At 40.4% G+C, this 56,651-nt stretch overlaps 2 protein-coding genes across 12 annotated transcripts; one reads left to right on the top strand and one right to left on the bottom strand.

The window, feature by feature from the left end:
* The first annotated feature begins 287 nt into the window (after positions 1 to 287).
* Positions 288 to 38,878, top strand: LOC133486920 (obscurin-like protein 1). Of its 10 annotated transcripts, XM_061792774.1 has the most exons (39): positions 752 to 1,056; positions 5,106 to 6,218; positions 9,472 to 9,741; positions 9,925 to 10,185; positions 10,273 to 10,584; positions 10,661 to 10,927; positions 11,048 to 11,323; positions 11,481 to 11,756; positions 11,947 to 12,222; positions 12,450 to 12,725; positions 13,022 to 13,312; positions 13,492 to 13,761; positions 13,856 to 13,930; positions 14,550 to 14,870; positions 15,447 to 15,794; positions 16,118 to 16,408; positions 17,348 to 17,623; positions 18,852 to 19,124; positions 19,285 to 19,560; positions 19,682 to 19,957; positions 20,335 to 20,613; positions 20,959 to 21,234; positions 21,320 to 21,592; positions 22,601 to 22,876; positions 22,953 to 23,228; positions 23,308 to 23,583; positions 23,650 to 23,925; positions 24,018 to 24,287; positions 24,407 to 24,673; positions 24,762 to 25,031; positions 26,473 to 26,739; positions 28,897 to 29,163; positions 31,377 to 31,489; positions 32,344 to 32,497; positions 35,055 to 35,216; positions 36,247 to 36,351; positions 36,436 to 36,702; positions 36,847 to 37,116; positions 38,550 to 38,878. In XM_061792774.1, exons 2-39 carry the CDS (start codon positions 5,204 to 5,206, stop codon positions 38,558 to 38,560), a joined length of 10,281 nt encoding a protein of 3,426 aa, XP_061648758.1. In that variant the 5' UTR covers positions 752 to 1,056; positions 5,106 to 5,203; the 3' UTR covers positions 38,561 to 38,878. The 10 variants fall into 10 exon arrangements, with proteins under 10 accessions (XP_061648754.1, XP_061648763.1, XP_061648753.1 ...); XM_061792770.1 differs by lacking the exon at positions 752 to 1,056 and adding an exon at positions 288 to 409 and having other exon boundaries at positions 14,550 to 15,794; XM_061792769.1 differs by having other exon boundaries at positions 750 to 1,056; positions 14,550 to 15,794.
* A 1,083-nt stretch (positions 38,879 to 39,961) lies between these two features.
* Positions 39,962 to 51,301, bottom strand: LOC133486677 (uncharacterized). 2 transcript variants are annotated; one of them, XM_061792215.1, is made up of 6 exons: positions 48,973 to 51,301; positions 48,314 to 48,415; positions 45,554 to 45,610; positions 44,463 to 44,555; positions 40,924 to 41,109; positions 39,962 to 40,850 (listed from the first exon to the last, which is right to left on the bottom strand). In XM_061792215.1, the coding sequence occupies exons 1-6, from the start codon at positions 51,193 to 51,195 to the stop codon at positions 40,722 to 40,724; spliced, it is 2,790 nt and encodes a 929-aa protein (XP_061648199.1). In that variant the 5' UTR covers positions 51,196 to 51,301; the 3' UTR covers positions 39,962 to 40,721. The 2 variants fall into 2 exon arrangements, 1 of the variants encoding a protein (XP_061648199.1); XR_009791100.1 differs by lacking the exons at positions 39,962 to 40,850; positions 40,924 to 41,109; positions 44,463 to 44,555 and having other exon boundaries at positions 45,567 to 45,610; positions 48,314 to 48,628.
* Positions 51,302 to 56,651: the final 5,350 nt, after the last annotated feature.

A 56,651-nucleotide genomic window follows, 5' to 3' on the forward strand; every position in this document is an offset into this window, starting at 1 on the left:
ATATATATGAAATGAAGCTAGGCGGCATGGTGGCTGACTGGTTAGAGCGTCAGCCTCACAGTTCTGAGGACCCGGGTTCAATCCCCGGCCCCGCCTGTGTGGAGTTTGCATGTTCTCCCCGTGCCTGCGTGGGTTTTTCCGGGCACTCCGGTTTCCTCCCACATCCCAAAAACATGTATTACTTGGAGACTCTAAATTGCCTGTAGGCATGACTGTGAGTGTGAATGGTTGTTTGTTCCTATGTGCCCTGCGATTGGCTGGCAACCAGTTCAGGGTGTACCCCGCCTCCTGCCCGATGACAGCTGGGATAGGCTCCAGCACGCCCGCGACCCTAGTGAGGAGAAGCGGCTCAGAAAATGGATGGATGGATATATGAAGCTATACTATCCTTTAGCTATATTAGTTAAAGGTATGTACTTTTTTATGACTCAAATTTTATTATTGCATACAGGAAGTCGGGTAAAAAAACAACAAAGTAAAAGTTTAGGATGTCTGTAGTCTTCAGGGAAAGCATTTTTTTCCTGAACTCTTTCAACTAAGGTTAATGCATCTGCAAAAGACCGGAAGGTTTTCTTTCTCCATGTACTGTATTTTTAATGCAAAGCCTCACATTAGCAAAGCAGTCTTCTGTGTAGTGGTCACCTGTGCTATCTTTAGCCCCTGCTGGCAAGTGAATGAAAGTGCCGTACTTATCTCCCCTGCTGTCATCGAGGCTGCCAGTATTTTTAGGGGACAGCAGCAGCTGCAAAAGCATTTAACAGTATTCCACGAACAATGACACTTGGGGTGTCGAAGGGCTGAACGCCGCAGAGATCGGGGGGGGGGGACCATTCTGAAGCCGAGACCGCCGAGGAGCCTGAAGTTGGTTTAAACCAAACAGAAAGCTTCAAACATGTATTTGAAAAGAACGGCCCAAGTTTTGAGGAAAACATTAATTTGAAGTGGACTGGGGACATTACTCGGCCTTCAGGAGACCCGCGGTACTGCTTCTTCACTCAAAGACTGATTGCGACTGCGGAATGTATGTTGACGGTCGTCATTGGCAACTGAAGTGAGGTAGGTCATCTGAGGGGTACACTGCACAGATTCATGAGGGCCATGGGTCATTTCAATTAAATCAGACATGTAAACACAGGCGTTAATCTGCTCTCTTTAAACCACCAGTGGGAATATTGATGACACTTTCAATGCAAAGTCCAAACTGTGACATTTTGTCTCTGAGACCTGACAGTAGCCTACGATACTAATCTTCACCGAAATATATCAAATAAACAGAATAATACAAAATAGACTGTCACAAAACTTTAGGTTTGCTTTCAAGTCTGTTATAGTCAAGGCATCGAAGATACTAGTTGAAGTGGTAGCCAATTTGCTCATCGAAACAAGTTATGGTTACAAGCGTGAGAATATTGGAAATTCTTATTTATTTCCTTAGTAATTTTAATGTGTCACGTGTTGCCTTCCACATGCCCGACTTGAAACATGAACTATGTACCACAGAGTATTTATGCTCACATGGACAAGCTTTCCTTGACAAAGTTTGCCTAAGAATATTCTCATTCATCCAGGTCATTTCATACTCTGGGCGTTAAATTGATGGCAACTGGACCGTTTTCGTTCTCTAAGAAACAGTCCAGTTGTGATCGAGTAAGTACCCTAAGAATTTCCATGACAAAGTTTTAAAAGCGCAGTTTTTCAATAACAAACTAATGACAACCAAATCCAAACAGATTTCATTTTCCTAAACAATACATACAGTATACATTATGTTTTAAATACAAAGTCCTTGGTTTATGATTACAAGTTGTTAGTGTTCAGCTCCTAGTTGGTACACACTGTATCCTCACCTGCTACGCTAACGCTAATGCAGTAGGAGGACTTTGTGTGGAATTCTGGCATGGGTCTTTCAGACTTTTTCATGCATCCTTTTATGTTGGTCCACAGAACTTTGGATCGATTGGTGGAACTAGTGTAAGACCCTAATTGAAGCTGCGCTAGCAGCATTGAACAGGCCCTCACACGTAATTTTTCATGGTGAATAGTGAGTCGCAGACCCATTTTGGTTGGGTCACGGACAGCTAGTAAAAAAATTAGATGTATTCATAGTTTTTCGGTAGAGTACAAAACCATACCAATTCCCCACATGGAACATAATCGGTAAGTGACAGGGAATGTTACTCACTTGTGCTGCCCTCACTAGTTTACACTGTAAACAAATACAATGCAGCACAGCCGCTGGTTAGGGGGCATCGTAGCTAGCAATAGGCTTTTTGTCAAACTCATTTGAAACTGCGTTTAAAAATATAACATACTGTACATGTGTTTTCAGAGGCTATTTTTGCCAGACCCAAAAAACAATGCTTTATTGTTCTTGAATTTCTATAAAAGTGGGTTGCGACTTTGCAACAGTAGGAAAATGCGGCTCCCTGGGTGATAAAAAATTGACACCATTTCCCGCATAGCATAGGCAAAATAGTTTTGTAATTTAGCTTCAACCGTCTTTCTTCGATACCTGCTTCTGATTGGAGTTCATCAAAGTGCAATCCCTGGACTTTGGCCAACAAGGCCACTTCAAACTAAAATGGAGGAATATTGTGGACTTTTGACCATGAATTCTTGAGGCTTTTTGCTGCGTCCAGTTATGACAGTGTACCAAATTATCTGTCGATCAGTGAAACTGCTGACTAGCCCTGATTAACGCAGTAGCTACTTGCTTCTAATCGGGGCTCATTTGGGTGAGTTTCCTTATAGAAGTTAATCAAAGTACAAGCTCTGGAATTTTCCCAATATGGTTGCTTTAGACCAAAATGGAGGACTATGTGTGACATTTCGAGCAGGGGTCCTTGAGACTTTTTCATGCATCCTGTACTGACAGACTTGTCCGCCCAATTTTATGTTGATCGGTGGAACTTGTGTGCGGGGCTGATTTTTTTTCTAACTTTCTACTACTGAGTTTTGTAGGGTTCATGTTCAGTACCCATAAAATATGTACATTTTCACGACAAGACATGCACTTGCAAAACATGTGTCTGGTGCTTTGACCCTAATGATGGTAACCGTAACGTACGAGTGGAATTTTAAAACCATGTTGAAAATGAAGGGTATGACAGAGGCGTGGCATATTTTGACTGTGAGGTCTCTTGTGGGGGGGGGGGGGGTACACGGCGAAATGGTCCCCGTGTTTGTGTGAGCACGTGTGTTTCAGAAGCTTCTTTGTGATACCTGACACACACTCTCTTGTGGCTCTTTATATAGGTTCAACTATATTAAGCACTTTCCCACTGAAATACAGCACCAGCTGTACTCGCTGAACATTGTGGCTGCCGTTGCAATGGGCCCAAGCAACCCCACCCCCCATTTCACTACCAGCTTGTGTTTTTCTGTCATGCAGACAGCTCCAATTCAATTAACCCTAATATTCATACCATCCGCTTGTGCTGAAAGACGCACGGCACTGAAGTACGGATCTTAATAACTTGTTGGTTTGTAATACTACTTTTAAAAGTAAATTCAAGCATTGCATTAATACCAGTGATTCCCAACCGATTTCACATTTTTTTCCATTTCAGTTTCACAAAAACCTTTACTTACTTACTACAAATAATGCCTTTTGTTGATATATCTATGCCAGTGACATATAGTGACTGACAGAACAATTAAATGCTCTTCCACTAGATGGCAGAGGGTACAATTGACCTGTGTATCGACCTGTTGCCATTCAAACAACAGAATATTTGCTATGTGTCCAACTAAACAGGCCCACATTTCACACTGAGCAAGTACATCCATGACTAAATTAAGATAAGGTCATCATTATTTAAGTGTATATGCCTTTTGTGACATTTGTGTATGGTAGTGTGCTCAATAAAGATTGGGAAACACTAATTTCCATCCATCCATCCATCCATTTTCTGAGCCGCTTCTCCTCACTAGGGTCGCGGGCGTGTTGGAGCCTATCCCAGCTGTCATCGGGCAGGAGGCGGGGTATACCCTGAACTGGTTGCCAGCCAATCGCAGGAAACACTAATTTATACTCCTTAATAATACTAAATGGGCTTCACTTGTTTTGTACACTTTGCCACCTTCAAGGTACTCTTTCAATGAGTAATGATATAGTATACATACTAGTCATCTAGTCATAACAGGAACATAAGAGGTCCTTTACACATTAACGTGTATGAATGGCATGGCATGTGTATGAAAAAACTGGAAACTGCCAGGTCTAAAGCGAGATATTCAAAGAGAAGATAAAGGGATATAGGAGAAATGCACATCATACTGATGCCAATTGCACCATCTTTATTACAATATGCAACAGGGATGGAGGCCTACTATCAAATGGACCACTGCTCGTATTACTATCTATCCATCCATTTTCTGAGCCGCTTCTCCTCACTAGGGTCGCGGGCGTGCTGGAGCCTATCTCAGCTGTCATCGGGCAGGAGTCAGGGTACACCCTGAACTGGTTGCCAGCCAATCGCAGTGCACATACAAACAAACAACCATTCGCACTCACATTCACACTTGCAGGCAATTTAGAGTCTCCAATTCATGCATGTTTTTGGGATGTGGGCGGAAACCGGAGTGCCCAGAGAAAACCCACGCAGGCACGGGGAGAACATGCAAACTCGACACAGGCGGGGCCGGGGATTGAACCCCGGTCCTCAGAACTGTGAGGCTGACGCTCTAACCAGTCGACCACCGTGCCGCCTAGTATTACTACTACTGCTTAAAATAGCAATGAAAAATCTTGCATCGTTGTCAGCTACAGCTCTGGAGGCAGATGAAGTTAAAGCAGGGGAGAGAACATGAAATACGAATGGTTGTTTGTTTATATGTGCCCTGCAATTGGCTAGCAACCAGTTCAGGGTAGACCCCAGCTCTTGCCAAAAATTACCTGGGATAGGCTCCAGCATACCCGCGACCCTCTTGAGGATAAACGGTTCAGCGAATGGATGGCCCCTTTAAACTTGGTTAGCGATCTTTTAGGGACTGGAGTGAAATGATTCCACAAGAAATATGATGTTTTCCTATTTGATGTGTGTGTACTGTTTCATGTGTAATTTCTCCATTTAATATATATATATATATTTGATCCTTTTTAGAAATTACCATTGAAGAACCGGGACTGCTCTGGCCCCTGTGAATGTCTGGATCTCTCGTACTGCTTAAGGTGAAACTAGGCTGACGGAGCAAATCAAAGATGGACGTATTTGGCGGTGCACCGCGCTTCCTGGCATATCCCAGGCCAGTGGGGGTACAGAGCGGGGCCGATGCAGTCCTGAAGTGTCAGATTGGTGGAGATCCCAGACCAGCAGTCATATGGGAGAGGAACAATGAGAAGATCGACCCACAAGGACGATACCGTGTCTTTGAGGATGGGAACATTTACAATCTGATCATAACCGCCGTTACTATCGAGGATAGTGGTCAGTATATGTGCAAAGCAAAAAACAGTATTGGTGAAACGTACGCAGCGGCCACACTGAAGGTTGAAGGTGAGGCACAAGAGCTGGAGTTAAGAGAGGAGAACAAACCACGATTCCTCATCAAACCTCTATCCACTCGAGCCGGTCGTGGAGAAGATGCGGTCTTCTCCTGTAAGCTCTGGGGAAGTCCACGACCAGAGGTGACCTGGGAAAAGGACGGCAGAAAACTCAGTGAAATATTTGAAAGCACTCACTTCAGTGTAAGTTACCAGGATGGAGGATGGTTCCAGTTAAAGATCTTCAAGACTCGCGCACCAGACGGTGGCGTGTACACGTGTAAGGCGAGGAACGACTTTGGCGAAGCGCTGGCGGGAGCCGTGTTGCTCGTGGACGCGGGCCCCGGACACGAGGAAGACGGAAACCGCAACGGCTACACAAATGGACACAGGAAAGCTCACCAAGGAAAACAGAGGATTAGCAGGCAGAATCCCAATCAAAACAAAGACCAGACAACAACCAAGTCGACAAGAGTGAAAATGTTTGCGGTGACAGAGGGTAAACATGCAAAATTCCGTTGTTTTGTGACAGGAAAACCCAAACCAGAGATCATTTGGAGAAAAGACGGAAGGCTAATACTGTCTGGAAGGCGGTATTTGTTATACGAGGATCGAGAAGGATACTTTACACTCAAGGTTCTGTACTGTAAGCAGAAGGATAACGGTGTCTATGTCTGTGCCGCCTCAAATACAGCAGGCCAAACCCTCAGTGCTGTACACCTCTCAGTAAAGGGTAAGTCAAGACACTGTCAGTCAGAGTTGGGAATAAGTCACCTTTACGCAAGTCTCGTCTTAACTTTCAAGTTTCAAGGCAAGTCCCAACTTCTTGTGTTACAAGTCAAACAAGTCCAGTCTAGTCGCCACTAAATTTCAAGCAAGTTGGGTCAAGTCATTACTTGGGTTTTGCAAGTCTTAAATCAAGTCGTACAATCTTGCTCAGTAACAACATCCTGTATAGTTCTAGTATCTGTACCAGCGTTTATAACACATTCACCATCATGTCGTTTTTCAAATGGTTTTCAAACAACTCTGTATCATACATGACTTTGTTGTCTTCTCAACTAAACAGATAACTAACATGAAGCTTAATGTACATGTAGTACATGTAGTCTTTGTTGGTTTTAAAATGTCAGATGGAATTAGATTAGATTACCGGTAGTCGTTGTTCTTGTGTCTCCTATCTCTGAGTTGCAAACCTGGCATGTTGCCATACTCTTTTCACCCATTTGATGAAAAACAAAATCCTTGAATCCAAATGTAATAATCTGAAGAGCTCCCTCCATGATACTTGCTTCATGAGGTGCTCCCTGCACTGCGCATCATAGTATACTGGTGGCTTGTCAGGTTCACACCACACAAAAACAACTTTTCTTTCAAAAACAAAACAAATGGCAAAGTAACTGAAAATTATTTTTTCAAAACATAAACAGGCAAGACTGGTTATGTAGTTCAAGTCACATCCAAATGGAGTCTCATGAATACCAAGTCAAAATCACAAGTCTTTCACATTTTAGCCAAGCAAGACCCAAATCCTTAAATTGGCGACTTAAGTCTGTAATGGTTTTGCCAGTGAAGGGAGTGTGCATGTGTGTGTGCGTGCGTACGTAGGTGTGCGTGCGTGTGTGTGTGCTTTCAGATGGGGTGGGGGCACGGTGTTGATGTTGCATGTCCTTTAATAGGATTTCCTTCCATTTGATGCGAGAGTGATGTCAGTGACATATGTCCAAGAAGGTACACTGAGATCATGAGGTAAATTCCAACAGTGGTATAATGTCTGCAAAGTCACTTACTTATCTTGTGAGGCAGCACCGAGGAAAGGACCACGTGATCACCATAGGACGGGTAGGTTCTTATTTCTCACATGGCTGTGGGAGGTCCAAATGCAAAGCACGCACCACAAGCAAATGCATTTGCACAGTACATGTGTATTGTACATACAGTAATGTATTTCAAGAAATATAAAAAATAAAATTTTTATGACGTGTGGTTACTTGTAGCAAACAGATTAGATGAGATTAGATCAGATGAGTCACTGAGTCACTTTAAAAGAATGACAGTGGATGTGAGTTTACCAGTAATTGTACGTTCCAAGAAGGTAGGGATGGGGACCTTTCACATTTCAGCCTGTATGGAACCTGGAAATCGATACCGATACTCAACGGTACTACTTTTCGGTACTTTTATGTGTCTTTATGTGGCAATAAATCATTTGGACAATAATAAACTCTCAAAATGTTTCAATTTAACATTTACTGTTAAATATGTAAACTTCGACAACTATATAAAAAAACTCATCCTAAATTTAAAACAAATGAGCAAAAGAGGATGGAGTAAAAAAAATAAAGCTACACTATTTCACAAATAATAAAGTATTACAAAATACAAAACAAACATATTTGCAATGAACTGGAACGAAGATAAACAGTGTTTGTAATACGATGTACCTAGTTTTATCAATTTACTAAAGACTGTTTCATATGAATGCTGGACTTTATACCCAATTGTTGGACTCGATTTATCTTCTCTTTCTCACACTCTGCAACCCCGAAAGGGTACTTTATATCAAAGTAGACCATCTCATTGGATAAGGGAGTGCCACACCAATAAAATTAGCCGGATAAAAAAATGGTATGATAAAATAAATGGGATAAGGATTAAGGATTTATTGCCACTTTTTACGTTATAAAATTTGCCAAACTGTTCTGCCCAGAAATCAATGTAAATCATTAGGAAATGTGAGACTGAAACCTTGACGCTTTGGTAGAAAAATGCCCCGATGTTAGTTGAGATGGAGATGTAATGTTTAAACAGGGCGGTGTCATCTTGAGCCATTTGAGCATTCTCATTTTAATGATCAAACTGAGAGCAAAGCAATCAAAAGAATTACTTCATACTTCACAAAAAACAAGAACAATAATCGTGAATCATCACCGAATAGTTTTCTATCGTTACCGAATCTCACGAACGTGTGATTTTACCACACAAAATCTCAACCGAATTGAAAAATGTAAAAACGAGGTGGTCAAGGAATGGTACGACTTTGGCTAACCTCCGCGCTGGACAGGCTTCTGGTGTACCTCACGAAGCACACTCGCTTGGACCTGTCTGCTGCAACCCTACCAGCTCTCCTGAATGTTTACCTCCACCCACGGATTGCTGTTAATGTGGAGGACTCCCCCTGCCCAACACACTGACCTGGCGGCTAGCTTGCTAATTACAAAAGTCCGTCCAACTTTTCCCCATCTACAAAGAAGCGCAATCAGTACGCTCCACTCTTCTGCTTCCGCCATGGTTTAACACCGCTGCCGATCTCCCATCATGTGGATGAATAATCTGCTCAATATGGATTGTGCTGTGTCTGACTCTCATGAGTGCAATTCCCCCGCTTCGTTAATTGGTAGTGGATGCATGCTGATTTGTTGTGAACGTGAGTGAACCGGTGTGAGTGACATTATCACGCTCTCATTGCTGCCATGGAAATTGGCCAACTCTTCCAATTCCGCTGCCCACACCGTCACAAGGGAACACTTAGATATCGAAACATGGTACTATTTGATTTTACGTGAATCGGTACGCGGTAGTACTGACCAAAATGACAGATTTCAGTGCACATCCTTACAAAAGGTAAACAAAGAGCTCTGTGCAGCGGTTCATAAGTGCAGTCCACATTGTTATGTTTACAACTGCCTGCTATGGCTTAATGGTGTTGGTTACTAACACTTTATTTCCTATCCAACACTCCAGTGAGTTAATTTTTTTTTAATTTCGTCTCCAAATAAGAGACTTTTCCCATGATTTTCATCATCTTGTTTGCTCAAGAGGAATTTAGTATGACATTAAAATTTTGTTGCAATATTTCACAATCTTGTGATGAGTTTTCATGGCATTATTAACAAGTGTAGTGGGAAAATCTTTTACAAAAAAAAAACACGTGGAATGGGAACTTTGGTTTAAACAAAGATATGCTCTTCTACTCCTGGTGCCAGAGCCACCTGTGCGGTTCAAGCAGCCCCTCATCGATCTGGAGGTATGGGAGCAGGACTTGGCTGTTCTTGAGTGTGAAGTTCCAGAAGACTCTGTCCCAATCACATGGTACCTGGAGGATCGACGACTACAGCCAGGAGCCAAATATGGAATGGAAGAGTGGGGAACAAAACGCAGACTCACGATCCGTGACATTGGAGTAGATGATGACGGGATTTATCTGTGCGAAATGCCTGATGGTGGACGAAGCATCGCTGAGGTAGCAGTGAAAGGTAACCCGCAATTAGTTAAGATATGAAATAAAACCGAACACCTGGTAATTACAGTTGCATAAAATCTGTTCTGGTCAATCTTTAATTTGGTCTCTGAATCCTGCAATTCCTCCTAAACTTAAAAATGTTTTTTTTGTTTCGGTAGTTTGATCTGGCTTTTGTTGTCAAACTGTATCTCTTTAGGTCCAATTATGCGGAAACTTCCAAGGAAAGTTGATGTTTTGGAAGGTGAAAATGCTGCATTTTGTGTTGAAGTGGAAAAAGAAGAAATGGACATACACTGGTACAAAGATGGTGTGGAGCTGCGTGAAACGCATCAGACAATCTTGAAGTCCTTTGGTCGAACTCATATTCTGGTTTTCGTCAACACGATGCCCCAAGACTCGGGCTTTGTGACTTTCTTTGTGGGGAGATCCAAGACTTCTGCTCAGCTCAGAGTGAAGGGTAGGGTTTAGTAAATGACAGTATAGCATTACAAAGGTAATGATTATCACAACCTTGTCATAATTTATGTAATTAATTTGCTTTCAGCGGCCAAACATTGTCCTCCTAGTTGTCCAGTGGGAGTGCAGATCAACACAGAGAGGGCAAATGCAGCACTTCTTTCGTGGACATCAGCCCAGGACTCACGCAAGAACCCTCCGTCCGGTTATGTTTTGGAGCGACAGGAAGTGGGCACGGGTTCACAGGAGTGGCTACAGTGTCTGACCACTGACTCTGCCACATCGGTGGAGATCCTTGGTGATAGCGTGCCTTGTGAGGCAGATTATCGATTCCGTATTTGTAGTGTCAACAAATATGGAAAGAGCAACAATGTGGAGTTCCCTAGAGCAGTGCACTTGGGTAAGTTCAGTTCATCAATGAATCTATATCATGGTTGATAATTTCTCATGTTATTTCTCTTTATTTTATTCTTCAGTTCCAGTAGCCAGGATACAAACCCCATTACAGGACGCACTTGTTCCAGAAGGACAAGATGCAGTCTTTACCATTGAATTATCTGCGTCTGTTATTGGCTCGTGGTTTTTAAATGGCACACAGCTTCAGGACGACGAGCGTTTTTCCATGCGTCGCTCGAGAACACACCAGTCTCTTCGGATCCAAGGGGTTCGCGACACCGAAAATGGAGCTGAAATAACATTTATTGCATACGGCATACGAGATTCGGCCGCGCTGTATATTCAAGGTGAGTTTCTCAAAACTGTAGCTGTATGAGTTTTAGTTGTCTTACATTAACTGAACAAACAAAACACAAGGTGTTCCACCATTTTAATCACTACGGTCTTGGATTCTCCCAAATCTACAGCTCCGCTCGTCAAGTTTTCACTGCTGTCAGAAATGGATCGAAACAAATTTGTTGAAATTGGGAACCCCATCGTGCTCTATTGCGAGCTCTCGGACCCGGCGGCTCCAGTGCACTGGTACAAGAACGGGGTGGAATTACAGACAACAGATGGTCTTCACATCCAGTCAGAGGGTACCATGAGGAGGATTGTCATCCTGTCAGCAGAGTTCTCACATTCAGGAGTGTATTGCTGCGACGCCATTGATGATGTCATAAGGTTCAATGTGGAAGTTGAGGGTAAGTGTGAATTCTTCTTATCATGTGGTAGTTTTTTTTTTTTTTTTTTTTTTTTTTTTCAAAATTGTGTTAGATGACCTATTTTTCTCCTTTTTTAAAGTTTGGCTTAGTGAAAAAAAAGAACAAGAAATATATGACCATATCTAAATATCTATAGCCCCGTCTGTAAGGTTTTCAGCAATTCCTGAAGCGGCGAGGAACAAAACCGTCCATGCTGGCTCTTCTATTCTTTTACGCTGCGAGCTATCAGACCACGATGCCCACGTGCACTGGTACAAAGATGGCTCAAAGCTCTTCCCTCAAAGTGGAGTAAATATTCAAACGGATGGACTGGTGAGGAAGTTGGTTATCCCTTCAGCTGACTTTTACCACTCAGGGTTGTACTGCTGCAAGACAAAGGGTGACACCGTCACATTTAATGTGAACATCAAAGGTGATTTAATATAAAGCAATATGAAAATGTACTCCTATGCAAAGCAACTAACTCTATTATGTGTGAGCTGTTGTTTAACCTTGATCGTTTATTTGAGTCTATTAGAACGTGTAAGTCAGGTTTAACTAATGGATAACAGATCTTTACAGTTGGCTTAATTTTGAAATTAGATATTGAATTATATCTGTAGCTCCACCGGTGAAGTTCTACCCACTTGCTGAAGAAATGACGACCAAATCAATTGAAGTCGGAAATCCTGTTGTACTCCAGTGTGTGGTTTCTGATCCCGAGGCCCATGTTTGCTGGTACAAGGATGGAACACAGCTTGTTTCAAGCTCAGAGTTAGAAATTCAATTGGATGGAACCACAAGAACTTTAGTTGTTCATTTTGCAGAGCTGCACCACTCTGGTGTGTACCAATGTACGGCAAAGGATGACTCTGTGGACTTTCAAGTGGAGATAAAAGGTGACTTTTTTGTCTTCTGCGGAAATATTTTAACCTCAGCTCTTATTTCAAGATGCCATTAACAACCCCTGCTTTAACTCTATATAGTTTGTATAATGTCCCTTCGGAGTGAAGTTTAAAAATAATATCAAAATATAAAAATATAAAATATAAATCTCCAAAGCCATTTCATATTCTAAGTTACTTTTTCAAGGTACTTATTTAGCTTTCTGAATTTCCAATGCTAGCCAAACCGACGATGCCCTCCAATAACTTTGATGCTAAGAGAGCCAAGTCCTTCGAAATGGGCGAACCTTTGGTGCTGGAATGTGAGGTCGCAGACTCCACATTGCCTGCGCAGTGGTATAAAGATGGTGTAAAGCTCTTCCCAAACAAAGAGCAGGACATACAGAGTAATGGCACTTTGAGGAGGCTTATTGTCCCTTCTGCAGAGCTTGTGCATGCAGGGCAGTACAACTGTGAAACGTCAGATGAGTCTGTTCACTTCACTGTGGATATGAAAGGTGATTATACATTGATTGAATCCTAAAACAATTCTGAAAACTGTCTATAAACTATAACCATCTAACATTTATTTCTCACTTGTGTCAAATGGTGTTTTTATTGTTTTATAACTTTTTTCTTGAAGTGTTGTCAAACTAATTTCTACAAGCTAACATAAATGCTAGTCTATTCGTTTTTCTCTTTGGCCTGATGTCTTACAGTTTAGAGAAAGTTGAACATTTTAACCTCCTTCGCTTAATCAGAGTATGGATATGTACAGTTTATCCTCAATTATGATTTGAGTCATCACCTTTAGCTCCATCTGTGCCATCGGCACCCTCGCTGAAGTTTTTGGAAATGCAATCTCTTGAGGCACCCTGGTCCTTTGAACCAACACGTCAGACTTCAGACCCTGAGAGTCATTGCCCACGTCAGGCAGTGGTGTCACTTCAAAAAGTTAAAGCAGCAGTATCAAATTCAGAACAAGACGTTGGAATAGAAGACATAAAGAAGACACTTGTAATTGAACCAAGGAATCCATCAAACTCTGGAGCATACTACTGTGCAACAGCAGATGATGTTGCTCCATTAGTTGTAAACACTCAAGGTGATTTTATGTCTTTTTTTCTTTCGTTTCTACTTTTGATATGACTAACTCACTTTAGTCTTTGTTCTCGATTTGTCTTTGTTATTGTTGTGCAAAGCTAATATACGAGACATTTCTCTCATTTAGAGAAAAAATCTTAAACCACTTTTTGTAACCCCACCATTAATGATTGTCCATAGTGCCAGCTGTGACATATGGCCAAGAAGTTGAGAGGGCCAAATCTGCTGAAGAGCGCATCCCAATTGTGCAACAATTTGAGATTTCAGACCCCATTGCCAAAGCTTGTTGGTACAAAGACGGAACTCCAATCTACCCAAAAATGGAAACTCTTTTTGAACCTGAGAGCAACATCCAAGTCTTTCCACCTCCGGTCACAATTGATTTGTCTGGTGTTGCGAGTTTTAGCTGTGAAACATCTGCTGATGCAAAGTTAAATGTGGACATAAAAGGTGTTTTTCCCCATGTCATAATACAAATATTTTGTTTCACGTTGGGAGATATGACTCCTTCCTCATTGTTTTCTCTTTGGCTTTGTCCAAACAGCAGAGCAGTGTCACTATGATGGTGAGATTGGTGAGATTTCTGATGCATCTGCCCAAATCACTGCGGCTGTCAAAGGTGATTTAATATATTTCAACATCAATCATCCATTTTAACCCAGCCCACACATGCCACTAACAATGGTGGTGTTGTACTCTAGGCTCAATCAGCTGTGGCACCTGCCCGTTTTTTTTTTTCCCCACCTGAAAATTGCTTTTTGCCATCTTGTCCTCCATATTATATTCTGTTGTCTGTGTTCTTGAAAAAAATGCAGATGTTTAGGTTATTTGAGCAGTTGCTCAAACTAACATATGTGTTATTTGGTCACTTCATTTTTCACAGTAACAGACATCTTTGCTCTTTAAATGCTGCTTTCAACTCTATAAGCTCATTCCATGCGGTACATAAAACATCACCAGACCCTCTCAACCTTTGTCCCGTTGCAATGACAAGGAACTCTTATAAAAGCAATGCAATGTGCATTTTTAAATAAATGAGTAAGGTGTTGTAATTTAAGTATATCTTTTTAGGTGGAACTATAAGAGCTCAATTTCAGACCAAACCTGGTCGACCATCTTGTTTGTCTTTGCAATGGATTATCGCATAACTCCATCCTAACCCACAATGATGTCAATGAAATTCTGTTGTGAGAAGAACCATTGAGACCAACAACCTCTGAAAACCTTTCTGCTTGTAGCTACACTGCCAAGGTTTGCCTCTGAACAAGAGAAGACCAACCCGACTGATGACGAGTGCATTCCCTCAATGCACAAGTCTGCTATCTGCAGCGGCGAGAGGAAACATTCTCTAACATATGAAGAACATTGCACACACAAGACAACTCCTCAGTCAACTAATGAATACATGACTGACAGGATTTTAACAAAAAACAAAAATGAGCAAAATGATCAACAAAAAAGCCTAAATGTCAAATTTCCATCTGACTGCAACCCAATAAAGCCCTCAATCGTGAAACCTGACCCATACTATCACACTAGACATCTCACAGAATCCCAAGGTGAGGAATTGTTTTTCCATATACAGAAGGCAAAAGACCCTGACGTTTCTGAACAGTGTATGACGTCCTTGCAGAAATCTGTCCCATCAGAGGTTTTTAATTCCCTGCAGAGTACAAATGTTGAATCAGAGGAATGTAATCTCAAGACTGTATCTGCCCAGTTAGAAGAGCGCCATAGCTCAGCACCAACTGTTCTACCTTCAGACCTAGGTAACATCCAAAAGACTTCTACCCCCCAGTCAAGGCACTTTACTAATCACATAAAGAATGTGTCGGTCCGATTAGACAAGTTTTGCGACACTGTAAACAGTCCTTATGTGGAGAAACCTTTTAGAACACTGCAGTGCACAACAGTCGGAGCAGAGGAGCCCCACAATTCCACAGAGATTCCAGACTTCCTGACAAATAATCTTCTTAATTGCACCCAGACTAAACTACTCATTTCAGACGACCGTAGTAATTCCATACGGACTATTTACCAATCAGAGGAGGCCTCAACTGTCTCCTCAGCAAAGAGTGATAAGCCTGATACTACATTTTGTTTATCAATGGAACTGTATGACTCTCAACATCCAGAAAATGACCAAACAAGGGGGAATTCCAATTTCCATACCCCATTTGTTGGACTGGATGACATCTGTCCAACAGAACAGGCTGTGACTACCCAACAATATCAGTCCATGGTGGAAACAACAGTCCAGACGGCTTCTCACCACAATACGGAGGCTGCAAAGGACCAAGTGTACGTCACACTGATCTCTGGGCAAGGGTCGTCGATGCAGTTTTCAGGGCAAGGATTGCCAATGCAGTTTTCAGGTTCTGCCTGTTTCGAGCAGACATCAAGTGTCCAATCAGAAGAGAGCTATCCCTCACGGACATGTGGCAGTCACAGCAATGTCACTGCCAATAAGGTGGCTGTTGAAGGTGATTTAAATGGTTAGCAAATGGTTAGCAAAGAAAAAGAGCATAATCAGATATTTTGTAGGGATCATGGACATTGTATTGATGTATGCATATACGTAAGTGATACTGAAATAACATTTGGGCTATGTAAAATGAAAATTTAATCTGCTGAAAGATCAATTATAATTATAGTGTTTGAAGCTCCTTAAAAATCTATAAAATGCACCGTGCATTCATACATTTCTAAGATTTATTTTAAATTGGAAATGTTGATTTGCTCCACTGTTTTGTGAATCAGTAATAGTGATGCAATTTTCTCTCAATGTACCTCAAAACATCCCCAGCTCCACCTGTGACAATTTCAACACCATGTCAGACTGAGAGGATCAATTCTGTGAAAGTGGATGACCCCATAGCGCTACCCGTAGTGGTACCATGTGAACTATCACCTCCAGGTGAAGTAGTCAATCCTTACGAGGATGGAATACAACTCCAAAAAAAAGAGGCCAGCCAAGACACACCGGTGGATGGGGCTGGAAGAGAACTGGCTTTGCATTCGGATGTGCTATCCAATGCAGGGGTTTACAGCTGTGAGACAACAGATGATGCTATGCCATTTCAAGTGGACATTAAAGGTGACAAGCAGTTTTTGTCGGGATAGAGTGTGTAAATGTAATTTACTGTACATTTGCATCTTACATCTAGATTATCACTTAGGTGTGGTCTAACTTGGACAAAGAGCTTTCATGATTTCTTCTCTTTTTTTTTTACCTTCCCCTGCACTGTGAAACCTTTGCCTTTGTGCCCTTGTTTTCCTTACAGCTTTTAACCACAAGTCTTCCCCTAAAACCCTTTGACATTCTTGCTCATCCCCTTAAGAGTATCTTGTGCAAAGGGCAGACCTCCAGTAGCCACTGATGGAAAACATGCATTAAGGAAATGAGAACCAAAAAGATGGTCCTCTTCTGCTGAATGGACTGCCCTGAACCCAAAAAGCTTATATATCTATATTGAGCTGGCTTGCTAGCCCACTTGAATTATCATGCTAATTAACCAAAGTCTTTCTTGGTATCGTTTTCATTAAATCAGTAATTTTATACAACTGTCTTGCATTTGTGCAGTGTAATAACATCCCGCAAGTCTTTTTGCTTCTTGTAGACATAAATTATGTGTTGGTAACAGAACATGACTTACTGACTCACCTCTTTCAAACATTGGACATGGATACCGTTGTCAAGGATATTGCCACAATTAAATCAATTTAAAGCTGAAGATGGATGGTGGACACAAAATACAGAGATTATTGAGATACACATTGTCTTACAAGGATAGACGTAGGCACCTCCATCCAGGTTTAGTTACTATCAAAAGTTGACCAAAAAAAAGTTACCTTTGTTTGTCTGTCTCCAAGGAGAATTAGATAAGATGTCACAAATACACAGGTTGGAACTGTACCATTTTTGTTTTTTATGGCGATACGCTGCCGAAAAGTATTCTTTCAAGGATTGTACTTTGAGATATTTGGTTCATAAGTAAGTTTTCAAAACTAATTGCATTTTGCATTCCATCTTTAGTTCCACTTCAGACATTTTCAGCTATAACAGAGGCTGAGCAGAAACAGACAATCATGGCAGGCTGTCCCGTTGCTCTCCAGTGTGAGTTGTTGGACCCCACTGGACAAGTCACGTGGTACCATGATGGAACAAGGCTCCTACTTCAAACTGGTATAGACATCCAGTCAAGGGATAATTTGAGAAGTCTAGTTATTCAATCTACCGAGCTGGCTCATTCTGGTGTATACCGTTGCGAGTCAAACGACGGAGACATCCAGTTCACTGTGGAAGTAAAAGGTGATGCACACAAGAGTCTTACGTCGTTTTGCATTGCCAACTAACTGAAACAGCAGGTGTCCATGTTTCCAACCAACTCACAAAAAGTTGTTAATCCATTTCCCTACCTAATTTGGTTTACTACTCTTTGAAAATGGCCTCTCCTAAACTCGTTGAATAATTTCACAGGTTCTTGTGCATGTAACAAAAAAACAAAACAAAACAAAAAAAAACTACAAATACTACTGGCACTGAATACTACATTCTCTGTGTTCCCTTGCTATGGTATATTCTGCAAGCAGATATTTGATACAATGACAGCCCGGATAATTCTCCCTTATACATTATTTGTACCTTGAGAAGTGTACTACTTACATGCCATGCTTCCAAAAATCTAATGCTTGTGATTTAACCCTCCTGTTATGTTGGTGGTTGTATTGACCTATTGTAAAGTTGTTGTTGTTTTTTTAAAATATTAATTGTAATAATTGAAGTGGATGAACAGTGTAATCAACTACAAACATTGATATTGAGATACAAAGGTTTATTGTTTTTGTTGTTGTTTCGGACACTTTTGAATAATGGGTCAAATTGACCATGAACTTTGTTGCTGTTCCTGAGAAACGGATGTAAAAGGAGGGTTAATCAGTCAATAAAAAATAAGTGCTCGTGGCATATTAAAATGTGAGTGGAATGCCACATTACAAAAACAAAAAAATACAAATACTACCACTGAATACTATTTTCTCTGTGTACATTTGCTGTGGCATATTCTGCAAATACATATTTGATACCATAACAGCCCAGATAATTGTCCCTTCTACTAGTGCTCGTGGCATATTAAAATTTGAGTGGAATGCCACATTATTACCAAATGTATAAAATGTATTCGTAGACTTTATTTTGTGGCATACGGGACATTCATTCATCTTTCCTTGAATACTTCATCATAGCTTTTCTCGTTGACATTTTCCACGGATGACCAGTCCAAAGTTGTGACACATCTGCTGTGGCAGTAGACTCTCTTTTGAAAATGCATAAGTGTGAAATGAGGCTACAAGCCATCTTTTTTCCCTTTAACTCTTTAACTAATTATTCCTCTTAATCCAATTGCTGTTTCCATGATTTGCTTTCTGCTTCAGTTTGATCTTGAAATCCTTTGTAATAACAAAGTTGCTTGGATACTTAATACATGTTTATCCATGTATTAAAAGACAGTCTTTTTTTTTAAATGTCTAATTACATATAGCTCTTCCCACGAAGTTCTCAGAGCTTCAAGAGGCCGACAGGAACAAAACCTTCCAAGAGGGCTGCCCCATTGTCCTCCTCTGTGAGCTCTCTCAGGATTCTGTGGTTGACTGGTACAAGGATGGGCTCAAACTACAGCAACAAAAGAATTTGGAAATCCAAACAGACGGTCTAAGAAGAAAACTTTTCATCCCTTCAGCTGAAAGCACACACAGTGGAATGTATGAATGTGCAACAGCCGACGACACCGTCACATTCAAAGTGGACGTAAAAGGTGATCGATTTACTCTCATGTCATCTTCTTTTGTTATTTGCCACGCATTGATTCATTTTCTTCTGTTTTCTATAAGCAGTAAAGCTTCAGCTATTCTGGCTGTGCCCAGGTAGGATTATCGGTCAGTGTACTCAAAATCTACATTGTTCTTTACTCTTAGGCCGATTGCCACATATTGCACCAATCCCGCAATCAGAAAAACACAGGATGATTGCAGCTGGTTCTCCGATTATTCTCCAGTGTGAGGTATCGAATCCAGTTGCCCAGGTTTCATGGTTTAAAGATGAGGCTGAACTCTTTTGCAAAACTGGCCTTGACATGAAAAGAGATGGCAACCTCAGAAAATTAATAATTCACTCTGCTAAAACATCAGACTCGGGCCTCTACGGGTGTAAGCTTGCTGAAGATGTTGTCACATTCCATGTGAACATCCAAGGTGGGATTTCCTTGTGTTTAGTTAACACATCATAATGAGCACAAATGTTTAGAATTAGTTTACAGCTAAGTATCTTCTCTCTTATCTCATTTTTAATCTCCAAATCTTTTCCACTTACCAGCTGCTCCTGTAAGGTTTGCAGCAATTCCAGACAGAGAAAGGAACAAATTGGTAGAGGCAGGCTGCCCAGTTAAGATGCAATGTGAAGTCTCAGAGCCAACTGCCGAGGTCCACTGGCATAAGGACGGCGGGCAGCTGCTTCCAAAAAGTGATTTCGAAATCCAAACTGAAGAGACATTGAGAGCGTTGATAATTAAAGCTGCAGAAGTCAGACACTCTGGTGTGTACAGCTGTGATTCTGCAGATGACCACATAGAATTCAAGGTGGATGTTGCAGGTGATTTACATATTTTCAAAATCATTAACCTTTTATTTTGTGCAACTAAAACAACTAGATTACTTGACACTGTTTGTAATACTGTGAGACGGCGTACACGACGGTAGGTTAAAACTGCTTAATCCTGAGGAGTGAAAAACCTGCAGTGTCCTTAAATTTTTCTCTCACTTTTGTGATCTGCTGTTTGGTTTGGTCTGGTCTAACCGGTGTCATCAACCCTGGTTTCAACACAAAATCTCAGATAAATGGACTGCATGCTAGCCGACCCGCAAGTATGTTCTTTTATCTTTTAGCTGTAATCCGATGTACTGTATGTGACAAAGCTGAGTGTGGCAAAAAATTATTCGTTTAATGCTGAAGCTCTGCAATTCTTGTAGCACTGATTTTATTCTCAGCTGTTCCAGAAGTTAAAGCCAGGCAGGCGGTTGAAGCAGGCGATACAGACATAACGCAGTGCAAGGGCTCAGGCTCCACAGACCACCCTGCCATGCATGAGGATGGAATAAAGCGCTTTTCGAAATCGGCAACAAAGATTGATTCGGAAGACCTCACAAGGACACCTGATCTGGACTCAGCAAGATCTTCAGTCTCTGGGGTGTATGGTTGTAAATGTGACGATGAGTCAGAGTCCAACGATTGCTATGTGGAGGTGAAAGGTGATATGCATAGCTTTTTCTTCTCAAGATTTGATGGTAGAGTTCTATACTCTGCCACGACCTCTAATAACATGCAAAAGTAAAATCATCTGTCAAAACGCTCTAATTCCATCACACTTAGCATTTTAGGTAAAGCACTTCACACTCCATTGTTACACTGCTTCAAATGTAATTAACATCCATTTCTAACGTTAATGTGGAGTGAGTGGTAACACAAAAAGTGTGGAAAAAAACAATTGATCGCCGCATGTCTTAACTGCCATGCGGCTGCTGTGAGCGCGAGCTTGAAGAGCCAGTAAAGAGTACTGTTTAGTGTAAACTTTCTTGATGTGCCTTTTTCTTCAGCCCCACCTGTAACGTTTGCCGACATCCCAAAGGAGGAACTTTTCAAGAGCATGGTGGAGAAATCCCAGCTCAGCCTGTCCTGTGAAGTGTCGAGGGTCGATGCTGTTGTCCAGTGGTACAAGGACGGAGCTGAAATCCAGCCGAGCAGAGATATTACCATCCGAGCTGAAGCAACAAAGAGACATCTCGCAATTGAGTCAGCCCAGCTGTCGGATTCAGGCATGTACACATGCCGTGCAGGAGACAACACTGTAATGTTTAAGGTCAACATTCGAGGTAACATTGTCTTATTTTGCATGAATACAGTCAAATTTAAGAATGCCAATTGATTATGTGTGCATTTCCTACTGTTCCTTCCAAGAACCTCCAGTGATGATCGTATACCCCAAGGAAGATGTCCACCTTGACCGTCACGTACCTGAGGAAATTATTCTCAGCTGTGAACTGTCCCGTCCAAATGGAGTGGTAAGCTGGTACAAAGATGGCCAAAAGCTCCAAAAGAGTGAGAATATCAAACTGAAGGTTGAAGGCCCTTACCGACGACTCAAGATTCTGAAGAGTGGAGTTGATGATTCTGGAGAATACGTTTGTGATACAGCTGACGATTCAATATTCTTTAACCTCACTATTACAGGTAAAATCCATGACATTACATGTTGTGTGTGTGTTGTTTGGTTGGGTTTTATGGCATTTCAGAATCAGAATCATCTTTATTTGCCAAGTATGTCAAAAACACACAAGGAATTTGTCTCCGGAAGTTTGACCCGCTCTAGTAAAGACAACAGACAGTCAATTTCTGGAGTGCAATGATACCTCAAACAAGAACACAATGCCAACATGACAAATGATCATAAATGTAATAGGCCTCCTTTCTATATCGAACCTTCTCACTTAATCAAACGATTACTATTCCCTAATATTGCTAAAGATCAAGATAATACCCCTGGTGTGGTTTTCCATTGCTTAGTTCTTGAAGATCAAATCTTTAAGAGCTGTGTTCAATTGGTAGTACCTCAGAAAAAAACACAGTATATCTACTTTTTTGACTTGTCAAATGCAGACTGACGATAAGGAGCGAGTGAGGTAACCAACCTATTACTTCCATTGCATTTACCAAGTGTCATTTATAATATATTAGCCAATGATTGTACCCTTGTCTACAGGTGAGCTCGAAGGCAGGTATTCATGAGAAACACAAGACACTTTTTCTTAACCAGTATCTACCCGATTCTTTCACATGAAACATAGCATACAGACTGTTATAGCTGATCAAAAAAGTCGGTCGGTGCAATTAGCCAGTTGTGGCTTTGTGCAAGCACAATTCATTTGCAGTCTGGACATGGATGGGTGAATATCTCCTGCTCTGGTCGTAAACTCAGTTTACAGAAGTCTCCAACAACACCACAAAAAAAGTTTGTTGCTAGTTGCAAGATTTCTGAGTAGCCCTCGCTTTGTTTTAGGACTACCCTAGCACTACTACTTGGCATGGTAACAAAAACTATACTCAGAATTTACATGGGACAGAACAGTCCCCCAAAATGGAGTGATTTCAGTCAGAGTGTGACAAGTAGATGTTGAGCGTGCTGAAATTTGTTTTCCTTTGAGTACTTTGACCAAACCATTTCATTATGTCAATATTTAGAACCTCCAGTGAAGATTGTATCACCTAGTCAGTCCCAAATGGAACTGTGCCAGCAGATGTCAGAGAGGATGGTACTCAGCTGCGAGATCTCCCGGCCAAATGCAGTGGTCCGTTGGTACAGAGACGGTCTCGAGGTAGAGGAGAGCGACAATCTCATACTGGAGGTAGACGGTGTCTATAGACGGCTCATTATACCTGAAACCACTGTAAAAGATTCCGCTGAATATGTCTGTGACACAACAGATGACTCCATGACTTTCTTTGTAAATATAGCCGGTAAGAAAAGTCAGAACTATACAGCATGAAAAGTTTTACGATTAACTGTGTTTCACCACATTTCATACATTCACAGAGCCCCCTGTCCGCTTTGTCCGTCCACGAAAGATAGTGAGCAGAATTGAAAAAATGGTTGGCGAAACTTTGGTTCTGGATTGTGAGGTCTCTAGACCGAACGCTGTGGTTTTCTGGAAGAAAAACAGAGAAGAAGTGGAAGATTCCAAAAATGTCACCGTCGTTGAAGACGGTGTAGTGCGTCAATTAACTGTTCACTCACTGACTGTAGAAGATGCGGGTACATATGTCTGTGATGCCAAAGATGATGTGATGGATTTTCATGTTAAAGTGAAAGGTAGGTCATACCTTTAAGTTATTTACATCATAATGTTGTACAGATTATGTATACAATGTCTCTTCTTGTTTGTTCTCAGAGTTGCCCGTACAAATAATTGGGAAAACCAATGCAAAAACAGAAAAGCAATTCCTAGTGTCTGATGACATTATTCTAGTGTGTGAACTGTCCAGACCAAATGCATCTGTCAGTTGGTACAAAGACGATCAACCATTTGACAACACTGAGCGTTACTGTAGTGAAGAGCAAGGTGTTTTCCGATCATTGGTCGTCCTAAACGCTTCGCTCGAGGATTCGGGAGAGTACACTTGTGATGCAGTGGATGATAAGATGGTTTTCCACATCACAGTCACAGGTAATTTCATTATTACGATATTTCTTTGATCAGAAAGACATTGACCGCTAATGTTTTTTTGTTTAGAGCCTCCAGTCAAGATTGTTGGAAATTCTGGCCACCCAGAGCATCACATATTAGTAGCGGGAGAAGAACTTATTTTAGAGTGTGAGGTGTCTAGGCCAAATGCCACCGTTCGGTGGCTCTGGAATGACAAGATACTGAAACCAGACACCCGCGTTAAAATTTACAGCCATGACATCATGAGGAAGCTTATTCTCTCTAGACTTCAGCCGTCAGACTCCGGAAAATATGTTTGTGATGCAGCAGATGACAAGATGATCACAATTGTTGATGTCCAGGGTAAGATAAGAATATGAATATTTTAAAATATCATGTGAACAACACGTATTCAATTGAAATTCATTATTAACTTCTCATTTTTCACCCTGCAGAAGTACCAGTCAAGTTTGTGAATAAAAAGGCAACTAATAAAATCTTAGCCTATGAAAATGAAAGTGCAACACTTTGTGCCATCGTGAGCCGAGACAAAGCTAATGTGCGCTGGCTGAAAGATGGCCAACTACTGAACAAGGACAACATTCACATCTCCAGCGAGTGTAATACCCACAAGCTCACCATTAATCCCCTGCAGCTGTCAGATTCTGGAGACTATGTCTGTGATGCAAATACAGATGATATGTTTTTCAGTCTTTTTGTAAAAGGTAAGAATTTCACACCCACTAATCAAAAGTAGCGCCCTTTTTCCATCATAAATATTTCCTTGATGATAACTGTCAACAAGTTAACTTCTCTGATATGATATTCTACACATCCTCATCAGAAATGAAGGTGAAATTCATCCGCCCACTGGAGAATGTTACATCTTTGAAGGGCAGCAGCCTCACGTTACGATGTGAGATCAATAAGCCAAAAGGAGACGTCCAGTGGGTGAAAGATGGCCAAGAGATCTTGCCAAGCTGTCGTTACAGAATAAGGGCGCAAGGTCGAGAGCGAAGTTTCACGATCTTTGAAGTACTTGATGAAGACGCAGGCAAATATGCCTGTGAAAGCACAGATGACAGCACTTTGGCTACTGTCATTGTAAACAGTAAGTAGATGTCAAAATCATTTGACTTCGTTTTAAAAATGTGTCTCATTGCCATCTAAAAATGACTTGCCGATTTCTTTGCTCCCAGCCCCCCGTGTTGTGGAGTTCATAGCAGAACTCCGTAACATCACGGTTCGCGAAGGGGAAGACGCAGTTTTTAAGTGTGTGGTTTCACCAGCGGACACTCAGTTGGTGTTTTGCCTGAATGGCAAACAGGTAGCCTGGAATGAACGCACTGATGTTTCCAGCAATGGACTCTGCCACATGCTCCGTATCCGCAACTGCATGGTTTCAGATAGCGGCATAGTGACAGCTGATGCGGAGGGATTGATATCAAAGGCTGAACTCAGAGTTCAAGGTGAGTGTCCTGTCCCTCAACAAATTAAGCTTATACTACATATTTGTCAGAGTCGCAAATCTATTGTTCACATCATTTCGCAATATCTCTTATTTCTTTGGTTGTAGGACTGCACGAATATGAGCAAAATTATTATCACAATTATTTTTATCAATATTGTACTCTGGATTATTAATCACGATTATTCCTCATGTTAGGGGAACACATATGTATTTATTTAATTTGAAGGTGAGGAATTATTAGTAACCGAGACAGTACACTGGATGTGAAAGGAATGAGCTGATTCGACATTTTAATAATTGTTGAAAAGGTACCTTTGATGACCATTGCTTAGCAGCTTCTCCTGTTGAACACGCTCTGCTGACAGAGACACGTGGCTCAGCGTAGTTGGAGAGCCAGATTCCTGAAAGCTTTCAGCAGTACTTGAACTTGCACTGTACATTGTTGATTTTCTTTGCTCTACATTGTATTTTGCTGTGTCTGGGTGTGGCTTCCAGGCATTAAACAGAAGAGGTGGCAGAAGTAACATGTACCTAGTGACTTAAATCAAATCTTAAGTTAAAACACTCAAATCATCTTTCCTTTTAAAATGAATGGAAATGGCATCCATTCCAGCCTCCCCCAAATAACCCAACCAACATTTTTGTAATCTGCATTGATGCCCCTTTTGTGTTCAAATATCAGTTGCTTAAGGTGTTATGAGACCACAACTTTCGATGCTATTCATTAGCTCATCTATGGCGTTTTGCATCGTGTGTTAGCATTAGGCTAGCCGAAAGCAAAGTGGTCATTTTGTGCAAGGCACACCAAAGTAACTGTATTTATATAGCGCATTCCATACACTAGGTAACTCATGTGCTTTACGCAAATGGTTGTTTGTTTCTATGTGCCCTGCGATTGTCTGGCGACCAGTTCAAGGTATACCCCGCCTCTCGCCCAGAGATGCCTGGGATAGGCTCCAGCACGCCCGCGACCCTAGTGAGGATAAGCGGAACGGAAGATGAATGATGAAGATATATATATATATATATATATATATATATATATATATATATATCCATCCATCCATCCATCCATCCAAATTTGAATCAACTGATTCATTCAATTGATCTGAAAAAAATGCTGCCTTTTGTGAAGTGAGTTGAGATCACTGCCACCATACAGCGCTCATATCTCAAGTTTTCGCTCTCAAGTCAAAACAAAGTGGAAAAACTTGTAAGTCGGGTCACTCGTATCTCAAGGGTACACTGTATCAGTTTTCAACATTAGGGAGTAAAAGTAAAAAGTTGTCAGACAAATAAATACTCAAGTACAGATACCAGGAAAATCTACCTTAGTATAGTAATAATTCAAAGCATTTGCACTTCGTTTTCTCCCAGAACTTTAAACCAGATAGCACTGTCATTGGTGTCATCCATTCTTTTCTTGTCTTTTTTTTCAGAACAGCAGGTGATGTTCACTAAAAAGATGACAGCGGTTACAGCTGAGGAATACGGCGAGGTGACCCTCCAGGTCGAGGTGAGCCTCGATTCGAGGGAAGTGCAATGGATGAGGCAAGGGGTGCTGCTCCACCCTGGGGCCAAGTACACTCTGAAAAACAAGGGCCATAAACACAGCCTTACCATCCACACACTGGCCATGTCCGACCGGGGCACCTACAGCTGCGAGACCCTTCATGACTGCACGCAAGCTCAGCTCACGGTGGAACGTGAGTGCGCACATGTTGTTGCTATGCCGCCACTGTTGTTTATTTACCTCCGTTGCTGATGCCACCGTGTCTTTCACATGCTCCGTCCACGCATGTCGAGGAGGCAATAACTGAGTAAGAGTAATTTGAGTGAGCATGGACCAGCGGGGCGCTTGTACTGAGACCTGATTGCGACTGACAGCTGACTGTCACCCTGAATTCAACTTTTAAAAAATTGAAAAAAGAGTAAGCAAGCACAGTTTGAAAGGAACAGAAGTCTTTAAGATTCCAAGATTTAGAACCAAAATGGTGGAAATGAGTTTAGTAGTAAAAAGTATAAAGTAAGGACTAACTTCAACAAAGAAACAAAACAGTCAAGGTCAATCACTATATTTAAAAAGCTCATTATGAGTATTAATCATTAAGATAGTGGTCTGTGACAAAGTTTAAGAATAATTTCTGGCAAATGTATTTAAATAGAGATGCTAAAAGGGAACTTTAAATGTGAAATGTCAAAATTTCCTGTAAAAAGGGGCAGAAATGTAAGATTTGTTTTTTTCTTGTCGCTGCTAGAAAGTACTGATATCTGTTTTCAAATGTAGTGAGTAATGGTAAAAAGAAAAATAAATACTCAACGTACAGTAAAGAAATACTAGTTTCATTGATGACAATGACCAGGGGCACACACGTCCTGTAAACACGATTATTCCTGTGAACCTCTGCCCGCAGGGCGACTTAAGGTCTGTTCTTTCATCACACGTAGGGGTGGGAAGGGAAAGTCAGCACCTCAGCTTGCTGGCACCGCCATTGAATTTGGATCTCCCCTCTTTGCTTCTAAATTTACACCGTGGCCTTCAAAACTAAGGTTGTTGTCATCGGGTCTCCAAAATAAACACTCCATTTTTTCCAGAGGGAATGGTCGTCTACGTTAGAATCGATGAAAAATGTTGGCAGATTCGACAATGGCTTTCGCATAAAGCCCCGCGCTCAGATGACCAAAATGTCACTATGTCAGTGTATTATTCAAGACTGTGATATTTGAAACAGAATCCTGGCCAGGAATATGGAAACTAAACCTGCTCAGTTTTTAAAGCAGTTGGAGTCACCATTTGAAACATTACCTCTGTTTAAGTACTGATTAGATAGTTAACTGGAAATCAGAAGAAATTGAAGAAAGGGCCCCCTTTTTCATGGCAAACAATCTTAGATGCTAAGCTCCCCCAACATTAGATAGTGTAAACAAAAAACTACTGTTAAATTCTTTATTTTACTAATATTTATTAATATTGAATTGCACCATTTTGCATGCATACATAACATTAGTTTTTGTAATTAGTTGGCCAAAGGGATAATTTCCTTTGGCAGTCCCCCTGCCAGAAGTAACATGGCAAAGTGACCTGGTATAAAAAGCAGAAAAGCAAGTATAGCTTCATTAAAATAAATTTTGCAATTATTTACCAAAAATGAATAGAACATTTTTAAATGAACTTATACATTTGTTTATTTTGTTAATTTGCACTATTGCTACAAGCATAGACACCTTCCTTATTTATAACTTGTTCAATTATAAATAATTAACCAAATATTTAATAAATCAACTAAAGTTATGTTACTAATATTTTCTGTCCCATTATTTACAATAGTTATTTTAATTTATTGAATTATTTTATGAGATAACTCAATTTGAAAAGTGAAATGTTTTTTAATTAATTTTAGGAAAAAACAGCTCAAGTAATGCTACCAATATGACAAAACTCCTGATAATGTAACTGCTCAGTTAAATTTGGAATTTGGAACCCCTTGTCTAATATGTAGAATTCACCCAAAATTGCTACATTAACCCAAAATGGTTGACTTCCTGTTCAGTTTTAGCATATGCCCATGAAACTTGTTCATACATCCTGTTTATGATAGACATGTCCATTAAATTTCTGAAAATGGTGTCAAGTCAAGGGCAATTTCTTTTCTTCTTACACGTTTCTAAAGGACTGTTTGACTTTTAGGTGATGTGTGTTCGGGACCCCTAAAATAAAATAAAAATTGCTGGGATATTTTTTTTTAAATTTGCCCCAAATTTGCAGAATAGTTTGGGTCCTAAAAACACATACTGATAGCTGAATGGGAATGTAGCATAGAACGGCAAGGGAATTTGATGTTTCATAAGTGTTATCTTTGCAGCTCGAAAAATCACAATCAAGAAGGGGCTGACGGACATAAAAACCATGGAGAGAGAGACGGCCTCCTATGAGGTCGAACTGTCCCATCCCAATGTCACCGGCACCTGGTGGAGAAATGGAAACCAGCTTAAGCTGTCAAATCACTTTCGAATGAGCGCCAAGGGACGAGTCCACAGCTTGACTATTTCCAACCTCTCGGTGGAAGACTCAGCCACCTTCATGTTCTGTGTGGAGAAGCTGAAAACATCAGCGAGGCTTATTGTCAAGGGTAGGGCATTTTAAGATTAAGACCCCTTTTTAGCCTGGATTTACACTGCTGCTCTAAGTAGCCAATTCCAATTTCGTGCAGCAGGGGTGTCAAACTCATTGTTGTCGCGGGTCACATTGTAGTTACGGTTTCCCTCAGGGGGCTGTTAATGACTGTGAGTGTCGGGTGGAATCCACGCATGTCCAAAATCACTACTTTGCAAGAAAACAAAAAAAAAATGCCATCTTGCTTATACTGCGATCACATATCGCTGAACACCACTATCAACAGAACACCACTGCAAAATCATGTTTAAATCCTGATTTTATATGCTAAAATATCGCAAATTTCTAATGGCGTCATCGATTAAAACAGTGTACGTCGATAGGACGTCCACATCAAACTGTGCGCCCACCACCGACCAGACAAAAAAACTTTTAATGTTTCTAAAAGCAAACGACTGTGGATACATTATCTTCCCAAAGTCTTTGTCAAAGGTCTTAGAGCCATGAGTGCTGCAATAAATAAAACAGTGAGCTGACGAAGCTGTGTAATAGGCGGAAATGAATCCGTACCCAACTTACCTTTGTGGCTGATGAACTTCCTTCTTCACTGCACCATAATAGCTATCCATCTTTTACAAATTAGGCTTATCTAACCTAAGTATTTTCACTTGTTATTGTCTTATAAAACATCCAAACTTTCGATCTTGAGGCAACATAATTGCCAAACAGCTCCTGCGGAGTAAGGACAAGCTGGAGGCCTTCTCAGACAGTTCAAGTGTTAATAAATATGTTCTCAAGCTATTTTCAACACTTTAAATTGGTTAATAATATGACGTGGGGGTTAGACCCACAGTATTGATTTGTGAAAAAAATATTAAATGGACCATATTTGGGTACAGGGGTTTCAGCCCGACAACAACCAAGTACACAACAAATTAATGAATAACTAGTTTTGAAATCAGAAATCAATTAAAATAGTTTATTCAACCATTATTTATTCACCATACGAAAAATGGTTGCAAAATCTCAGCGTTATTAAAAGTGAAAAAAATTATAAATTTTGGTACAGATTTTAGCAAAAACCTTGACATAGACAAACCTGATTTGCTTTAGTGTGCCACAAAAAGTGATGTGGTGGGCCAGATCTTCCCGCCTGGGCCTTGAGTTTGAGACCTGTGTTGTAAATATTACATATTTTTCTTCTTGAAAAAAATCAGAATTTGTTATCAGAACAACAACACTTTTTTTTGTCCTCAAAAATAGGCATCTTTTTCATTCCTATGGCATTTAGCGATACACACGTTTGTTATGTTGAAATAGGTGTTAAGATTATGAGGGGGTCCTTGGAAATATTTCTCCCCTGTAAGGGGTTCCTGGATCCAAAACGTTTGAGAGCTCAAATTGACAGCTAAAGTGATCCAGTCAGTGTATATTAAATGACAGATGATAGGAGGACTCGATAAGAGAATGGAGTGGCACTTTGGACCGGCTACCGCCAGCCTTGTCCTAGCTCACGTTCCAAACACAAAATAGCTTCGCATGACCCAATGAAAAGAAGTAGTTTTGCTCAGTCTTTTCTGTCATCTGCTAGTTTAACCTCACGCTGTCAAAATAATACACTCGCTGCCAAGTCACTCAGTATTCATCCCGTTGAGCCAGGGATTGAGACTTTCATCCAGTTGGTGACCACTGGATCAGAATGTCGTCACAGTAAATAATGCATAACGTAACTGTATGGTTACTTTCAACATTTAGACTTTTTCTTTCTTTCCATAATTAGACATTTTTCATGAAAATTCAAAAATGAGAAAAGAAAGAAAAAAATTCATAACTCTATTTTGCTGGCTCCAGAATTCCAGAAGTCCTGGGATTCCCGCAAAATGGCCTCTTCAAACCAAAATGGCTGGCTTCCTTTGCAATTCCGGTCATTGGTCTTTGAGACGTTTTCGTACGTCCTGTTATGATCGACATGATCATAGAATACAGCGTTATTAGGTGAAAGTGATGTCACGGGTGATTTTATTTTTTTTAACTCGCTGCCGAGTGGGATTTGAGCGCTCATGTTTGGAACCCCTAAAATAAATTCACCTTGAAAAACGATGACCCAAATTAACTTACATTTTGGCCTTTGTACAGTATTTGGACATTTATTTTGTCGCATACAGTAGTTCAAAATTTTTTATTGAAAAAATATTTTTCGCTAACTTTACCTTGTTGTCTCTATGCCAGAACCTCCAGTAACAATTTTCAGAAAATTAGAGGACCAGAAAATCCCTGAGGGATCAGTTGTCTCCATTGAGTGTGAACTGTCAAGGCACAATGTGGACGTTAAATGGATGAAGGTGAGTATTATTCTTAGTTGTCTTGTAAGTCACATACATTTGTTTTATATACTGTATTGTCTATATTAATTGGTCAAACTATGGTTTCAAAACACTTTGATATAATTTGACTCATCTCACAACATTAACCTTAATAATAAATGGCTTACAGATGTATTTATTTTTTGTAATGCACTGGAAGTGCAGTTGTACATGCTAAGTATTTTTACTAACAAACCAGGCTAAACATAGCTCTTCCTTGACATACAAAGATATGTCGTGTCATCACTTCAACTCTTCAGCAATACTTCCTTAACACCAATTTTTAACTTTAACCAGTGCTTTGGTGCCATCTTGTGGTGTCTTAAATAAAATGAGTTTTTCAGTAAAAAAGTGAATTGGTGAATTTGAGAATTAGGGTTTGCCAATGGGCGGAGGATTGTTCAGTGTTCCCAATGAATTTGCATTTATGGAAATAAAACTTATTATGGTATTCAGATTGTGAGCCCCTTTATAATAAACACACTGCTAATATTCTAAACATGACTGTATCCAGGGGGTCATCCTCAGTTTATGACATACAACATTCTGAGGTTACACAACATAAGCTTAAGTTTAAAAGTATTTGTCAGTTTAGTTACCGCTGTACTTACTGCTTTGCCTTTGGATTTTGATTGCTGCTCATGACCTAGAAGTGTTTTTTATATGAATATTTACTTTCTTTATAACATTTTCTACCGCATGAGCGTAGTGTAGTTGCACAAATGCATAACAATTCTAGTTTCGTCGCCACCAGAGAAACGGAACTCTGTCATAAACCGAGGACCCCCTGAATAGGGAAATCTGTTTAAGTCTTGTTTTGTGTTCCTTCTCAGAATGGCAGCGAGTTGAAGCCTGGCATGAATGTACGCATTTATGCCATTGGCAGGAAGCGATTTCTTCAGATCACCAAATGTCTTCTTAGTGATTCTGGCATGTACACCTGTGATGCCGGAGAAGTGGCTACAAGCGGCACTGTGGAGGTCTATGGTAAAAAGTCTGCTACCTTTAGTCTGGCACACGTTGACAAGGCCTGGGGATTTGTTGTACATAGGAAAAAAAAGTGTGGAACACAGTCAACATCGATCCAACCATGATATATACTGCTTATCCTGTCAAGGGTCCAATAAAATGTAAAGTTGAGGGATAAATAAATACGCAGAAGAAAATTAATCTGGACAAATAGTGCTCAGACAGTATTTACTCTGTACACTTGTAGTGAGCTATTGTAATTACCTTAATATGGATTAACGGTAGTTAACTTGGATCCACCATATGTGAATGTTTGGGGCAATGTGGGTCTAAAATAATATGGCGAAGTTTGGAATTGTGCTAAATCATTTAATAATATATATATACAGTAGCACTTCATTTACACTTCACTTCTTTTCATTAATTGTTCATTTTGGGGTACCATGAATGCCAACATGTATTGTGAAATACTGAATCAGAACATAATCCTCTCAAAATAACTCAGCACACAGGCATTAATTTCTAAACCACTGGCAACAAAGGTGACTACACCCCTAAGGGAAAATATCAAAATTGGGCCCACTCCACGGGGCAGTATTCCAACACAATAATGACCCCAAACACACCTCCAAGAAGACCCAGTTTTAGTAAAGAAGGGGAGAATAAAGGTGATGGACTTGCTAAGCATCTCTTCAGACCCAAACCCTATTGAGCATCTGTGGGGCATCCTCAAACGGAGCTTGAAGGAGCACAAGGTCTCTAACATCTACCAGCTCTGTGATGCTGTCATGGAAGTGTAGAAGAGTTAAGGCAGTGTTGAAAAATAATGACACATTGGACCCAATTTTGACATTTCCACTTAGGGGTGTATTCACTTTTGTTGCCAGCTGTTTAGAGATACTTGGCTGTGTGTTGAGTTATTTTGAGGGGACACTACTGTTGCACTGTTATACAAGCTGTGCGCATACTACTTTACACTGGAGCAAACTGCTGTTTCCTCAGTGTATGTTTCCTCAGTGTTGTTATGAAAACATATATTTACAAAAATGTGACGTGTACTGACTATTGTGAGATGCTTTACTTACAAAGCAAAAACAATTAGGAATTAAACAAAGGTAGTTGCGCCATAAACTAATGCTTTGTTTTACATTGACAAAACTTCACCAATGACCAGCTAACACGCTTTAACTCAATGGTTCTCAAAGTCTGGTACGAGTACCGCCTGTAGTACGCAGGCTCCCTTCGTGGTACGGGAAAGAATCACTGAATTAAATGTTCAAACTGTGCATAATGTTATAGTGTCTTAAACCTTCTTTTAATTTTTTTTAATCCAGTACAGTACATTTGTCAAGTACTGTACAGTTGTGTTTAACTTTTAAGTACATTTGCATTTAAACTTTTAGAATGGCTTGTTTTCACACATTTACTGTAGGCACAACCGTTATCTAAGTTATATGCAATACATTTTAATTGAATCATTTAAGTTATTAATTCCCCCCCCCCCATACCTAATCACAATGTTGCTGTTCAGAATCAGAATCATCTTTATTTTGCCACGTATGTCCAAAAAAAAACCACAAGGAATTTGTCTCCGGTAGTTGGAGCCACTCTAGTACAACAGACAGTCAATTGACAGGGAACACTTTTGAGACATAAAGACATTGAGAAAAACAGTCACTGAGCAATAAAGGGTTGCTAGTTATCTGGTAATGCCGGTACATTTTATTTATTTATTTTTTGGACAATTGTGCAAAAAGATGCAGAGTCCTCTAGCACTTAGAGCACTTTGAATGACTAATATAGCAATAGTCCGGTGCAATGACCATTGTGTAAAGGGCGCCGAGACGTCCAGGAGTGTATGCAGTTTAAAGTGACTAGTAGCGCGATAATCTGGGAGAATGTTGACTGTAAAAATGTTGCAGATACTCCTCAGTCAGTGTGCAAGTGGTGCAGATGCTACTCTGGCATGAGTGGTCAGTATTGGTCAACAACAGATATACAAATAGTGCAGCGTGGCGAGACTACTACAGTGAGTGCACGAGTAATGTATAATTGGCCCGACAGAAATGTGACAACAAGCTCAAGACCAAAAAATTGGCAGCATGTTGCAATGGAATTGTAGGTTAGCTGTTTAAGAAGTTGATGGCAAGAGGGAAGAAGCTGTTGGAATGTCTGCTAGGTCTAGTTTGCATTGATCGGTAGCGCCTACCTGAGGGAAGGACCTGAAAGAGGTGGTGACCAGGATGAGGATTTTAAAACTTACAATAATATTGAATATACCTTTTAGCGCATTGTTGATGAACACGTTGGCCTACTACACTGCTGTATTTTAATGTGGAATGTTATGGTGGTACTTAGAGAACCAAATATTTTTTGAAGTGGTACTTGGTGTAAAACTGCAGTGCATCCCAACACTGCCATCTGCTGGAACTTAGACTCTGCAGTAATTATAGTGCAGGAATGGTATCGACGTTACTGGGAACAAAATGCAACATAGACTGTAGATGATGGAATAGCAATCTAATGTTAATCATAAACACAACTTTATATTACATATATATTTCTCCATTTCCAGAACGGGAGCTGCTGGTCGTGCAGGGTCTTGAGGATTTAAACATCGCAGAAGATCAGAATGCCGTATTTGATTGTGAGATCTCAGTGGAAGACGTGCCAGGAGAATGGTACAAAAACGGAGAGATGATTCATCCGACCAGTACCATCAAGACCCGACAGGAAGGTCAGTGGAACTGCTGATGAATGAGGCACATGCTACGTTGGGGAGGAATTTCTAAAGTCAAATAATTGGACTGTGTGGCAATATTAGTCAGCCAAATATAAAATCAGCAACCCTGTGCACTTTTTACACATTGCAATTTGTAAACAGCAGCAACCAAAATGGATTTTCATGAATACAAGATGCCAAAATGCTTCACACAAAAATTCAAATTTGAGTTTCAAACAAGGGTTAGAATTTCAAATTATGGTTTTAAGCAAGGGTTTTTGTTTTAAAGTAGGGTTTCATTCCATGACTAGGGTTTCAAAGTAGCTTTTCAAGCCTGGTTAAGGTTTTAAACAAGGATTATGGTTTTAAAATTGTGTTTTAAGCCTGGTTTAAGGTTTTTAGCAAGGTTTAGATTTTCAAATTAGGATTTTAAGTCATGGTTAGGGTTTTAAAACATGGGTTAGACATTCAAATTAAAGTTTCAAGCCAGGGTTAGGGTTCCAAAGTAGGGTTTTAAACCAAGGTTGACATTTTCAACCGTTAGGGTTTTGAAAGTAGGCTTTCAAGGTCGGGTTAGGTTTCAAAAATCGGGTTTCAAGACAAGGTTAGGGTTTTAAACAAGGGTCAGGGTTTTAAATTATGGTTTCATGCTTGGGTTTGGTCTTCAAAGTAAGGTTTCAAGTCGGGTTTCAAAGCAGGATTTCAAACCATGGTTGAGGTTACAAACTGTAGGTAGGGTTGCAAATTATAGTTTCTTGCTTGTGTTAGCGTTCCAAAGTTAAGCCAGGGTTACGATTTTAAACCTGATTTAGGGTTTCAAATGAAGATTTCAAGCAAAGGTTAAGTTTTAATACAAAGGTTAGGGTTTCAAGGATTGGTTAGGCTTCCGAAGTAGGGTTTCAAGCCAAGTTTAAGGTTTTATTTAAAAAAAAAAAAAAGAAGTCAGGGTTTCAAGCCAGGGTTAAGGTCGAAAACGTTAGGGTTTTATAGTAATCTGAATTTCCTTTCTCAATGTATATTTCCTGTAATATTATTGACCTTTCAGGGACCAAACACTTTCTCCTCATGTGCAATGTGCGACCAGAGGACTCTGGGGAGATCAAATTTGTTGCCAGACATGTAGAGTCTGTTGCTAAACTGCAGGTGAAAGGTAAATTTGCAGCCATAACTGCTTTCCTCATTTTTGGGAGTCGTTATCAAAATGTCCGAACTGAACATCGACGTCATTCCCCAGAGATTCCCCTCAGCATCGTGAAACCTCTGCAGGATAAAACCGCCCTGGAGAAGAGCCGAGTGATGCTGGACTGCACCGTGTCCAACCCGCGATGCAGCATCCGCTGGTACAAAGGCAGCAACGTCATCCTGCCCTCGGAACGCTTCGAGATCAGCAGCGAGGGCTGCTATCGCAAACTGATCATCCAGCAGGTGGCGCTCGATGACGAGGGCACCTACAGCATGCAGGTCGGGGAGAACACGTGCTCGGCGAAACTCACAGTGGAGGGTAAGAGTCTTAAATCAGGGGAAAATAAAAATCTCTGTCTTCATTTGGGTGATCAGATCCAGATCACCCAAGTGAAGACAGAGATGTCAGTAACTACTAAATTAAAAATAAAATAAAATAAAAAAAAATTTGTGTACGACACAGCTCAAACTGTGCTAATGATCCGAGAACTGCGAGATGTGGAGGTCGTAGCCCCCAGTGAAGCCTGCTTCGAATGCGAGGTGTCTGACCCCGTCCAGAAGCTGCCAATGTGGACCCTAAACGGGGAACCTCTGCAGCCCGGGGCCCAGGCGTGCCTGGAGAAGCTGGGCACAGTCCACAGGCTGACCCTCAAGCAAACCTCCATGAGCATGAGCGGAGCGGTGGTGTTCACTTGTGGAAAAGCAGAGAGCACAGCTCATCTCCATGTGTTGAGTAAGTCAACTTATTTTTATTTTTTATTTTACCTTATTATTTTTTTAAATACCAAAGCAAAGCATCAAGCATACTAGACAAATCATTAGGTACATCTATAAAGAGAGGTATGCTGGCTCCCTCTAGTGGTGTACAAAAGAAGCCTAAATTCAGTTCAGTTATATTTAATTTTTAAGTACAATACAATTGCATTTAATCTTTGAAAACTTTGTGTTTTTAAACTATTATTTCAATACAATGTTTTTATTTAACTTTTATGACCAAAAACGTTTAATTGCTTTAGTATGTAACTACAGTTATTTTCCTATATTTAAGTGCAGTGTTAATCTGAAAACAATCCATATATTTCAAATGTTTACAATAATATTTAATGTAGTTATTGGTAAATATTTTGGCCTACTACGCTACTGCATGACGGTGATTCTTCCGGAGTATTTTTTTACGTGGTGCTTGGTGTAAAAAGTCAATTTCAATCAAATAAAATCAAAATGAACCTTAACTCTGCCCAGCCTTGTTGCCAAGGCATGGGTGGCAAATGTCACTGTTGGGAGGTTATTGTGTAAATTGTAACATCATAATTTGCTTACTGACACAATTTGGGAAATACAGATAACAATAGAAAAATTCACACTTTTTATTTTATGGTATGGGTGTTAAGGCCCTCCAAAACCTTCAGATTCATCTACAGTAAACCACTGACTGTCAGAAGTTGCTATTCACAAATTCATCTAATTGTTTTTACTCTTTCTATGATGCCCTAATTTGACACCAGATGGTGCAAAGCCCTGGCTAAATAGGAAAGTAGTAATTTCGTCAAGGAATTATGTTAAAGTGATACCTTAACTGAGAGATGAGCTTTGTATGTTGTAAGTTTAACCTGGGTTGTTAGTGGCAGTTACAGAGGGTCTTCGGGTACATTTAAAAAAATAAATAAAATCATCTGTAATCCGAGTCACTAATTAAAACTTACATTTTTCATAACAAGGCCCCTTTAGGAAAGACTAATTGCTTACGCCATTAGCAAAGAAATGTGACGTGCCTACTAAGTGAAAAGATGCATGGTAGGAAATGGTGAAAGGGTGTCGAGTGTGATTTGGCCTCCTCTGTAGCGTTTATAAATAGAATGAGTTTTGGATCAGTGCCACATTTTGCAAATTGTAACGGGTGTTAAAAAGTTGTGCTCTATTTGTGGACTATGTAGGTCAGGCAGGAAAGAACTCACACGACACTGAACTTTGAAAACGTGCGAGGGATCGCAACCAGTTTGTATAGCTGTATGGTCAAGAAAATGACTTTTGAATGAAAGCGTTTAACCATATTAATATTTATTCAGATGTTAAATCAATGGGGTAAATGTTTGTGTTTAGACAGAATAGGGTCAAACTTGATTGACTATTTTTAAGTCCCATTCTTCCTCTGCTCAAATTTTACAGGTGGTCCATGAGTGTCGTCAACCTTCAGACTTATTTTCATCTTGTGAAATTACTTTTGTCCTTGTCTACACTATTGACTTTGTAAGTGTTAAGTTGTCAAAAGGCTCAGATACAATATCATACATTTAAATTATTTTTTTTTTTTTTAAGTAGATTGCCTTTTAGAAACCCAAATTCCTGTTCGTATAAACTATGTTGCATTTAGTGTGTCAGTTCGTCTTCTTCTGAACTTAAGCAACTAAAAAAAGCACTTGAGAATGTATTGTAAATAATGTCGTGTGTGAACATGTTTAAATTTAATTGATTTCAATAAATTAAATCATGATAAATATTTGTCTGGTTTATTTGCCGCTTCTCCTCAGTAGGGTCGCGGGCGTGCTGGAGCCTATCCCAGCTGTCATCGGGCAGGAGGCGGGGTACACCCTGAACTGGTTGCCAGCCAATCGCAGGGCACATAGGAACAAACAACCATTCGCACTCACAGTCATGCCTACGGGCAATTTAGAGTCTCCAATTCATGCATGTTTTTGGGATGTGGGAGGAAACCGGAGTACCCGGAGAAAACCCACGCAGGCACGGGGAGAACATGCAAACTCCACACAGGCGGGGCCGGGGATTGAACCCGGGTCCTCAGAACTGTGAGGCTGACGCTCTAACCAGTCGTCCACCGTGCCGCCAGTTGTAATTCCATTTGCATTTAAATATACAACTACTGGGGGTAATGTACTAAAGCTAAACTAAGTTTTGTATTTATTAATGGGTTATAATTGCTACTTTTGCCTCTCATTTTACAAAATTTTATCAGAAAATATAATTATGTTCCTGGGTCAATTTGACCCCATGGCATACAAAATTATCAGAAAATGGCAGAAATTGAAAAAAAAAATCCCAATAAGAATGTGCACCGCACCCGTATACGTTGCGAAATATGAAGGTTTGTATTTATGACTCGGATATAAGTGTTACTTTTAACCATTGTTACGTTTGTTTCTCAGGAACAGCAATAATATTACTGGGTCAGTCCGACCCGGTGCCTGTTCACTTATCCAAAACTGTCCGAAAAAAACAACATTGTTCATACTGCATTATTAACTCCATTTCACATTCCAATCAATAATTCGTACATTACCTTTCAAGAATCTTGGCTCAAGGAGGACAGTTAACTCGTTTTACATATTAAAGATGAATTTTAAAACTTAATTTAGTGTGATAGCGTGAAATGTTGATTACACTTTTTATGACAAGCAAAACATATTTCAAATGGGCTGTTTAATCTCGTGTAAATGCAAATTCTGTTCTGCAGAAGAGATGATATGTTACAAAATTAAGTGTTTCTATGTGTACAGAAGGGAACATGTGTATCTATTTTGAATAAACATGCTCTAATAATTCTAAGTAAAAAAAAAAAAACATGAAGCTGTTTTTTTATTTGATCATAATTTCAAAATGATTGCAAGAAAGGATTTCTTCATGTAAAGTCTTTTTATGAAGGTATTCACAGCCTGATTTAAAAAAAAAAATCACACAGTTATTTCATACACGAGTATCACAATCAGTAAAGGCCAGCTTCCTCCTGGACACTTGAACATCACACATGATTATTTTCCCAGACACAACATTAAAAATTAACAACAGTGAAAACATTTTACATAATATATACTGTAAAGTAAGTACAAAGTCGTTTCGCCATTCTTCCATGGGTAAATTCCTATCTGTAATTCTGTTAAAAATAACAGTCAGTTATTTAGCTGTTTATATGTCCAGAGAAGGTCCAGAATAATCTGTTTTATGGTGTTGAACTTTGAAGGCATTATAAAATTGTACAAACATTTCTAATCACAAAAATAAATTGTACTGCAATTATTAGCTTCACTGCAAATTGCTCTCCAAAGCATGTGTTAGCATAGAGTCATTGTCTTGCAATAACGTCTTGCAGCACACCCCATTTCAAATGACACAGCTACGGAGCCGCACACATTTCCGTTTTTTCCCCCCCCCATTCTGTTGGAACTGGTGGGTCACTGCCCCCCACTTGGCCCCAACGCAAAAGGACAAACGTCAGCTCTTGACTTGTGCTTTTTGGGTCCTTGTTTCAAACAAATTCCAAGTTGCTCTGCAAACATGCGGCTTGTGAGAAAGTTGAAGGCAACAATCTGATGTTGGCGATTCCTTTCATCCAAGAGATCTCTGCTCCTTGAGCACATCGTAGACGTCGTCCACGTTGCTTAGCCTTTCGAAAAAGGGGATCAGATCGAGGAGCTCGCTATCTGATGTGTCATCAAACCAGGATTCGACAGGAACCTACAGGATTAAAACATTCATATGCCATCTTCAGTATTTACAGCCTCAGAGCAAGTATTCATTAAAATCATACCGCATTGTCTGGGTGGAAGATATAGGAGGCTGGGGAGTTATCGATGATGATGACTTTATTGAGATCTCTCCCTAAATGGCTCAAATCTTTGACATAATTCCCTTTGTGGAAGACGCATGCCTCCCTGAAGAGACGGCTTCGGAAAGCTCCCCATTTGTCCAAGACATCTGACACAGGATCTGCATACTGTTTAAAAATAAATAAATAAATAAACAGAAGAAACCTACTGGTTAGCTAGAAACTGTTACTGGAGAACTGGGTTAGCTCTAAATGGGAGTTCATTAAGTGCTTGTCCAACAGAACCAAAAAACTGATAACGAATAATATATACAGTAATTCGTCGCTATGTCATGGTTGGCTTACTTACTTACTCGTCTGCAAATCTGGTACATTTAACATTATTGACTATTTGACTATGATGTGGCAGCAATGACTCACATAAGGACAAATAAGCTCTTTTACTTTGCAGAAAAAGCAACCTGAGGAATTTCAACTCATATTTGAAGTCACCAAATTGCTTAGTGATTCAGTGTGTACATGCCACTGCTTAACACACAAGCTATAGTCAGTTTTAATGAAATAAATTCACAAATACCAAACTATCCCGAAGTATAGCAAATGCACACACTCATAACAATAAAGACAGGAACAAATGTAGGTAAAGAGCAATGTTTAGCTTGATTTTCTACTACTACAGTATTGTACTGTAGTTAAAAGGGGCACCACAAAGTATTTTGGGAAGCAACAATATCTGCCGGCCCTACTTCCCATTGCGCTGCCCACATCCCGGGACTGTCACTGCAGAGCACAGTGCCTAATGCTTTACGCAGGAAATCGCCCATTTACCCCATGTCCGCATGGAATGTTGTTCATGTCATTCAAGCAGAGCACACCTACCATTTGTAGGTATGTGCTCATTATGTTATTTATTATGTGGATGGCAACCTCAAGTGGACAAATAAAATACCTGCACCTCTCAAGAGTATCACTTATTGACATTGAGTTACATATATGAAACTTTTACATTTATATAAATAGTACAATAAATAATTTGTTGCTACTTCACTGATTTTGTCTATTGTGGTGGTTTCTGGATAAACGAGGGATTACAGTAGACAGTAATTGGAAAGGCATTTGGTCCTGATGACATTCCTGTGGAGGTATGGAAGCATCTAGGAGAGGTGGCTGCAGAGTTTTTGACCAGCTTGTTCAATAGAATTCTAGCGCATGAGAAGGTGCCTGAGGAATGGAGGAAAAGTGTGCTGGTGCCCATTTTTAAGAACAAGGGTGATGTGTAGAGCTGTGGGAACTATAGAGGATTAAAGTTGATGAGCTACACAATGAAGTTATGGGAAAGAGTAGTGGAGGCTAGACTCAGGACAGAAGTGAGTATTTGCGAGCAACAGTATCATTTCATGCCAAGAAAAGAGTACCACAAATGCATTATTTGCCTTGAGGATGTTGATGGAAAAGTACAGAGAAGGTCAGAATGAGCTACATTGTGTCTTTGTGGATCTAGAGAAAGCCTATGACAGAGTACCCAGAGAGGAACTGTGGTACTGCAAGCAGAAATCTGGAGTGGCAGAGAAATATCTTAGAATAATATAGGACATGTATGAGCGCAGCAGAACAGTGGTGAGGTGTGCTGTAGGTGTGACAGATGAATTTAAGGTGGAGGTGGGACTGCATCAGGGATCAGCCCTGAGCCCCTTCCTGTTTGCAGTGGTGATGGATAGGCTGACAGATGAGGTTAGACTGGAATCCCCGTGGACCATGATGTTTGCAGATGACATTGTGATCTGCAGTGAAAGCAAGGAGCAGGTGGAGAAACAGTTAGAAAGATGGAGGCATGCACTGGAAAGCAGAGGAATGAAGATTAGCCGAAGTAAAACAGAATATATGTGCATGAATGAGAGAGGTGGTGGGGGAAGAGTGAGGCTACAGGGAGAAGAGATAGCAAGGGTGGAGGACTTTAAATACTTGGGGTCAACAGTCCAGAGCAATGGTGAGTGTGGTCAGGAAGTGAAGAAATGGGTCCAAGCAGGTTGGAACGGGTGGAGGAAGATGTCAGGTGTATTATGTGACAGAAGAGTCTCTGTTAGGATGAAGGGCAAAAACAGTGGTGAGGCCAGCCATGATGTACGGATTAGAGACAGTGGCACTGAAGAGACAACAGGAAGCAGAGCTGGAGGTGGCGGAAATGAAGATGTTGAGGTTCGCTCTCAGAGTGACCAGGTTGGATAAAATTAGAAATGAGCCCATCGGAGGGACAGCCAAGGTTCGATGCTTTGGAGACAAAGTTAGAGAGAGCAGACTTTGATGGTTTGGACACGTCCAGAGGAGAAATATTGAGTATATTGGTAGAAGGATGATGAGGATGGAGCTGCCAGGCAAAAGAGCTAGAGGAAGACCAAAGAGAAGGTTGATGGATGTCGTGAGGGAAGACATGAGGGCAGTTGGTGTTCGAGAGGAGGATGGAGGAGACAGGCTTACATGGAAAAGGATGACCCGCTGTGGCGACCCCTAAAGGGACAAACTGAAAGGAAATTGAAGAAGACAGTAGGCAGTAATTATTAACCAATTTACATTTATCCTGTGAAACCGATCCTCAGCTCTTTGCTCAGCTATTTGTGTTTTTTGGGCTTTTTCTGTAACAACCTAAGATTCCACAAGATGCCACCAAAGCCCTGGCTAATAAGAAAGTAGTAAATGGTGTCAAGGAAGTATTGTTGAAGTGATTCATCTGGACAATTGTAAAGATTTGTGTTTGTCAGGGAGGCAGTAACTTAAGCCTGGTTTATTCTTAAATTAAGTCTTCGCGGCATAAGTCACAACGCACTTCCTGCTCTCTCATTTCATGGTGAAGCCTTAAAAATAATCGTCAAAATTTGACACCATGCTCAGCCCACTTGTAGCCGGTATAGACCAAAAAGCTTGGCAATTTAGCATCTGTCTTGCATACCTGTTTGGAATTGGGTCTCATTTGGGTGAATCCCTATAAGGAGTTCATCACTATGAGCTCCGGAATTGGCCCCAAATGGATGCTTCAATGCCAAATGGCTGACTTCCTGTTCAATTTCGGGCACGGCTCCTTGATACTTTTTTATGCATACTTTTATAATAGACATCCACCAAATTCCATGTGGATGCGAATTTGATTTGAATTAGATTTTCTCTAAATTTCCAGGTGGGGCTACTGAGTAAGTTTTGGGTGGGGGTTGTTTTTGGCTACCCAAAAAATACATACATTTTCACCAGCACACATGCGCTTGCGAAAAGAATTCTGTGATGTTGAGATCTGCAAAAAACGCTATTGCCCTTGGCTGTAAAATTGGCGCACAATTGAAGTTGTTGGTGTTAACAATAGGTCAACAATAAAAAATTAAAGCAACACAAACGTCAGAATGACATCCCAGCCATGCGAAGCATTGGTTTAAAAAAAAACCAGGTGCCATATTACCCGTAAAGTCCAGCACATTCTTTACTGTGCACCTCTCAGTCAACCATGTGCAGTTCAGTGTAAAAGACAGCCAACCAACCTTTGAGAGGCTTGCGGTGAATAAAACACATTCAAACATCTCTCCCATTCGCCTGAGGAATTCATCTACGTGGGGTCTCTTTGATACATAAACCTGAATGGGCAGGCAGAGAAAAAAAGGATAGAAATGTAAAATTTGAGACCTGTAACATGAGCAACATAATGACGTTGAAGTACTAATACAGTACCTGGTGGGCTAAAAGTAATTACACACTTTAAATGTTTATAATTTCATTACATTAAGACTTGTTTATAACGAATAAATGTATTATACACAGTTTAATCTCAGTAATGCTCGACAGGTCGTCCTTCAACATTGCAACATTCCTCAAACCAAAACACGACACTGCCACACGCTCCCCAATACAAATTCCCATCGTCATCAATTTCAATAAAACTGTCTAGATAAACTCTTTTAAGTTATAGTATTATAGAGTATAGAGTTCCAGTATTGTGTATCCCCTATTGTTTTATTGAAGGTCTCTACGCCATTTGCACAATGGTCACTGCATCAGACTATTGTTCTATTAGTCATTTCAAACTGCTCTAATTGCTAGAGGACTGCATCATTTTGCACAATTGTCCCCCCCCCCAACAAAAAAAAAAACATTTTAATATTTTTTTTTTTTTTTATTGTGCCGGCATTACTACAATACTGGTATCCTTTTATTGCTCAGTGACTTTTAAAAAAAAAAATGTTTTTATGTCTCAAGAGTATTCTCTGTCAATTGACTGTCTGTTGTTGTACTAGAGCGGCTCCAACTACCAGAGACAAATTTCTTGTGTGTTTTTGACATAGTTGGCGAATAAAGATTATTCTGATTCTGATTTTGTCCGCCCTGTCTATTGCTCACCAATTATTGGGACTTCATTGTACAAAAAAAAAGAAAAGAAAAAGGAATTTGAAAATGGCAGAACATTATTTTGACATAAGACTACAGTGCCTTGTAATTACCAAAAAATAGGACAAATCTATAGCTATTCTTTTTACAATTGACTCCCCAACAATATTCTATATCTATTTCTGTTCTGATGTCGATGAGCATGTGTCTGCATACCCAAAGATTGTTTTTGAGTGTATGAGGAACCCACCTGGTGAATTGTTCCATCAATGTCCACTGGAGTGACGAAATCAGCATTGTTCACTGGCTGTTAAAAAAATGTTTTTATGATTAAACATGAAAAACTAAGTTAAGTTAAAAGCCAGCAAAAGAAAGAAGTCAGGGGTGAATCTGTTTAACACAATCATGATCATTCCTTGATCTTTGTTAATCATTAATGAACAGGTCATTGCACCCCCATTATCATGGTGAATCTTTTCAAAATGATAATCCGAGTTTGAAACCAAGCTCAGGCAAAACATTTTTACAATTTAGTGTCTCCAATCTACCTAGGATACCTGCTTGTAATCAGTGCTCATTTGAACAAATTCGCTGGTGAGTTTGCCAAAGTACCAACCCTAGAAATTGGCCAAAATGGCTGTTTCATACCAAAATGGCTGACTTCCTGTTTAATTTAAGGAACAGGTCCTTGACACTTTATGACAGACGTCTGCACCGATTTTTGTGTCGATTGGGTAAGCTAGAGTATATACTGTATAGTGTTGTCACTGATGGTGTAGTGGTACTTTCGCCTTCGGTGCGGGCACCGTGGGCTCAGTTCCCACTCAGTGACGGTGTGAATGTGAGTTTGAATGGTTGTTTGTCTCTGTGTGTGCCCTGCGACTGACTGACAACCAGGTCAGGCTGTAGTCCGCCATTCGCCCGAAGTCAGCAGGGATAGGCTCCAGCAAACCTGAACAGGATAAGCGGTGTAGAGAATGGAATGGATGGATATGTAGTGTTGGGGGGGAGGCATTTTTTTCAGGGGGTGCTAGTGAGTTAATTTTGTAGTGTAGCGTTTGGGACCCCTAAAATTCATAAACCAATCAAATGACACCAGGAAGGTGACATAAACACATAAATTGGAACTAAAGTGATCCAATTGTTTACAATGTACTTGCATTGAGCAACTTGGATGGCATTTTACGGTAACTATTACATTTAAGTACCCATCAAATTGAATTATTTTAATGGAAAGGTATCAGTGTTGTTTTTGGTGTTTTTTCTGCACGTTAATAGCCTTGTTACGTACATACAGTGAGCGCTCCTCTTTGCTTATTGTAAAAATGGACTTTACTCATCTAAGCCATTCTGTTTACATGTGGCTCTTAACAATATCCAGTGACATCTTTTGAGGACACTCTGTAGCCGCAGAGTGTCTTCATGTTGCTAGGAATCCATTACATAATTCTGACGCAACACACAAGAAGACTTTGTTCTCAGAAGCGATAACTTTGCTCCCTGAATTGTTTCTGAAAAGGTGTGTCGCTGGTAAAAAATAATGTAGCGACTACTGTATGTTTATACAGACTGTTTACATTTGTATCTGTCTCATTTATTAAATTTCATTGCACTGGAAATAAGAATAACATTGCAGTCCGTAAGTGAAGAACATTAAAGATGTAATGGATGCAATTTGTGTTCATTGGATGAAATTAGCCCCTTTTGGAGCCTCAGTATGCCTGAAAACCTATCCTGGTGAAAATGTATGTCTTTTCAGGGTCCCAAACACGATCCCTAAAAACCTTCTCAGTCGCGCCCACTGGGTAGTTTAAAAAAGAAAAAAAAAGCCCCTGACACTTCAATCATCAAACAACACGACACTAGGTGGACATGTCTTTCATATTTTGACACATGACAAAGTCTCAAAGAAACCATGCTCTGGATTGAACATGAAGTTGGACATATTTGGCAAAAAATTTTTTTTTTGACAAAGTCCTGATTCGGGGTTTCGCCCAATAGGACAAGGTACCCTTGACAGCATTTTGACTCATCTTTCAAGACCCACAGTAAATTGTGTTCTGTGACAATGTAGGCACCAAACCTACCAAAAGAAAGAGTTGAATCCTTTATTTCACCAGGAAATTTTTTTTTGTTTTTGTCTTTTTCCATTCTTTGGTAATCAGCTGTAGAACACAGGCTGGTTTAACTAAAAACACCGGTTTCTCACCAGACAGCAGAGAAAACACACTGTTTGTGAGAAGAAATATGTCAAGCAAAACAGTGTCTTTGCCGCTAATATTTTTTGGTTTTGTGACACCTCATACTGTAAAACAATAAATACAAACGTGAGAAAGGGCTTTCTATGGCAAAATAATAATTTATATACCGATATGTAACTAAAACAAACGCGTTGTGTGTGTGACACTGACTCACCGTATGGCTTGAGTTGAAGATCTGTGGCTTTTTATATGCCATTCCTCATTCACTCCATGATCTGCATAATCTTTTCTGATGATTGCGACACACATTTTCTACTACCTACCGCAATGCATACTTTGTTCATTCTATATACAGTACTGTATATACATACTCAGTCAGAGTGTGAGGTGCTGAAACGTGTTGGCATTTGTCTCCCTCAATCGACCTGACAAGCTGTGATTCACCAGGTAATCATGATCTGCAATTCAAAAGTTGTGCTTATCTCAAACCCAAAGCGATGCAATGCTGTGTCATCTGCAGGGATCTGTTAGTCAACTACACTGGTTTACAAACCATTACACTGGTTTGCACACCATGCGCTGGGCGAGACACTCTTCCATGCCTATCCGTTAAAAAACATACTTGGCAAATAAACAGGTATGCTGATCGCTGTCTGTAAACGGTTGGATTCCAGTTGACTAATATAAACGTTCATAGCAGTGAATGAGTTGATTGTGTATGTTAATGCTTAACAGCGGGAGCGATGCAGATATCGACCGCTGAGAATATGTACAGTGTACAGAAAAGCTGGTCACGCTGACCAACTTACCGTGAAAGAGCTGTGTACTAAGGTTTCGTCCAAGTCAATGACCACACAGATCTTCCCTGTATCATGGGATTTCAGTTGTGGTAGCAGTGCTTTCGTTGGTACCTGGGAATAAAAAAAGGACAGAAGCCCACCTCAATTTCTTTGACAACATGTATCCGAGTGTAAAAAAGGATATGATGTTTGAAATTAATGACTGTGGGCGAGGTATGCTTGTTGTTTTAATGATGGCTTTTAGAAGCTGTTCCGGCTGGTGCTGTGTCGACACAGCATACATGGCACTCTACTTTGTCCCATCCTAACATCATCACTCTGATTCTAAAAACAAATTGGGCAACAGATCAACTGCTTGGTAGAGTGAAGTGCTACGAAGGCAGATTGAAAGAGATACGCTACACTCTCCCAAGTCTCACGTAATGTGATCTTTTTATACAGTTGTTCTCGTGTTATGCTGAACAACTGTCTTATTGTTGACAAGCTAGGCAGTAAGGAGGTCAGATTGATCTATTTTTTTATTTGTATACTCATTCATCATTGCTATTTGTCTCCAAATGGTGAAGAAAATTTACCTCTTGGTTGTTGAAACCAATCAAGAAAAGTCTAATTGCCTTCATTACCATGACCTGGATGACTAAGAATCTACACAGACAATTGGTATTTACCTGTGTATTTGGCGGTATGCAGTACTCGCAGTCACAAAGTTCATCAGCGTCACTATCACAGCTCTCATCCTCCGAGTCCTCGGTCCATCTGTTCCGTGCGAGAGCGTCCCCTTCTTCGGTCTTGTCGTAGTTGACGATGCTGTGAATGATATCTGCCCGTACTTGTCTCGAGATTTCAGTTGAACCGGAATCTTCATTTGAGTTCGCCCTTTCTCCTCTCACAAAGCAATAGTCATTCACTTTACCGATTTGACTTTCTTCAGGACAGACGGCATGCGCTTGAGCATGTTGAAACTCACTCTTGCTCTGGGATGCAACTGAATGATCTTTACTCCACGATGAAGCTCTTGCACTGATCATCCTATCATTCAGAACAACAAAGCCATTCAAGGATTGTTTTGCTGTCATCTGAAGGCTTTTAATTTGAGATGTGTAGTATTCCTCAATCAATTCAAGAGTCTCATGTTCACGTTCCCTCAGTGACCAATATGACTCCTTCTCGGAACAGGCACGGAACATAGCTTCCTGGGAGTAAGATATGTTAGGTGGTTCTTTGCTAGGCTCTTTGTTGTCAGTTTCCACTCTCGAAATATCATCAGATGTGTCACCTTTGATAAGGATGTTTTGAACATATGGTACATTCATTAATTCCGTAACATTACAAGTTTGGGCACCATTTACATTAGTCTCCTCATAACTATCACCATCAAGTTCATGTTCTGCTTTGCATTTTTCTGGTCGGGCCTCTGACTCACTTCTCAGACTTGAATCACAACCATAAACACCTCCAAGATCTTTTTCTGAAGAGTAAAAACATGTGTCATTCATTTGTGGATTCATTTCTGGGACATTATACGCATTTTGTGGTTGTTTCTTGGCCTTTAGTTGGTCACGATACAGGCAATCATGGATGTCTCCTCCATCAAAGCAAGAGATGTAATGTTGTGGTTGTGTAAAACTAGGACCATAATAGTCACCTCTATCAAACAAATCAAAGTAATCTTCAAGGACAAAGTTAGATGTTTTCTTTTCATCGTGAACACGCTCTGTGATGTTGCATTGTTCTTCATCATCATCAAATGATTCCCACTGGGTCTGCTCATCACTTGAATATTCCTGAGTCTCTTTTTCATATTCGGATCCTAATGAATCCAAGCTGTTTTCGGATTCATCTGCACAAGTCTTGAAGGATTTACTCTCAGAAGAAGAGCCATCTGAGGAGTCTTCTTCCATAAAGAACCCTACAAATGTCTTGTCGGAGTCGTTCTGCTCTGATGTCTGACTTGTTTCATTTAAGTCTTCATCTCCCCTTGTGTTCAAGTGATCTGTGGCCCTGATAAGTCCCTCATTTTCATCAAAGTAAACTTGCATAAGTGCTCTTCGATGTAAGCAGTTAACGTCTTCTGAGACAGTACAAGGCTCGTCATCACTGCCCCTTTCCTGCCTACTATCTGACAAATACCCTCGCTCATCATTGTCATCTGCTGCCATGCTTTGATTTTGGATGTCATCGTACTCACTGTGTTCTGTATCACAGTCCGATTCATCCGCTGACTCAGAAGCGTCGGGTACGAAACCAGTCATCTCGTGTTTCTCACAGTCTTTAGTCGATGTTTCTGGCTCACATTCAAGGCACTTGTACTGCATACCAGAGGGATTGTATTGTTGTGATAACTCCAGCTGCTCTATGTATTCAGACGTACAACTGCAGGTTTCACCCTGCTCAGAGTTTACGTCTGATTTATATACCGCTAAGTCCAAATACTCAAACGAGTGATGGGTGGGCTCAGGCTGTTGGAATATGTGTTGTTGTTGTTCTGTGTAGCAGGGACTACCATTGTGAGCTGAACTATGATTAACACAGGGCTCAAAGGTCCTGGAAGGTCTCCAGTACCATCCTTCTAATGGTTGGCTTAACCTGAAAGTCTTATCATGGATTGTGACGCATTCTAGAATGCTGCCAAATTCTGAATAATGGTCAGCTCTCTCAGAGTCTCCCTTACCTTCGTAGTTGTTACAATGTTCCATGCAAAGTCTGGAAGGGCTAACTTCTCGATCGGCAACCAGCTGTTCAGAAAGTTCTACAAGGGCATTACCATCAAGTTCAGCACTTCCATTATCTTCTGTTAACTTGGCAACCTGGCATTGCTCTGTAAGCATGCTGTCAGTCGGTAGCGTCGCTTCTCCGGAGGCATCCCTCTGCTCACTTTCTTCCAAATACATCACAAAGCCTTTTCTTTTTCCAGTTCAGTGTCTGTGCACCATACCATGGAAGGTCTGGCTCTTAACTCGGGATCACACAGACTCAAAAGTCCAAATGACTTGCTTGTGAACCGTCACATCCATGAGCAGAGAACATCCGCAGAGCTGGCGGGGAGGGGGCATGAGACCACAGCTCCCCTGAGAAACAGGAGCAGCACGCATGTCGAATTGACAGTTTGTCACAACCATAAACCAAACACTGGACTCCACCCCCCTTTTCTCAGAGACTGAGCCATTTATTTTGGGGGCTTGGAAAGAAGTGACAAATTACTCCTGAAATATCAAACCTTTATTAAAGGAAAACTAATACATAAATCTGAAAGTGACCACAAAGGATATCATGGTTATCTGATAACTACGTATGATGTTGTTCCCCAATAATACTACCGCATAACAAATTAGTGGCAAACGTTTAAGGGTTAAAGGCCAGCAATCATTGTCTTTGTATAACTAAACCAATTAAACATTTCATTGAATCTCTCACGCTACACTCTTGATAATGCACTGTTAACTCAGTACATTTTGTTTGTACACTCATAATACTCCTAAGAGACGTATTTGCTATATTGTAGTGTTGAAATACAGTTCCTGTACTGTGATTTTTGCAAAGAAGTGACCTGCCATCTAAGTCGTCAGCTCTTTGAAATTTACACTCTTGGTGTCCTTGCTGTGTCATATGATTGACATATGTGCATGTGGACTACTTTTCAACACTGGAACATATTAGTTCTTAGCCTGACATGGATGAGCCAAGAAAACGTGTGTAACACGTCACATGCAGTGTGGGACAACAGAGATTGAAAGCCTGAGACCTAATGTTTATTCTACTGCTTATATCCTGTCGACCGCTGTGTGATTTGTTTATGGAGTACTTCCATTTTAAACATCTGAAAATCCACTTTTAAATTATTAATATGTTATTTGCTAAATCCGTCCTGTATCTAATGACTGAACAATGATACACAATGCTGTTTTTTTATTGCAATTGTTGCAGAAAAAATTACTTGTTCCAATAGAGAATACCTGAAAAAAAAATACTTGAAGACAAAGTTGCTTGCAAAGAGGTCCAACAAGTTGATGTGGAGACATGCAGCCTCTCGAAAGTCCGACTGAGAGGGGGTCTCAAAGCTGGATTTGTTTACCTTTTTACATGGTAATGGTTCGATCAAGGCGGCACGGTGGACGACTGGTTAGAGCGTCAGCCTCACAGTTCTGACGACCCAGGTTCAATCCCCGGCCCCGCCTGTGTGGAGTTTGCATGGTCTCCCCATGCCTGCGTGGGTTTTCTCCGGGCACTCCGGTTTCCTCCCACATCCCAAAAACATGCGTTAATTTGAGACTCTGAATTGCCCGTAGGCATGACTGTGAGTGCGAATGGTTGTTTGTTTCTATGTGCCCTGCGATTGGCTGGCAACCAGTTCAGGGTGTACCCCGCCTCCTGCCCGATGACAACTGGGATAAGCTCCAGCACGCCCGCGACCCTAGTGAGGAGAAGCGGCTGATTCTGGATGATTCGATCAACACAAATAACACAGACAGATTCAGCCAGGTGGTCAGAGAAAGAAATACAAGGTTTCAAAGAAAGGGGGAGGTTCCTTCCTGTCGTTGAAATGCATGCAGTTGGCTTCACGCTGCCACCTTTTGCTATTTTTCTTAAGCAGAAAGTTTGGAGTCACTTCTTGTGTATTCTAATGAAACCAACTGTTGTGATTCACTGTTAAAGGTACAAAAACACACCAAAACCAGTTACTGTATATAATATCAAATATGAAATTTTCCATTACACAATTCAGTTGACACCCTGTTCAGTAATGTAACTGGCAGGTGAGCTAACCACATTATCCTGAACAGTGTGTACAATTTTTGTTCCTCAAACATGCAGTCGAACAGAAGATGGACAATGTGACAAATATCTCAGTCATTATTTCATCCGGCGGTACGGTGTACGACTGGTTAGAGCGTCTGCCTCACAGTTTTGAGGAGCGGGGTTCAATCCCCGGCCCCGCCTGTGTGGAGTTTGCATGTTCTCCACGTGCCTGCATGGGTTTTCTCCGGGCACTCCGGTCTCCTCCACATCCCAAAAACAGGCATGGTATGTTAATTGACAACTCTAAATTGTGAATGTGTGAATGTGCGTGCGAATGGTTGTTTGTTTCTATGTGCCCTGTGATTGGCTGGCAACCAGTTCAGGGTGTACCCCGCCTCCTGCCTGATGATAGCTGTGATAGGCTCCAGCACGCCCGCGACCCTAGTGAGGAGAAGCGGCTCAGAAAATGGATGGATGGATTATTTCATCCATCAGGATTTGGCACTGAACCCATGTTCCAATGAGTATGTTGAGGATGAACTCAGGTGATGTGGATTATTGGACACATTCCAAAATATTGTCGAAACTCTTCCAAGAGGACCGCAAGTTTCAAATTCTATATTTTTTCCTTGTTCAGTTCTTACCTGTATTTTGTCCGTTTAGTATACATTTTGTTTTGTGTTTTGCTGTATCATTAACGGGGAGCTTACAAATGTGCCTATGTCACCGCCGTAACAGACTCCCGTTTGTTTTATGCCTGCCATATGAGTAGTGACAGTGACCAACCGACGCTTCACACCAGCCGATGTTGTGTATTCAATGACAACTTCTATTTTAGCGCCACAGTAAAAAGTTAGAAGGCATTGCATAAGTTTAGGTCTACGTTTCAGCACCAAAGATAGTTAGCTCGTCATGTTTATAAATTCAGTGTTGTAGTTTTTTTGTTTTGTTTTGTTTTTTTGAACACCGTAACTCAGTTTTACAAGGGGCAGCAATTGTATGGACTGTTTGTTATTTATTTGTATATTCAAAAACTGAAAGAAAAAAAAATATCCTTCCAACAGAGCAGTGAAGGAGGACACTGACACCAAGACATTGCCCATTCTGCAATGCACATTTACGGTGGCTTGCAAATGTATTCATACCCCTTGAACTTTTCCACATTTTGTAAAACGAGTTGCAAACACAAATGTAAATGTATTTTATTGGATTTTACTTGATTTCATTGAGGAGTTTCAGAGGAAGGGGTATGAATAAGTTTAGTTATAAATACTAGTTAGTCGAAAGGTTAATGTCTTGTACGTACGTATTGTATATACCCCATGACTAAATGAAATCGAAGACACCCCCCCCCGCTGGTGTCGGGACGATGAGAATGGATGTTTCCAAAGAAGAAAACTTGCTTAGCACTTAGCTGTGCCAAGAAGTGAAGTCAAAGCTGTCAGCTAAAGTATTAGCCTGCCACTCAGATGAAAATAAATGTGTTGCTCCAGCATGGGGCATCGCACACCTGTCATCTCAGTTTGTGAAAATGTATGAACCCTCCTCCTGTGTCCTGTCCATTGGTCATTTTGAACCTCTATGTTCAACCAATACAAAAATTTAAATAGATCAAATTTAAGTTGAAAGAGAAGCACACTGCAAAATCCAAGAGTGTATAAAGTCTGCAAAAAACTAATTATAATAATTTTTGAGTGTTCTAAACTTAACGGGTCAGGTTGGACTCAACCATAAAAAAAGAGACAAAAATAAAATAAAGTCGAAACAATATTGTGACTATTAGAACATCTAATGGTGTTTAAAAAGTATTGTACAGTTTTAAAATTTAACACAAATCTACGTATTTGACATGCTGCATATTTAACCATAAAAAAGCTTGTTATTTTGTAGAATTGTGAATTTTTTTTGGGGGGGAACACAGGTATTTGACCTGTTGTGTTTTTAACCTTTAAGAAACAAACAAATAAATCAAGAGTTCTTTTTAATTGTGATGACTGGAAAATGTAATAGCGTCAATCTTTTGCTAAAATAATTTCTACAGTTTTAAACTTAAACTAAAGTGTCAATTTGACCCGCTGTGGGTTTAACCATAAAAAAAATTCAACAGTGAATATTGGAAAATCTAATACTGTATAATATCTGCAATAAAAAACTTTGCAAAAATTGGTCAATTTAACCACAAGAACAAAATTACTATAAAATAACATAATAATATTGTGACATTAACAGGAGGGCTAAGAATGTTGCACTGATGAGAAATAGTTATAGAAATTCAAACACGGGGGAAAAATATTTATGAGAACTGCAGGGTCATCTACTTGAAAATTTAATTCAACACATTCGCTTTTCAGGCATTGCAGAACATGTTGTATAAATGTACAGCATCATAATGTCATTTAGAATTCATAATATTTGACCTGCATGTGAAATAATTAATGCATTGGTTAGCAAACACAACATGTATTATTTTTAAATGGATAGGATATATACTCACAAATTACGTTATTTTCTAGGTTTTTACAGTATTATGCAGTGTTTACAGTATTAATGACCTCAAAATATAATTATAATAATTTTTTTTAAACACACTTTCAATTTGACCTAGTTTATACACCCGGGATGAATATGACCTCCTTTCTAGCCTTATTCCCAGAGGCTTTGGACTGTTGACTACATTAGCTGATGCTGAAAGTGGAAGAAATCACGGGACTGTGGTCATTATAGCTCAGGTATGCTGGTCGAGGCATACCTCTATGGTCTTGAGTCGAAAATGTGTGTGCAAACACGTGTGAAGAAAGTCGGCAGGTGAAGCTGGTAGTGTAAAAAACATCACGCTGCCCAGTGCATTTCCTCATCTAATGTTACACGCATCAGTGTGTTTAAAATAGCCTGTTCGAGCGCTATAGTGTTAAACGATGAGGCACACACTCTCTATACCCCATCTTACCCCTCACCCCAGTCGATACAACAGAAGGAAGGAACCACGACTCAGTGAGTTGTTTTCCATTTCCATTTCTCCATCCATTTTCTGAGCCGCTTCTCCTCACTAGGGTCGCGGGCGTGCTGGAGCCTATCCCAGCTGTAATCGGGCAGGAGGCGGGGTACACCCTGAACTGGTTGCCAGCCAATCGCAGTTGTTTTTCCATTTGTATTTATGAAATACACATGCAAAAAATCACAATAAAAGTGATACTAACACCAGACACCTCATGCATATGTGGCCTGTCCTATCTGATAATCACGGCATCCCTTCCTCATGGGTTGTAGCCCTGCCTGACTCACTGCGCCTGTGCTGTTATCCAGTTCTATTTGCAACTTGCCCCCTGTCTTTACATAGAGCACACTGCAAGACTCGCTGATCTTGTCCTGTACTGATCTGTCCTGTTTGCAACTTGTTGCATCCCTTCCTCAGTATAGCACTGCCTGGCTCGCTACTCCTATTTTGTCCTCTACTGTTCCATTCTATACTATTTGATACTTGGCACGTCCCTTCATCACAGGGTGTAGCACGGCTTGGCTCACGATTCCTGTCCTGTTCCATCCTGCCCTATTCACTACTTGTTGTGTCCCTACCTTGCAGGGTCTAACAGTGCATGATTCACTACTCCTG

The sequence above is a fragment of the Phyllopteryx taeniolatus genome, chromosome 12 (genome assembly GCF_024500385.1).
Source record: "Phyllopteryx taeniolatus isolate TA_2022b chromosome 12, UOR_Ptae_1.2, whole genome shotgun sequence".
NCBI classification, from domain to species: Eukaryota; Metazoa; Chordata; class Actinopteri; order Syngnathiformes; family Syngnathidae; genus Phyllopteryx; species Phyllopteryx taeniolatus.

Bases quoted from the DNA above. Each gene is read 5' to 3' on its own strand.
- LOC133486920 (XM_061792770.1), top strand. From the start codon at position 5,204: ATGGACGTATTTGGCGGTGCACCGCGCTTCCTGGCATATCCCAGGCCA. The intron at 15,795-16,117 runs GTGATTTAAATG...AAACATCCCCAG, and splicing joins CAATAAGGTGGCTGTTGAAG to CTCCACCTGTGACAATTTCA. The intron at 24,288-24,406 runs GTAAGAATTTCA...CATCCTCATCAG, and splicing joins TTTCAGTCTTTTTGTAAAAG to AAATGAAGGTGAAATTCATC.
- LOC133486677 (XM_061792215.1), bottom strand. From the start codon at position 51,195: ATGTATTTGGAAGAAAGTGAGCAGAGGGATGCCTCCGGAGAAGCGACG. The intron at 41,110-44,462 runs GTTGGTTGGCTG...ATTTTTAAACAG, and splicing joins TCACCGCAAGCCTCTCAAAG to TATGCAGATCCTGTGTCAGA. The intron at 40,851-40,923 runs GTATGATTTTAA...TTAATCCTGTAG, and splicing joins TCTTCCACCCAGACAATGCG to GTTCCTGTCGAATCCTGGTT.